The 71,734-nt window shown below is 51.0% G+C and overlaps 1 protein-coding gene across 1 annotated transcript in view; it reads right to left on the bottom strand.

Annotated features, from left to right (window-relative positions):
- The window catches only part of IQSEC1 (IQ motif and Sec7 domain 1), a 137,602-nt gene extending 137,374 nt beyond the window's left edge, over window positions 1-228 (bottom strand). Inside the window, exon 1 of the mRNA XM_014453167.2 lies at window positions 79-228. Coding sequence (XP_014308653.1) covers window positions 79-146 — 68 coding nt within the window. The 5' untranslated portion in view covers window positions 147-228. The remainder of the gene's footprint in view (window positions 1-78) is intronic.
- Window positions 229-71,734: the final 71,506 nt, after the last annotated feature.

Consider the following 71,734-nt stretch of genomic DNA (forward strand, 5'->3'; position numbering starts at 1 on the left):
CCAGCCTGGTGCCCCCCCTTCCGGCACCCCCGACAGAAGGTGGCCAGGCAGAGCTGTGTCCACTCATGCCCCTGGTACCTGAGGGTCCTCACGGAGATGCAGTACTTCCACATCAGGCTCCACACGGCGCTGCCACCACCCTTCATGCCTGGCTAGGTGGAGGGGTGAGTGGCCCAGGGGCCCATGGCCACTGCCCTCCAAACCTGGTCTTCTCTCAACCAGAGGCTGGCTGGAAGGAGTCACCTACTTCTTCATGGTGGGAAGAAGAAAGAAAAGACCCAAAAGCCAGGGGAGAGGATGAGACACTGCTCCCACAGGTCCTGCAGCTCCCAGCCACTGGCCTTGCTGTTCCTGGGCCAGCCGCTGTGTGCTGACCGTCCACTGCTTCAGACCCTCCTGGCCAGGAGGCCCTTGCACACCAGACTGTGGCTTCTGTATAACCTAGTGCCCACCTCCTGCCAGGAGACGGCAGTGGCTAGCGGCCAGGGCAACTGTGAGTCACTTGGGGTGGAACAGGCAAGGGGTGTCCGCCTGTGAGGGAAAGCACACAGCTGGGTTGCCGGGAGCCCTGGGGCCTGTCCTGGGTCCAGAGGCTGGTCTGGGAGGGGAGAGGCTGAGCCTGAGAGGGAGGAAGGTAGGCGGGAGGCGAGGGCGGGCCCACATCCTCCCCCATTTCCCCAGAGGCCTAAACCCAACACCCGTCTGCCTGCCCACAGCCCGGCCCACCAGAAGCACCGGCCAGGACAGAAAGAGGCTGTCCGCCTGCTCAGCTCCTGGAGGAAGCTTGGGTAGACAGAAAAAATAAAAACAAAATCAGGGCTGCTTCCTGGGAGAGCGGCCAGCCCCTGAGGGTCTCTCTCTCTGGTGAGAGATGCCACTTCTAACCCCGACCAGGTCACCTCCCACCGTATGAGGTGCTGGTGAGGGAGGTGGACTCCTCTTTAGCTTCACAACCTCAGGCTCGCAGAGCCCTGGACACAGGTCCAAACCACTCATCTAATGATCCCAACAGCCTCATGAAGTGGATGTTGTTACCAGCCCATTTTACACATGCGAGAACGGAGGCCTAGATAAACAAGGGAAGTCACAGGCCTAGTGATGGAGATGGGGTTTGAACCATGGCAGTCTGGCTGCAAGCCAGCTCCTCTCTGTAGAGATGGGGAGTAGATGTGGGCTGAGGGCTGGGGCCCCTCTGTGCAGCCCTGGGGTCTAGAGTGAGCTGAGTTTGGGCATTTCCCGATTGGGGCCCCAGATGGAGTTTCCACCCTCAACCCCACCAGCTGCTCCCAGCCCAGCCCAGGGCAGGCAGCTGGGCTGCCCAGCAGAGCCCCCAGGGAGAATGACTCACAGATCAGGATCTGTGCTCATAAAACCTACCCCAGGAGGTCCCCCAGAGGGCAGGTGGGCCCAGATCCAGGCCCTTGACGTCATGTACAGCTGCCAATGCCATCATGTCCCATTTCACCCATGAGGAAACCAAGACTCAGAGAGGGGCATCCCCTGTCCACAGAGGGGTCTCCAGGTCAAAGCCTTGTTCTGTCCCCAGGCACCCTGCCGTGGCCTGTGCAGGATGGGAATTCCACCTCAGATTCCAGCCTAATTCCCACAGCAAGGGACAGCAATTGCATGCTCATCTGTCTCCCAACCAGGAAAGAACTTTTTATCTGAAAGCAAGATGGGTTTCTACAAAGGCTGTGGCTTCCCTGGGGACCTGGGAACCCCAAGTTCTCTCTCCTCATCAAAAGCCACCACAGTGGATCTCCCCCTGCCACAGGCACTTCTCCACCCCACCCCACCCCACCTCACCCAGTGGCTGGACCTTCACACTTATCAAGGTTGCCCATCCATCACGGGTCTCTCCTGACTCAAGGGAACACTCCCTGGACAGAGCCTCCCTGTCACTTTCATATTGGCTGCACTTCCTGTGCCACAAAGTAAGATCTCCATTCACGTTTATCTGGTCTGTCCTACAGACGTCTGTTGTGGGTGGAGGCAGCCCACTCACTCTTACATTCACGTATCTATCCTTCTCCCGCCTCTCCAACCAACCATCCATAAACACATTTATTCACATATACATACACATTTACCTATCTCCCTCTCTGCCTCCCTCCCTTCTTTCCATCATCCATCTATTTATCCCCTCATCAATCTTTCCATCCATCCCCTCACTCACTCCCCTCTGGCCTGGGCTGGTCCCTTGTCCATTCAGGGTCAAGAAAGAGGTTGTAACAACCTCTTTCTCTTCCCAAGACATCTTCCTGAATCCTCCTCCCAGCATCCCTGTCAGCCCTTTGCCTCTCCCTTGGAACCCTGTGTTTCCATACATCGGCCTGTCACATCCCTGGCAAACTTGAAGTTTTTCTCTCTCTCTACCCCAAGGTTCTGACTTCCCATGTCTCCTGGGCCCTACAGCCCCAGGGACACCCATCACTGTGCTTGCTCTGTGCCCAACTCAGTCATGCTTAGCACCTGATAGAGAGAGGCAAGTGGCACTTTGGCCCTGGAAGTGATCTCAGATACAGGTGTCATTTTTAGGACCAGAGGCCCAAGATGCTTGTGGGGGCCCCTTCCAAGTTCCTCTCCTGGAACATGCCCCTGTCACCAAAACCTCTCCAGGGCCTGGGACCTCACTTCTTTGTTCATCTTCTTGGCTTCATCCACCTGTGTTTGTCTCCTTTCTAACAGCATCACATTAGGGCTTCCCTCTTCCCACTTTACAGATGGGGAAACCAAGGCACAGAAATGGGTGTGGCTTTCCCCAGCTCCCATAGGGCCATGGTCGGCAAACCGCGGCTCTAGAGCCACATGCGGCTCTTTGGCCCCTTGAGTGTGGCTCTTCCACAAAATACTACGTGCGGGTGCGCTCGTACAGTGCGATTGAAACTTCGTGGCCCATGCGCAGAAGTCGGTATTTTGTGGAAGAGCCGGTATTTTGTGGAAGAGCCACACTCAAGGGGTCAAAGAGCCGCATGTGGCTCGCGAGTCGCGGTTGCCGAGCCGCAGTTTGCCGACCACTGCCATAGGGCATTGCTTACTTCTCAGAAAACTGCATTCTTGGTTTGGATGGCTAGGGGGACTGTCTGAGGAGTTAGGACAGCCTTGGGGTGGGTCTGAGCACACCGAGGAGCTCAGCAAGCCCGCCCAGCGGAGCCGATCTGTGAGCCATCATTCATATTCTGATTTACAGAGTAGCCCTTGAAGATCCACTGTTAGAAGACCTGGCAACCCCCACTCCATAGCCATCACTCTGGTCAAGCCTCAAACCTGAGCAGCACTGTGCTCCCCCCACCCCTCAGCTCACCCTGCTCTGTCCCAGGGTGCTGATGGCAGCAAAGGTTGTTATACAGCAGAGTGCCTGGTGGGGGTTGCTTGGGGTGTGCTGCCCCCCACCCCCACTGTTTAAAAAAATATATATTTTTATTGATTTCAGAGAGGAAGGGAGAGGGAGAGACTGATAGAAACATCAATGGTGAGATAGAATCATTGAACGGCTGCCTCCTGCACACCCCATACTGGGGATCGAGCCTGCAACCTAGGCATGTGCCCTGACTGGGAATCAAACTGTGACCTCCTGGTTCATAGGTTGACGCTCAACTGTACCGCACCGACCAGGTTCCCCCCCTAGTGTTTTCACAACTGCTCTCATCATGTCCTCTCTCAGCTTTGCCACAGTCCTGGGGGTGTCATTATCCCCATTTTATGGATGAGGAGACTTGGGGTCCCAGTGCTCTGAGGTCTCCTGGATGTCAACTGTCACACTCCATCCGTCCACATCACTGACAGTGGCTTATCCTCCTTATTCATCTCGGCCTCTCTTGTCCCCACAAAGTCATCTCATCGAGCGGAGCCTCAGTTGATCCCTACCTCCTGCTGTGCTGAGGAGTAAGTGGTGGCAGGCCTACAGCACGGTGTGGCCCTGGATGCAGGACTTCACCCCTCAGGGTCATCTTCTGTAGGACACCAGCTCTCATTTCAAAAGCACCTGGCACTGCTGGGTGCTTAGTGACTGGCTGTCCCTCCTCCTGTAGGGGGGACCCACAGCAGGAGGGCCACAGTCAGTCAGCAGAAGGAGGCGAGTCTGCATGGAAACAGTCACCCTTCAGCTGCTCCCTCTCCCCACACAGCCACAGCCAGGCTCTACAGAGAGCTGGCCAGCACTCCACTCTCAACCTGGTGACTCACACAGCCCACTGGGGATGACGTCACTGCCGCTCAGGCAAGAAAAAGATACATTTGTTCCCTGGGAAATGCCAACACTGTGGTGAACTTGGCCAACTCAGGGCTTGTGGTTACCTGAGGGAGGTAACAACTCCAGGATGGGTGGCAATGGGTGAGGACTCCGTTTAGGAGAATGTGTCCCTCTGGGGGCTAAGTGAGGGTCTATGAGCTTTGGGCCAGCCTCCAGGCCTAGCTGGGTTTGTCCCCTTGACTTGCCTGTGAAGAGTGTCTGTGGTCCTTAGGGCTTTGAAACCTCCAAACTCTGCTTTATGTCTGCCTGTCTCATCCACAAAAATGGTGCATTCTACTCCATTCCGGGCCTGCGAGCTGAAGGGGATGGTGGGTTTTTGAGGCTGTCAGCACCACCCACTCACTAGGTCTCTGTGTGCCCTCTCTAGTGGTCTCTCTACCTCTGGCCCATATCCCACTGCCCACCATAGAGTCGTTCTAACACCCACCACCCTCCCTCTCCATGGCAGACCTTCACCTACAAAAGAAAGGCCAAGCCTTGGCCGGGCATCCAAGGTCATTTGCTGCGTGCCATCTGCATTGAGCTTCTGGACACCTGCAAGCTGCCCTCTGAAGCCACACACTGAGCACTCCGGGGCCTCCTGGCCGACCCGCCTGGAACCATTCTGCAATTCTGGGCCAGATTCTCTCCACGGCCCTGAGACTGATTCTCCACTCTGCTCCGGGCCCATGGACAGCATCACCAGGCTCCTGTGCCCTCAGTCTCCAGTGGGTGAGGCCAGTGGGAAGCTTAGGCATGACAGCAGGAGGCAGAGGAGTGAGTGGTCAGCCAGTGTTCACTGCCCCAGTCCTCCTCTCCTCGGCGCCTCTGAGTCACAGAGCCTGGTGGGCAGCCCTTTGCACATAGCTCTCTCTCCTGCTGGGTTTACACAACCATTCCCTCCCCAGCCCAGGTGCTACACCTTCCTCTGCAAGCTCCCTCAACCCCCACCCACCCACCTCTGCAAGATGAAGCCCCAAACAGCCAGTGTTACATACTGACTTCCATAGTCGAACTCTTTTAGTGAACTTGATGTATCCTGCCATGGCCCAATATACTGTCCTTGAAGGTGCAACTCAAAGGTCATCATATCTACGATGCCAAGTGTTCATTTGTTGTTCCTTTATCCATTCAACATACACTGATGGGCTCACTGTGTGTCAGATACCAACTGAGGACTTGAAGAAGGCAATGGACCTAGGAGGGCTGACATTCTGGTGGGAGCAACAACGAGCACCAAGTGAGCTAATATACAAAAACTAGAGGCCTGGTGCATGAAATTCATGCACGGGTAGAGTCCCTAGGCCTGACTGGCGATCAGGGCTGATCTGCAGGACGACGGGTGGGGCAATCGGGGTGGGGGAGGGGCCCACTGGCACCTGACTTGGCTGGCCTGAGGCCTGCAGGCTGGGGGCAGCTCCTGCATTGAGTGTCTGCCCCCTGGTGGTCAGTGAGCGTCATAGCTACCGTTCATGCGACCGATAGTTCCACTGGTAGTTCCACTGGTCGTTCCACCAGTTGTTCTGCTGTTCGGTCTATTTGCATATTAGGCTTTTATTATATAGGTTGACTTTCAGTAGTAATCTGTGCCATGAAGAAGACAAATAAAGCAGATAATTTCTTTTGGTGACATGCTTCCCCTGGATCCCTCCTTTTCCACCCACATTCTCTCCATTCCCTGAGCCTGGGCTATAACATTTCGCCCCTTGCACGCACATTACCTGTGTCTGGGTCCCTCACCTTCACTGAGAGGCCATGGAAGGTGGGGAAAATTTTCCATGCAGCTTAGGTCTTGGCACACATTACCCAAATGAGCCTCCACAGTAACCGTAGGTAGTTGTGGTTTTCATTATCTCCTTATACAAATTAACAAGCCAAGGTTCAGGCACCTTGCCCAGGGTGATCTCTAAACCAGGCTCTGCCTATCTGACTCCAAACCCTGAGCTCTTTCTCCTGCTTCAGACTGAGAACAAAATGGATCACAGTCGTTTACATTTGCAGACTTCCAGAGGTGCCAGAGTAGGGCCAGGAAAAAGGTGGACACTAGAAACACACACCAAGTGGCCTGAACATGAAAACCCGTAATCTTCTTGCTTCTGAAGTAGCATTTGCCTTGTGAGAAGTGGGTGCTGGGATGTCCCTGTCTTCCAGATGGGAAAGTGGAGATGCACAGCTAAGAGCTTTGGGTCTTCTGGGACCACTGGGGGGCTCCGGGGCTCCTGGCCTCCTGGGCGGCTGAGTTCTGCCACCTTGTCTCAGGCTAGGAGGCCACTAACACTTGTCCCAGGCCACTAGGAGGCTCAGGGAGCAGGCAGGGCTGGCTACTGACTCACACTGGGTGTTTGGGAAGAAGCCAGAGAAGTCATCCTGGGGAGCCTAGGAGCCAGCATCCATGTCCCGACTGGCCATGCAGAGCCTCGCTTTGCTCACTATGCAGAGAGGAGGCCGTCGGGGAAAGGTAACAGCAAGGACCAGGGGCAGCTGATGTTTGCTTGGCTTCAGATGGTAGCCCTGGAGATGGGGACAAGAGATTGTATTCTATTTTTTAATTTAATTATTGGGGTGACATTGGTTTATTTATTTTATTTTTTAAAATACATTCCATTGGTTTCTTACAGAGAGGAAGGGAGAGGGACAGAGAGCCAGAAACATCGATGAGAGAGAAACATCGATCAGCCGCCTCCTGCACACCCCCCACTGGGGATGTGCCCGAAACCCAGGTCCATGCCCTTGACTGGAATCGAACCTGGGACTCTTCAGTCCTCAGGCCGACGCTCTATCCGCTGAGCCAAACCAGCCAGGGCGGGTGACATTGGTTTAAAAGTATATAGGTTTCAGGTGTACAATGCTATAATGCATCATCGGTATACTGTATTTGTGTGTGTTCACCACCCCAAGTCTCCTTCCATCACATTTATTTCCCTTTATCCTTTCCTACCTCCCTCCAGCCCCTTTTCCTCTGGTAATCACTGTACTGTTATCTATCTATGAATGGTTTGTTTTTTTTCTTAATTCCTTCATCTTTTTCACCCAGCCTCCCAACCCCTCCCCTCAGATTGTATTCTAGAAACATTCTCGAAGCATAGCTAGTGGGAGTTGCTGATGGATAAAGGAGCAGGGCAGAGGAAGGGAGGAGTAGTAGACAGTGCCTGGGTTTATGGGCTGAGCAACTGGAAGAACGGAGGCTCCACTGATAGTGATGGGGACAGCGAGTGTGGAGCAAGTGTGGAGGGGTGATCAGGTGGGACAGAGTGGTGGAGACTATGCCTGGTCTAAAGGGATAGTCGTTGCTATAGGAAGGCAATCTCTGGTTTTTTAGAAGTCAGAAATCCCAATTTTTTGCATAAAAGCCCTTGATTTTTAGATATTTGCAATAAATTCAAATTTAAAATGTCATGTGGGCTAATCCCATCAGGCCAAATAAAGCACATCTGTGAGTGTCTGGCCCACTCACCCTATAAGATTCATTGAACTCCCACTTTCTTCAGGAAGCTGCCCATGCTGGGTCCAGCTCGGGAGACTTGTAGTGCCCGCAGCCCCAGACTGGGAGTGATCTGGGAATGAATGTGGGTTTGCTCATCAGTTTCTCGTGCCCCCAGCAAAGGATTTGGCCCAGAGGAGTTAATGAGAGACTATCTGCTGAATGAATGAACAAGTCTCCCACGTGATCGCCCTGCCTTTCATTTTGCAACTGAGGAAACTGAGGCCCAGAGAAGAGACATGACCTGCCCAGGGTGGGATTTAGGGTAAGGACCTGCTCACTGTTCAGCCTCTGATTCTGAGCTGCCTCTGAGACCAGGAAGACAGAAAATATGAAGATAACTGTACACAGAGGGAAAACAGGACCCTGGGCAGCTCCTGAGTGTCCAGGGGGAGACTGCTCTGATATCTGTCTCTAGGAACCTGCTATGGTGGCTGTCAATGGGGGTGAGGGCAGAGCCAGACCCTAAGAGAGGACATCACTGCAGGTGGCCTGCCTGTGGGACTGAGGGAGGCCCAGAGGGCAGGTTTGGTATCAGCAATCAGTCAAAACAACAGGGATTACGCCCAGATCTGTCACATAAGGAAATCAGATAATGGAAGCAAAGCCCAATTCCTAAAGTGGAGGTGGAGAAATGGAGTCTCAGAGGTGTGAAGTGACTTACCTAAGGTCACAGAGCCAGGGAGTAGCAGGTCTAGGACTCTGAACAGGGGCCCAACTTTAAGACCTGCCTCTATCCTTTCTATAATGCTGTGCTCACAAGCATGCAATCCTTACAAGCCATTTTACACACTTCCACCCCTCATCCCCCAATGGGGAGAGAAATAGAGTCTGCCTCCAGTGGGCTTCATGAAGACCAAACACATGGAAGGAGCTGATGCTGGGCGAAGCCACATGGAGGATTATGAATATAAAGCAACACTTTTCTTAGCCTCTAGTTTCTAAATTTTTGGGGGGTGTGACAATCTTTAAAACTTCCAGGGAGAGATGTTTCACTATCATCCAATAATAATAATACCTAATGGTTACTGAGTACTTTCTGTAGCCAGTACATTTGATTAACTCATCTAGTCATTAGGCCCATCCTATGAGGTAGGTACTAATAGTATCTCATCTGTAGGGTGAGGTACTAAGGCACACAGGGTTTACAAACATGCCCAGAACTATACAAATAGGAAATGGCAGGGCTAGGATTTGAACCCAAGCATTGTGCTCCAAAATCCACACTATAACCACTATATATACAACTTTCCTCATCTGGCATGGAAGTCCTTCTCTAACCTAAATATCTTTTGCTGCAGGTTGTGCCATTCCCTAGCTCCTTAGTGCCCCCCTTCCCCAAGTAAATCTGCTTTCTTTGAACCCCATCCTTTGCTGAAAGGTCTAAATTCTTTGGACCCTTGCTCCCAGCTACCTGGGTTCTAGTATGCAGGTCAAGATACCCCAAACAGTAACTGTCTCCTTGGCCGTGTGTGTGTGTGTGTGTGTGTGTGTGTGTGTGTGTGTACACACACACACGAACCTCCTTCCAAGAGGACTGGTATGCTGGGCCAGGACATTACCTCCTCAACGGCCTTCCTGCTTCCTTTCTTGTCCCCCCCTCCCCCTTTCTTTTTCATCTCTGCCTCAGGACTGTTTCCCAGTACCTAGACCTGTCCAGCTCAGTCCCTTGCCTGAATCTTCTCCATTGCTTCTCCACGCACAGACAGGTCCCAAGTTCATTCTCACCCCACCCTTGTAGTGCAGACTCTCTCTGTGGACATTCTAATATTTAATTTAATGTTACTTGATATTTTCTATTAAAATCAACCGGCTTAAAAAATTGGCCCAAGTCTAAACAAATTTCCTGATCTAACTCCTAGTTAACAGCAACTATGGGAGACAGAGGCACAGGTTAAATGACACTACTGGGAGAGATGATCAGCCCTAAACTGAATGTGGGACATGCTAAAGGCAAATGGCCCGGTTTCTTCAACAAATAAATGGCAAAGATGAAAAAGGAGGGGGGACTCCAGGTAAAAGGAGACTTAAGACACACATGCAGTGTGTGGCTATCATTAGGATCTTGGTTTAAACAAATAGACGGCAAAAAGACATTTTTGGAGACCGTTGGGAAAGCTGAACATGAAAAATAGTGGAGCGGGTGGAGGAAAAATGAAACCTGCCAGGGGTGACTCATGGTGGGACCCTGCTTCCAACTACACTTCAAATTTACAATAAAATGTTAAAACAATGCACAAAATACCAAATTAACTGGCTTTCACCCTTGAATACATTTGTTTTAAAAGGAAACTTTATATCACTCTCCCAAGTGGAAAACGAGTATCACTTGCTGGAAGTAGAAGGTTACCATGAAAACAAGACAATGCTACTCAATTTCAAGCAGATACTGTTTCCTGCCAAAGGTGCTGGGCTTAAAACCTGCCCTATCTTTGTTCCTAGGAAGTTCTGAGAGGGAAGTGAGCTTCCTCTCATTGTGACCCCACCTGTATGGGAGCACTGCAGGTAAAGTCCACAAAACACATGTCCTCACCTTCTGCTTTTCCTCTGTCAGAGAGGAAGCAGTGACAAGCCTGAGGGCAGATCCACCCAGCTGGTGGAGCCTGCAGCAGAGGGGCTCCAGGGGCACTCTGAGCATCTACAACAGCCTGAGGCTTCCCACATCACACAATCAAAAAGCTTCAGAGCCCTAACCGTTTGGCTCAGTGGATAGAGCATCGGCCTGCGGACTGAGGGGTCCCAGGTCCGATTCTGGTCAAGGGCATGTACCTCGGTTGTGGGCACATCCCCGGTGGAGGGTGTGCAGGAGGCAGCTGATCGATGTTTCTCTCTCGTCGATGTTTCTAACTCTCTATCCCTCTCCCGTCCTCTCTGTTAAAAAATCAATAAAATATATATTTTTAAAAGCTTCAGAGCTGGGGTACAGAGGAAGAAACTGAGGCCCAGAGTGGAGCAGGCACCATCCAAGGTTATATAGCAAGTCTGTGGGGGAAAACCTGGAAGGACAGACTCAAAGTTTTCGACCACTGAAACTTTCCTTTGTTCACAGATATTTATTGAGCACCTACTGTGTGCCAGGCATGGGGAATGGGAGGTTAGAGGTGAACTGACAAAGTTCCATAGAACCAACATTTGGAGGCTAGGGATGGAGGGGACAAATGATAAGCAAACAAATAAGATAATGTTGGTGTTGGTGAGGGTGATAAAGAAAACAAGCTGGGCGACACGAAAGATGACAACTAGAGGAGGGTGGCACTATGCTAGACCAGGTGATCAGGGAGGACCTCTCTGAGAAGGTGACATTTGAGCTGAAAACTGAAGGACTGAGAAGGAGGCATAGGGGCGATGTGGAGGCAGAGGGCTCCAGGAGAAGCGAGAGCCTGAGCACATGCAACCAGCCCGCAGTAACTACTGGCTCTTTCTTTTTAACTTAATATTTTGAAGTAAGTCCAGACTTATGAAAAAGTTGCAAGAAGAATACAAAGAATTTTTGTATATCCTTCACCTGTTAATATTGAATCCCATTTACTCTCTCTCTCTCTCCCTCTCCCCCCCCCTCTCTCTCTCTCTCTACACACACACACACACACACACACACACACACACGCTTTTTAAAAAGAAATTGTTTGAAAGTTGCCCACCTCAAGCCCCTACTACTTCAGAGTATCTTTCCTAAAAACAAGGACATTCTCTGACATAAACACAGTATGATTTTCAAAGTCAGGATATTAACAACAAATTCTCAGATCATATTCAGAGTTACCTGATGATATCCTATGGAGAAACAATCCCTGATTCTTAAGCCTCCTTTACAAATAGACAGGAGAAATGCATCCTCAGGAAAGCCTTCCAAAGAGAAGCCCTCACCTGGCTGTTGGAAGTAGACCATGCGGCGTGTGGACAGGCCTGAAGCAAATGGAAAATGTGCACCCTACACATACTTACCAAAACAGCTGCCTGTATTTTGAACCAAGTGAAGAAAGCTAATAAGCTTTAAAATAATATCTACTGCCCTACATTACCCAAATCATTTGCACATCATTGTCAGTCCTCATAACTACCCCCCCCCCCACACACACACACCCACACACACACCCACACACACACACTTGGCAGGGCCAGGAAACTGCTGTGGAATGACAGGGCTTGTAAATCAGACAACAGCCTGTCTTCATGTACAAGTCTGACATTTGGTTTCCTTGATTGCTGAGTTTTTTGGGGGGCATGCCTCACTCTAACCCCAGTCCTAACCGCCACACGTCAGCCACATCGGTTCTGCTGAGTATACAGGACGTGTGCACATACACTGTACTTAACAGCCTCACGATGAGCCTGAGAATGGGTCCCTGTACCATTTCACAGGTGGAAAACAGAGGGCCTTGGTAGTTTGTTTGGCTGCCATAACAAAGTACCACTGGCTGGGCAGCTTAAACAACAGGAATCCTTTCTCACAGTCTGGAGGCTGGAAGGTTGCTATCAAGGCGTCTTCTGGCGGTTTCTTCTTCTGAGGCTTCTTTCTTTTTTTTTTTTTAAATATATTTTATTGATTTTTTACAGAGGAAGGGAGAGGGGTAGAGAGTTAGAAACATCGATGAGAGAGATACATCGATTAGCTGCCTCCTGCACACCTCCTACTGGGGATGTGCCCACAACCAAGGTACATGCCCTTGACCAGAATCGAACCTGGGACCCTTCAGTCCACAGGCTGATGCTCTATCCACTGAGCCAAACCGGTTAGGGCATGAGGCTTCTTTCTTAAGCACGTAGACAGCCATCTTTTCCCTGTCACATGGTAGATTAGTCAGGGCCCTCGAGAGAAAGAGAACCAATTGGATATGTGTATGTGTATTTATTTTAAGAACTGGCTCCCATGATTGTGGAGGCGGACAGTCCCAGGATCTTCAGACGGCTGGTTGGAGATCTTGAACTCCAGAACTTCTAGGAGAGCCGCTGGTGGAGCTCCAGCCCCAATCCCAGGAGGCTCGAGGCCCAGCAGAGCCAATACTTCCGCTTGAGTCCAGGTGCAGGAAATACTCATGTCCCAGCTCGAGGGCAGTCAGGCAGGAGATCATGTTCCCCCTTATTTATCACTTTTGTTCTACTCAGAGCTTCAATTTTGGATGAGACCTACCCACACTGGGGAGAGCCATTTGCTTTACTCAGTCTACCCATTTAAATTAATCTCACCCAGAAGCAAGTCACCCCCACCCCCGGCCCAGCCAAGTATACATATAAACTGAACTTCAGACCTGGCCCCCTCTCTGTGGGTCTACACCCTAACCTCCCCCTTATAAGGACACCAGCCACATTGGAGAAGGCCAGCCAGTGACCTCACTTCACCTTTACTGCCTCTTTAAAGGTCCCATCTCCAAATACAGTCACATTCTGAGGTCCTGGGGGCTAGAACATCAAAATGTGAATTCTGGGGGATGCAACTCACCCCACAGCAGGAGAAGGGACTTGTAAGCACTCGGGCCCAGCTCTTTCCCTCCTCTGAGTTTGCTGGGCATTCAGAGCTCCTTAGGTTGGCATGGCCCTCTCCAGGCAGGCTGACCCATCCATCCATTGCCAAGATACAGCTGAGGTGCAGACATCACTCAGATGGATTACTCGCACACACCAAGTTTGACAGTCACTGAAGGCAGGAAGTGTTTCTTGGGGATGGGACAGCCAGTAAGGTCTTGTCCCAGAAAGAATATTCCCCAGAATAAAATCTTCATGAGATTAACACCCATTTCCTCCCCACCACCCACCCCTTGGCCACCAGAACCTGAACTACGCAGACCTTCCAGCTCGGGGTGCCTGATGCTGAGGAGAGTTATGGTGGAGTCTCACACCACTTACAGTGTTCTCCTCTCTTCACCTTTCTCTCTTTCACTCCTTTATACATTAAAAATGTCTTCTGGCTATATATATATATTGATTTCAGAGAGGAAGGGACAGGGAGAGAGAGATAGAAACATCAATGATGAGAATCATTGCTCGGCTGCCTCCTGCACACTCCCTATTGGGAATCAAGCCTGCAACCGAGGCATGTACACTTGACTGGAATTGAACCTGGGACCCTTCAGTCCGCAGGCTGACGCTCTAGCCAAATCAGCTAGGGCTATTCTGGCTTTTAATACCAAGTATAGATAAGCATGTAGAGACACAGGGACTCTCCCCACTGCTGGTGAGGACACACGCTGCTACAGATACTTTGGAAAACAGTTTAGAAAAGCCCAGTAATGTTGAAGTATTTGCATAATGTCCTGATAAAAACCCTACAGAAACTCCATATGCACACAGGAGATGTGCAAGAATGCTCACTGTAGCCCAGTCTGTAATATCAAAAAATGGGAAACCACCTAGACACCTATAAGCAGCAGAACAGATTTATAAATTAGGCACCACATTCCCCCTTTATCTGTGGTTTTGCTTTCCATGGTTTCAGTTACCCATGGTCCAAAAATATTAAATGGAAAATTCCAGAAATAAACAATTCATAAGTCTTCAGTTGAGCACTGTTCTGAGCAGTACGATGAAATCTCGTGCTGCCCACTCTGTCCTGCCCAGCGTATTATTCCTTCATCCAGCAAAGCCATGCTGTATACTGTATACACTCCCCACCCGTTAGTCCATTAGTCACTAGTAGCCATATAGGTATCGCAGTGCTTGTGTTCAAGTAACCCTTATCTTAACAATGACCTCAAAGCCATTCACATAACTTTCATTGCAGTGCGTTGTTATAATTGTTCTATTTTATTGTTAATCTCTTATGGTGCCTAATTTACAAATTACACTTTGTCATAGATATGTATGTACAGAAAAAACATAGTATATACAAGGTTCAGTACTATCCTAGTTTTCAGGCACCCACAGATAAGGGGGAGGGGTTACTGTATTTAAATTAGGGCACAATAGTACAATGGAATACTATACACCAATGATAATGAATGAATAAGAACTACACATAACAACATGAATTAATCTCACTGATAAAATATTAAGTGGAAAAGGCAAGTTGTGTCTTGAGGTATTTACACACCCATGTTCTAGCAGAACCATTCACCATCGCTAAAAGGCAGAAGCCATGTTCACTGACGGATGACTGCATAAACAGAATGTGGTCTATACACACAATGGAATATTCTTCAGCCTTAAAAAGGAAGGAAATCCTGACACCTGCTACACATGAGTGAACCTGGAGGACATTGTGCTGAATGAAATAAGCATGTCACAAAATGACAAATGTTTATTTGAGGTCCCTAGAGGAGCCAAACTCACAGAGATAGAAACTAGAATGGTGGTCGCAGGGGCTGGGAGGATAAGGAATGGGGGTGAGTGTTACATGGGGACAGGGTTTCGATTTGGGAAGATGAAAAGAGTTCTGGAGATGGATGGTGGTGATGGCTGCACAACAATGTGAATGTACTGAATGCTACCGAACTGTACACTTAAAATTATGAAGATGGCCGATTTTATGTTATGTGTCTTTTACCACAATTGAAAATTTATAAAAAGCAAGTTACAGATTATAATATTATGTACTAGTATTTAAAGTTAAAAAACATGCACAATCTTTTGTATTAGCCAAATTACAAAAATGTGCATGGGAAATATACACACCAAATGGGGGTGGGGGTACAGCTTAGGGTCATCTTTGGGGGAGTGGAGGAGGAATGGGATTTGAGGGAGGTCCGCAGAGGCCATTCACCACATCGGCAACAGTTTATTTCTGAAGCCGGGCAATGGGTACACTATGCTCTCCATTTTCTTTGCCACATGAACTATTTCATTAATGAGAGGACCCTGAAATCTGTGGGGCCCTGGGAATTTGGGAGAGATTTCTGTGCGCTCTCGCAATGGCCTCTGGGCCAAAGCTAAAGTGTCCGTGGGTCACATCCTGGGTGGGGTGTGGAGGGGCCCTGGGAACACTTCTCTTTTCTAACTGGAAGAAGCAGCTCCGTTCCTCTAACTCCACCCCCAGCCCTGGCAGAGCTCAAGGATTAGTTTACATTAATTTAAGATCACTAATAAAGGATAATTAACAGCCTTGAGGGAGCCTGGCACACCCTGTGTTTAGAGTGGTGGTTAATTATGCATTGTCTGAAAAATAACTTTTTCAAACTGAAGTTTCAGGTCGTTGGGTTTTTTTGTTTTGTTAATCCTCACCCTAGGATATTTTTTTACATTGATTTTTAGAGAGAGTGGAAGGGAGGGAGGGAGAGGGAGAGAAAAAAACATCAATGTGAGAGGGAGACATCGATTGGTTGCCTCCAACCATGCCAACCAGGGCCAGGGATCAAACCTGCAACCCAGGTACGTGCCCTTGACTGGGAATCGAACCCCTGATCCTTCGGTGCACAGGTCAACACTTTAACCACTTGGGACACACTGGTCAGGGCTCAGGTCGCTGTTTTAAATAGCAGAATGTGGCATTAGGAAAAAAGGCCAAAGCCTTCCTGGGATTAGATCTGTATGCACAAGGACAGCCACCAATTCTGACGCCTCTACCAAACATTGTACATTAAATGTTTTCTTGGCAATGACCCTGCTAATTCCCATGGAGCCACAGGGGAGCCAATGGGATGCATGGAGAGAAAGTGACATTCTGAGCTCCCTGCCAGGATGAGGTCTAACCATAAAGCCAGAGTTCTCACCTACCTGACTGATATGTCACATGATTTATGGACACTATCAGACTCCAGAATCTCATTTGCATAGTTGAAGCTCCTCAGCTGGCAGCACGGGGCCTCTGCAGCCAGACTCCCTGGTGTGATCCCAATGGCCCCACTGACAGGCCATGCTATTCTGAGCAAGTTACTTCTCCCTGCTGTGCCTCAGTTTCTTCACATGGAAAATGGGATAATCGCATTCCACACTTCTTGGGGTTGGTGCCCCACACACAGCAGGTGCTCAGTGAGCCTCAGCATTATCCTTGCCCACCCCCTTCCTTTCTAGCCTCACCCCTGACATGTACCCTGTGCTTCAGCCTCACCTTAGACCGTTTATAAACCATGCTTGGCTCCATTCCCTTCTCCACACATTTGTTCATGCCATGCTCTTTGCCTGTCTGGGAAAATCCGATTCCTACATCTAGGCCCAGATCAGATGACACCTCCTGCAGGAAGCTTTCCTTGATTTCTCCCAGCCTCCCTTGCTGTTGGTATCTTTGGGCCCCATCCTTAACTTTCATGACTTATTAGTGGCTCTCTTTTCCCTTGTAGGCTGGAGCTCCTTGAGAAAAGAGCACCTGCTCTGAATAAGAACCTCCCACAGTAGGTGGAGCCAAGGGGAAAGTCCTACTGATTCTTCCTAGAGGCTGAGCCAGGACTCTTACATGGCACCATGTCATTCCCAGAGGTGACCCTCCCCAAGACCCTTCTTTCCTGGGGTCCCCACTGCACAGCACAAAGCCCCGGCCCTGGCCCTGGACTCCAGTCTCTATGCCCCTCCTAACTCCATGGCCAGCCTCACTACTACCTGAAGGCACTTGCCCTTTGAAAGCCTCTGGGTCTCCCCTTCTCCCCCATGCTTTCCCCTCTGCCTGGAACCCCATCCTCCCCTTCTGGGCCCAGCCTACTCCTCCAAACACTTCATCTAGTCCCACTCCTCTGTCAAGGTTCTGACCATGACTCCTACCTTGTGCAGCTGAGCCCCTGTGGGTAGTGGGGGGGGCTCATTTGTCCCTCCTGCCCCAGGAACCAGAAGCTGTGGAACACTCAAGAGAGATTCCATCTTGGACCAAGAGAGAACTGAGTCCAAATTCTGTGACCATCCTTACTTGGCTGCCTGCCCTTGGGTCTCACTCTATTCACCTGCTAAAGGTGGGGATCAGCAATCAGCGAAAAGGCCTCATTCTCAGTAGTTACTTAATAACAGCTAGAACATTTCAGGTGAACTGAGGCTGTAATAACAAACAATAAAAGGCTGGTCACTTTGAAGTGCTGGTGCTAATCAGAGCTGCAGGATGGCCTCTCTCCCTGGTGTCCACCCAAGAGTGGGAACTTCCGTTCTGAGGCTGCTGTGAGACCCTCAGTGCCTGCCCCCTTCAGACAAAGCACACTGGAAGAAAAGAGAAAGGCTCCCCACACTTTCCCACATCTGCTCAAATGCTAACAGCTGTGAATTAAAAAAAAAAAGAATTTCCTCAGAATAGCTGGTATTCTAACCCCCACCTCCATGGTCTTTCATTACATGCCCTCAAAAGCAGCCAGGGTAACAGCACCATGATGTCCTTCCTGGTGACCCGGGCGCCAGCATTACGGCCAAGGTGTGCACTGGAGAGAACACACATGTGGGAGATGTTGTCACGTCTCTTAATGATCAGGGGGTGGTGTCTGGGCCACATCATTTCAGGGAACAGTCCCCAAAAGCTGCTGCCCATCATGTGGCCCAGACAGGGAAAGTGACCTGTCCAAAGTCACACAGAAAGAGAAGGGATTAAACTCTGGTCTCCTAACCTTCAGACCAGAGATCCTCCCATTCTGCCTCCCAAATAAGTCCCGAATCCCTGCTTGGGGTGCCATCAAACTCATTAGTCACAGGAGCTACCCGTGAGGCCAGAGGGGTATGCATAGTGGGGTGGGGTCAGGCCAGGGGCCTCTGGACCCACAGGGCTGCCCTCCTATGGGGTCGGACCTACTTGGGAGCAAATCCACTCAGGGCTGATCCCAGCAGCAAGGAACAATGAAATTCAGCCTGCAGAAATCCTACCAATTCAGGGTGGGAACGAGAGGAGGGTACAATTAAGCAGAGTTACAAAGTGACCTGCAGCAAATGCTACCACCATTCTTGGCCAGTTTCAGGGATGAGGAGGCCCCACAGATAGCAGGCTCACAGTGAACTTTCCCTTGCAATCCCATTGCCCTAGCGGCATAGGTCCTCCCTGGGGGGGCCGGGGTGGGGGTGGGAGCAGAGGGCGGTTGACATACCTTCTGTAGACTCCATGCAGTGGCTGCAGGCACAGAAACTGCCAGTAATCCAGGCAAAAGGCCTTGAACTTGAGCATTTTCACCTTTCTGTTTCCAGCCACTGGACCACAGTGGCGCCTCCACTGAGACTGAGAGACTGGAGGGAGTTGGGGGACTAGCAGCTCTGGTCTGTCCCGGTCCCCACCAGGGAGGCTCCACTCACATGGCTCAGCCCTGCCCCGCGGCTCCTGCAGCACAAGCCTCCAATACAAAGAGCAGCGTGCACAAAAGCCTGGCAATCCTTCCTGAGCTCGCCCATGCGGTCTCAGATTGCTGCTCTCTCTGGAGGCTGATGCTCCTTGGGGCTCTCCTAGGCAAACCAAGGCAACCCTGGCTGTGGCAAGTTGTGGAGGCCCTCAGCCCATCCTGCTTGGGGGCCTGGATGCTGGGGCTCCCGACAGTAGCTCTGCAAGCCCCTTCTTCCAACCAGGCCCTGGAACTCCTGATGGCCCTGGAGTCGCTGAGGCCAGAAAGACCCAGGGTGGGCGGGGGGCACAGGCACGGAGGGGGCAAAATGGCAGAAAACATAGCCTTGTTTGCTAATTATGTTTGATGGAATCCCAGCTCAGCCTGCATGAGAGAAAACTCACTACATAGCCACATGGTACAGACAGAGCAGCTCTGCTCTGAAAGGCAGTGGAGAAAGATTGACAGGGCTGCACTGCATGGTTGCCTGGGTGACAGGGACACACTGATAAAATCTAAAATGGAACCTCGATGATAGCCGCTCATTGGCTACTGGGAGGCAACTCCTGCATCTAGCGAGGGAGGGAGGGGAGCTGCAGGGCTGAGGGGCCCAGCAGCCAAGGCATTGTTGGGCAGGGACAGAGTAACAGCACAATGGTGGCTCTGTGGGCCTAGGATCTGGCAGTCACAGCTGACAAAGCAGGACCACTGGGCCCAGCCCCTGTCTCCTCATTCATCCTGGCAGCTCCCCAGCTTCTACTCTGGCTGTCCTCTGGTCATTCCCTACACATCAGCTGTGGGAACCTTAACACATCGCTCTTATGCTCCATACCCTCACATGGCCCTCTGCTGCTCTCAGAACAAAAAACAAACTTCTGACCCACCAACTGGCTTTCCATGACCTGGCTCCTGCCAGCCATCTGACCTCTCTGAGGCTCCCAATGCGCAGGCCCCTGCCTTCCTTCATGTCACCTAATTCACTACACCCTTTGGGCCCTCTTTGCAGTCCTTCTGCCCCAGGGCCCCTCCCAGGTGGCTCATAATCACCCATCACACCTCCATGCCTTCCCCTTCTCTCTGAGGGAAGAGAGTAAAATCACCCCATCTGATTTTTCCCAGGAAATGATCCCCTGAAATGGTCTTCTTCATTTACTTGTTTACTGTCCCCCCCCCCCCCCCGCCGCTCCAATTATAGCACAAGCATCTCCAGGACAGGGCTCTACATCTCTTTGCATAGCTCGTCCCTCGGCTCAGCACAATGCCTGGCCCTGCCAGGTGCCCAGTCAGCATTTGCTGAAAGGATGAGGACCTTGGAGAGCAGAACAGAAGTATCGTAGAGCACTCACCTCTCAGCTACTCCAGGCCCCTTTTCTCCTTATCATCATTGACAAAGCTGTGTTCCCATTGCACCCTTATAAGGAGGGCTCACTAACACTGCCCTGACAATAGAGGAGGAAACAGGCTCAGAAAAGACCACATCGCCGTGTGTGAGGAATGACTTCCAGGAGACATGGGCCTCAGCTGGTGCTGAGCAAGGATGCCAGGCTTCCAAGGGTGGGTGTGGAACCAGAGGCCTGACCCCAGCCCCGAGTTTTGGGTAAGCCAGAGAATAAAGTGACCGGCCCCAGGAGGGTGCTCCTCAGTCTGTCATGGGCATGCATGCTGCTTCTGGAGTAGCGGCTGTCAACCAGGGGTGATTTGCCACCATCCCCGCCCTGCCAGGGGAGATTTGGCATTTTCTGGAGAAGCTGTAGTTGTCACAACAGGGGAGGGAGCTGCTTCTGGCATCTAGTGACATTTAGATGCTGCTAAACATCTTGCAGTGCACAGAACGCCCCCCCCCCAGGCCCCCCCGAGTGTTCGGCTCCCCAGTGTCAGCAGTACCGTAGTGAGAAACCTGCCCAGAGAGCAGTTTTCCCTAGGAAGCACCCTGTCCTGGATAGATGGGACCGTAAGGCTTTCAAAATGGCTCAGTCCAAGCCCCCCTTGTACAACAGAGAGCATGGAGCCCAGGGAGGGAAAGGGCAGGCCCAGCACTGTTAGGATGGGCCCAGGCTGAAGGCGGGCTGCTCCTCAGTGGGGTGAGATGAGCCGGCAGAGCCATCAGATAACTGGGCTGAGAACCACGGGGCAGGTGGGGAAGCGGGCAACAGCAGCCATTTGCCAGGGTGATGAGCCTCTTTGCCAAGTAGCAGAGACTGGGCCAGTCACCTGAAGTGCCACCCTGCCCTCTCCCCAGACAAGGACATTAGCTTCCCTCTCACGACCATGGCACAGGAAGCTGGGACCTTTGTTTCTGAATTCCCAAGCTGTGAACAGGGCCACCAGAACCTCCTTGGGATTCACTCCACCACATGGCACCACAGTTACCAGAGCAGGAATGCTGGGTTTCTCAGAGGCACCCACAAGCAGCAAGGCCAGTGGCACAGAGGCCAGATGGTGCTTGGAGGAGGTACGTGGGGGCCCTGGGCCCGGGTCTGGCACCAATATTCTTCTGGATCTCAGTTTTCCTCACCTGTGAAATGGGAATATGGAGCCCAGCTCTGCCTGTGTCCCAAGGCTGCATGAGGGTCAGAAGTCAGATTGAATGTGATGATGAGATTGCGAGGATGGGGGCAGATCCCATCTAACGCCTGCTGCTTTGCTGTTCCTCAAACAGGCCAAGCATGCTCCACCTTAGGACCTTTGCACTGACCATCACCAGCGCGTGGATGCTCTTCCTTCAGGTACTCATGTGGCTCATCCTCCTTTCCTTCTGTTGTCTGGTAAAAGGGTGCCTACCATTTGATGAGAGGCCTTTCTTGACCACTGTCCCATCACTCTCTATCCCGGGACTGACTTTTATTTGCAGCACTTATCATGTGACACATTATATTAAAAACCAATTTCTTTGTCATTTGCCCCTGCCTGACACGGTAGCTCTGCAAAGGCAGCAGGACTGTTCACCGTGCATCCTGAGTGACCTGGGCCCACAGAGCTCAGGAAACACGGCTGAGTAGAGGAAGGGGAAAGGCAGGGCCCAGCTCTGTCCTCCAGAACAAGAAGCACTGAGTCACTGGCTACAAAATGAGGTGTGACCATCCTCGAGGGGTGGTGGCTACTGTGGCCACTCCCTGACCAAGCCTACCTGCCCTGTCTGGTGAGAGCTGGGCCTTAATTTGATGACAAACTGAGTGGTCAAACCTGAGGGAACAGGGACTCATGACAGCCCCCACCCAGCCCCTGACACCCCAGGACAAGAGAACCACCACTATCCCTTCATTTCAGAGCCTTCCCCAGCCTGGCCCCAAGCAGGGCACCCACTGGCCAGTAGAATGGACTACTGTCTGCAACATGAATGGGTTTCAGAAGCCAGTGGCTCAGCTACCTCCAGGAATTTCCTGAACCTTTCACCCCGGGCTCAGCCCATCCTGCCGTGGACACCCACACACCGGCCGGGCATCCCAGGCCAGCTAGGAAGGGGCGCGTGAGTGTGTGAGCAAGGAGTGACAGCACAAAGATCTGACTGCAAGAGGAAAGCACTGTGCGGATGGTCTGGAGTCTGTGTGTGAATGATGGTGTGATGACGGTCTAAGGAGCTCAGGTGTTGGGGGCAACCAGGCCTGCAGGGGAGGGCGAGCACACAGGTGAGCAGTGTACCACTGCGTCAGGCAGTGCTCACAGCAGGACTTCAGTTCAAACCCCAGGTCTGCTCACCAGGCAAAAATCCTGACCAAGTGCCTTCTCTCTCACTGCGTGACTGGGAAGAAGTGTGGCACCACAGCTTTCACCAAACATGCGTCACTACTGTTATGTTTGGCTGTGGAGTGCCCACAACACAGGCTGACATGAGAGTGTGAGCACAGGCGTGTGAGCTTGCACGTACAATCCAGCTCTCTATCCTCCAACCTGGAGCTGGCTTAGGGAAGCAATGTCCAGATAACCACTGCCCTGCCCCTTCTCACAGCCTCTGGGTTTAATAGCAGAGCTCGGTGACCCTGTATAGCATCCACTGTACCCCGACATGTGGGGCCCAGGCTTGCTGAATGTCTCCAGTGCCTTGTGAACCTCCTTTCAGGCTTGCTCACAGAGGCCAAGATCCTCAGCGAGATTGGGCTCTGCCTGGCCCTCTGCCCATCCTGCTCCTTGCTCTCCATGTGCTGGTCATGTCCACTCTTCACAGGCCCTCACAAAGGACACCCCTTCCACCCCCATCCCACTCCGTCACCTCTGCAATGCAGCACAGAGGTTCCTTGCTCCCTGACTCACAGCTGCACCGCCCGGCCCCTGTGCCAGTCCCACTCCAGGACAAGCTGCCTGTTACTTGACTTTCCTGCCCACTAGACTGTGAGCAGAGACCTGTTGCTTCCTTTGTCTAAGCTGCAGCCTCCAACCCTTTCTTGTAAAAACAGAGAATGCATTCCTCTGAAGACATCTTATGGAAACTCAAGATAAAAGATACATGAGGGCAGAGACCCTCAAACACCCCTGCTTCCACCAAGTATAGTCAGAAAAACAGCAGAACCCATGGGCTTCACCTTCCAGCTGCTCTAGGCCAGCCATGTGAGGACCTCCAGCCTGGGATCTCAGAGGAACTATCCGCTGAGCCCTGGTCGTTGGGGCCACTCTTAGCTGTACTTGTTCTCAGAGGACTGTCAGCAGTTCCTCTGGTTCCTGGGGGAATTTTAGGGCCAAATGGTGGGACTGATTTCCCCTCAAGGCCGCCTGGAGCACATCCTCCATGCAGATGGGAAGCTGGGCCCAGTGGGCCAGAGTGGGCCTGGGGCACAGGGAGAAGCTGTAGGTAGCGGCAGGGGAGGGGCTGCTTCCAGTCTCCAGGGAGCTCCCGAGGTAGCAAAAGTGAGACAGTTACGGGTGCCCCCCACACAACAAACGCCCTGGGGCCATGCCAGCTCAGGCCACCTTGAGGGGTCCCAGGACAGGGCCTGGGGTAGGTGGGCAGCCCTGGGAAGCATTCGGTCCTCACATGCAAGAAACCATGTGCTTTCTTTTCTTCTGATGGATCAGCTAAGAAGCTGCCCTGTCTCAGCCCCATAAAGCATTTCACTCACAAGTGGCTCTTGAAAACATCAAGTCCAACTGCTCTCTTTTCAATGAGAAAGCCGAGGCCCAAGGTTCCAAAGGGAGTCTCCCAGCTGGAGATCTTTGCAGCCAGAGCTGATGGATCTACCCTGGGATATGGCCTGGACTCAACTGAGGCCTAAGCCTGCCAGCTCACAGCTCTGCCCAGGGGTCCCTCTGCCACAGACAAACCCTTCCCAGGCACGATTCCTCAGCCTCCTCTCATACCCCTCTCCACCACCACCCTGGCTATCTCACTGTTCTTGCAATATGCCAATTTCACTCCCACCCCAGGGCCTTTGCACTTGCTGTGCCTTCTGCATGGAATGCTGTGCCCCCAATCACCACATGTGATATTCACTGTCCAACTCAGAGGCCTTCCCTATCTATAGCTTCCCCTTCACAGCCCCTCAGTACTCTCACCCCACCACTCCATTTTTTTCTTTCAGAACCCCATATGAAAGGAGCTGAGCCACTTATTTGTTTCCATGTTCACTGCCTGTCTTGCCATCAATGTCCTGACTCCAGAGGCAGGGCCTTGTGGTGTCCAGATCACTGATGGCCCAGCAGAGGAGACTAGTCATGGCTGTGAAGGTGCCTCCTTCGATCCTCCCCGTGCTGTACACTGTGGCGGGGGGAGGGGGGGAGTGCAGTCAGAAGAGGGGAGGGAGCTCTCCCCTTCCCCCTACATGAGTGAGAAAACTGAGGCTCAGAGGGGAAGCATCATGGGTCTAACAGCTCTGAAAGGTGTCAGAGATTGAAACTCAGGTGTGTTTGGCTTAAGACCACAATGCTCCTTCCCCAAAGAGGCCCTGGAGCCCTCGAAGACCACAGGCAGGGCCCATCAGCTGTGGGAACACACAACCCTTGCTAAGAGACTGCATCCAGCTCTGGATGTGGGTCAGAAGCCAGCCCCACCTGGGGCAGATCCCGCTCCACCCTCAACTAGCCATAGATTTGGTGCAGGTTCCTTCACTTCCCGGTGCCTCAGTCTTTTTATCTGTAAATGGGAATAAGTAACAGTATATCACTCACAGGGGTAAACAATGGGTCTGGAACTACTATGGAGAAACAGGAGCATCTGTTTGCTATGCCTGGCAACATCCCCAGCATCCAAAGCCTTGAGCTTGGGCATGCCTTCCACTAGCCAGGAGCCTGGCCACCCGGCACTGCCTGCCCCTGCCACTCTGGGGGCAGCTGCTACGACATAGGGCACCCCTGGAGGCGGCGTCATTGGAGTACTCCTCTCCTGCTGCCTTCTCCCATGGGACACAACCTCACCACTGTAGCTGCCAACGCACTCTCTCCTACCCAACACCTCAGAGGTCAGGGCACTTGGTTTGTGTGGCCTGTACTTGGCACTGTGGTCTTTGCCATCTGAGCCAACGCTGGGTGCCAGCCATGGGTCATCTGAGCTACAGCCTGCTTTCCTACTTCCCCTCACTAGAGTCTTGGTGGAGACTCCTCCTTCCACATCCCCACACTGAACTGCTATCTGCTGCTTCCTGTCCAGCTAGAGCATGGCTGGTTCCAAACCACAGTTTAGCAGATAGATCCCACAGTACCCAACCCTGCCCTAGGTGCCTTCTCCTTCTCCAGCCCCAGCTGAAGAGGCCCCCTCCCCAGGAGCCAGAATGTATCCCCAAGTGCCCACAACCTGTGGGCTCAGTAACTCTGCCTGCATGTCAACAAGGCCTTGCCAAAGACCAAGAAGAAAAGAGGATATGAGGGATGGTGTCAGGGTGCCTGCCAGTCACTTCTCTGCACTGTTTGCTGTTCTGTGCCCACTCTGATGGGCAAGTTTTCTAGGAGGGAGAAGGGGAAGGGCTGGCAAGGCAGGCCTTTATTCCCTCCCATGCCAGACCCATGCTGGGCATGGTGAGCAATTCTGGTCTTCAGAAAGTGCCACATCTGGACAAGGGGACTCATCTCTGAAGTCCCCCTGCCCAGCCACTCAGATGTAGAAGTGCCATTTGAGGCAATACCAGTATGATGTGAGGCTACAGCAACATGGCACCGGGGTTGCCCAGCCCAAGGCTGCCTTACACAAGCTTGGAATCCAGCTCCCAGCTCCAGCCCTGCTCTGATATCACAATAACATGGCAGCATCTTGGCCTGCCTCAGGCTTTTTTTGTGTTTGCTTCCCGCCCCCGCCCCCCGCTAAATTTTCCCTCATCTAGCTCTTGCATGAATCTCATGAGGCACATGGGATCCTGCCCATCCCTCCCCGTGCCCTTTACAAATGCTGAAAGTATAGAGCTCAGGGCACCCTATACACGGAAAACCATTCCATTCTCTGCCTTTGTGTCCTGCAGCAAACTCCAATTCACCCCACAGAACCCTGATCAAATATCAACTCTTTTGTGCAGCCCTCTTTGCCTACCTCGTCCGCCGAGGCAGACTTTTGTTCTTTTCTTCTTCTTTCTTTCCTCTCTTCCTCCTTCCCTCCGCCCTTCTTCTTCTCTCCCCCACCTCCCTAAGGGCAGTGAGTGTTTTTGAGCAGTTCCTATGTACCAGGCATTGGTGTTAACACCTCACAGGCATCAACTCATTTGTGTTCATACAGCCCTCAGGGAGGCGTGGTAACACCCTATCACATAGTGGCATGCGGGTTCAAGGCACTTGAGGGCACACAGTATTTTCCAACGGGATGATACTGTCACCAAAGTATACATGTGAAGATGGGGCCTTCACATGGACTGAGGGGGCCCTGGAGTGATGTGGTCTAGCCCTAAACCCCCAGTGGCCCATACCTGGGCTCTCCATCGCCCCCCATCCCCACTACTTCCCTGCCCACCACTGGGAATCCCTTGGTAGCCTCAATCCCTCACCAGACCCCCTCTTGGTGTCTCTGACTCCCTGGAAGCCCAACGAGGACTGGCTCTGAATGAGACCTGCCCTCCCTTTGCCTGCTCCCTGCTGGGTCCATGCAGCCTTGTCAGCACTGACAGAGGCCCTGTACTCCCCACACCTTCCTTCCACACTCACCCATCTGTGACAGGAGAGGCACAGGACCAAGTACAAAAAGCCCAGAGTGACTGTCAGAGAGGCCAGCTGCCAGGCATGCTCAAATTGGGAACCAACTGCTGGGTTTAAACCCCAGTTCCAAACTGGGACATGACAGAACCTGCCTCCCTAAGCCTCAGTCTCCTCATCTGGAACATGGGATGACAATAACAGCTCCACTTCACATGGATATTGTGAAGAATGGTGAGATATTACCCACACAAAAAAAAATCAGAAAATTCTAGTGCATGCATATTTGAGATCCTCACAGAACTATTATCATCCTAATATATAAAAACCCCGGGTAGTAACGACCAAGGCTCAACCAACCGGAAGTCAGTCCTAGTCCTAGTCCTAGTGCTTCTGCTGCAGGCGTGGTGCCCCAGCACTGACTGCTGAGGGGGCTGTGAATCAGGGCCAGAGAGAGGCATGAAGAGAGAAGCAGGGACTGATCCGTTGCCTCTGTGGCAGCTTTTGATCAGCACTTGCCTCTCTTTTTCTCTCCCAGTCTGGCCAGCAGCTGGGCCTCCATTTCTCTCCAGGCCTCCACCGGGGATGCTGATCAGCCCCGCCTTTCTGATCAGGCCCCATTGATAGGCCCAGAGACGCTGACTGGCATAGAAACTGACCAATCAGAACCAAATCTGGGTCAACTGTGAGGAGCCAATGGCTGCCTAGGAGGCGGAGCTTTTGACGTTGACTGGCATAGAAACTGACCAATCAGAAACAAGTTGGCCAGCAGAGGAAGGCAGTTGGGGGCGAGATCAGGCTGGCAGGGAGGGCCATTGGGGGTGAGATCAGGCCAGCAGGGGAGGGCAGTTAGGGACGAGATCAGGCCAGCAGAGGAGAGCTGTTGGGGGCAACCAGGCCGGCAGGAGGGCAGTTGGGGGCGATCAGGCAGGCAGGCAGGTGAGCGGTTAGGAGCCAGCAGTCCCAAATTGTGAGAGGATGTCCGATTGCCAGTTATCCCCCAAGGGTCCTCGATTGGAGAGGTGCAGGCTGGCTGAAAGGAACCCCCCTCCGTGCACGAATTCGTGCACTGGGCCACTAGTTACATGTAATAGTACATATTGAGATGTTAGTGCTTAAAAATTAAGACATGAGTTGTAGAGCCAAGAGGGCCTGGGTTCAGATCCCAGCTTTGCCATACACTAGCTGTATAACTTTGGAAAAATTAATGAAACTCTCTGTGCCTCATCTGGTTTTTGGAAAGATGCCAAGCAGAGTCAGCATTTAATAAATGCCAGCTGTGACTGATATAGAATTCAAAAGATTAATACATTATTCAATATAGCTGATATTATATTACATATAAAATATAGATTATATTAATGTATGATACCAAAACTATACAAATGAAATGTTACTGTGTTACATTAGCACATCATTCTATATTAATAGATATTTGTCTTATTCACATATATAAAATCTTCATCTATACTAATAAAAGGGTTATATGCTAATTAGGGCAGATGTCCTTCTGGACAAAGCCGCAGTGGCTGCCTGAGGCTCAGGCAAGCCACAGATGGTGGTTGCCACTGCCAGGGACAGCAGTGACTGCAGCAGAGGTGTGATGGGGGTGGGCGTCACCTTCCCCTGATTGACCAGGTTGCCTCCCGCAGAGAAAGGCCAGAGGCAGCAGCAGCAATGGGGTGATGGGGGCGGTGCCTTCCCCTGATCGGTGGGTCGCCTCCCGCAGAGTGCTCCCCTGAGGGCTCCCGGACTGAGAGGGGGCAGGCCAGTCTGAGGGACCCCCTCCAATGCATGAATTTTCGTGCACCGGGCCTCTAGTTGTATATAAGGGGAAACTGGGTTCTGAGAGGGGATTTCCTCAGTGCTGCCCAATCTTACTTAAGGCTGGCCAGCCCCAAGTTCCACTTTCTGTGAAGTCCAACCCCCTTCCTCTGTCCACTGCTGTAGCTGCTTTCCCTTCCCTCCCCAGGGACCTCAGGATCTTTGAGGAACCCTAGACCAGACTCATGGACAGAGTTCTTGGCCAGCTAGGCAGGGCTCCAGCTCCTCATCCAGCCTTCAGCTCAGACTTAGGGAACAAACAGCCCATTCTAGCCACCCTGGACAAGTCCTTTCTCTGAATGCCCTCTGAGACCCCCTCCCCAGGCTTTATCAGGCTCCTGAGGAGGCCACTTGCTTTTCCTCCAGAATAAATTGGCTGCTCCAGTCCTACTCCCTGGCACAGCTTCTAATCAGCACCCAACTATATATACAAAGTGTAAGAACAGGAAAAAGTGCTCTGTGATGTAGGAAGTCAGGAGGGGTGGGGGTTGTCACCCAGGACTCTTGGGGGGGCTAGGCATCTCCTGTTACACCAGTGTGTTCAGTTTGTGACAATTCAACAAGCTAGACACTAATTCAATAAAATTTGCATTATTATAAAAAAACAAAACAAAATAAAACCCAAACCTTCCATCTCAGCCCTAGCCTGCAGACCCAGCCCTGAGCAGTAGGCAGAACCCAGGCATTGGGCTCAGTGGGGCTGGTGGTCATTCCCTTCCTCCCACAGTAGCTGTGTGGCCTCTTGAGAGCCTCTTCCCCTCTCTTGGAAACAGTTAACCCCCTGCAGCTCTCTGGCCTCAGTTTCCCTCTGTTGGATGTGAACGAGAGAGTGGCCAGTGCTTTTCTCTCTGGCTCAGTAGATAATGGGACACTTTTAAGAAATACTGATGCCTAGGCCCCAACCCAGACTAAAGTCAAAGCGTCTGGGTGTGTTCCTGCATCTTGGTTTGTTGTTGTTGTTGTTTTTTGTTTTAAACTCCTTACTTTGAAATAACCATACTCAAAAGAAGTTGAAAAATAAAATGTCCAATGCACCCCTCTGTACCCTCCCCCTATGATAACATCTTTTGCAACTATAGTCCACCATCCAGCCCAGGAAACGGACATTGGTGCAACCCAGCAAGGTTATTCAGATTTCACCGGTTACACAAGCACGTGAATGTGTGTGCGAGCATGCGTGTCTCTATGTAACTTTATCCCATGTGTAGTTCTATGTAAACAACCCCCCCCCCCCCCGCCCCCGTGATCAAGTTACAAATCAGTCCCATTATCAGGCCCTCTGGTGCCACCACCCCTCAGTACCCACACCCACCACTCCTCCCAATCCTTCATCCCTGACACCCACCAATCTTTTCCCCGTTTCTATAATTTTGTCATTTCAAGAATGTTACAGAAATGGAATTGTATGGTATGTAACTTTTTAAGACTGGCTTTTTTCATGCATCACAATTCACTGGAGGTTATTCCAATCTATTGCATGTATCACTAGTTCCTTCCTTTTTATGGCTGAACAATATTCCATGTCGTAGATGGACCAGTTTGTTTATCCACACTCCTGCTGAAAGACATTGGGGCAGTTCCCGTTTGGTGGTCATTATAAATAGAACTGCTACGGACATTCTCATGCAGGGTTTTGTGTGAACATGTCTCCCTTTCTCTGGAATAAATGCCCAAGAGTGTAGGAGCGGTGTCATAGGGTGAGTGTAAGTCTTTCCAGAGCGGCGGCACCAGTTTACACCCCCAGCAGCAATGTGTGAGCGCCCCAGGCTGCTGTGTGCCAGCCAGTGCTTCCTGTTGTTGTTACTTAGCCATTCTGGAAGATGTGTAGTGACATCTCACTGTGGTTTGCATTTCACTGACCGCGAGGGAAACTGTTCCTGTGTTTACCTGCCATCTGCACGCTACCTGTCCGAGGGCACCTAGTTTTTAAAAGCTCCCTAGATGGGTCTGCTGGGAAACAGTTAACCCCCTAGAGCCCTCTAAGCTTAGAACGTTCTGTCAGTTTTTAAAAGAACACATTTGCTTCTGTAAGAATTCTGTGCACCTTGGCTTTCTGGAGGGCCCTCCGGCAGGGACCTGACCACCACAGGCATCTTGGGCCAGAGGGGGCCTAGTTTATTCCTGACCAGGAACGGGAAGAAAAACAGAATGGGGAGAAGGGAGGCACTGGTGGCCACTGGCATGCGATGGGGCCTCTCCTCGCAGTCCCTGCCCTGCAGAGTAGCTCAAAGGCCATAGCTTCTATGAGTAGACTTGTGTACAGAAACCTGTGGGTGGCTGAAGACTGTGTCGGGTGGGGCACTGAGGGAGGACTCAAAGAGGGAGCTTGAGGCGAGGCGGCTCTGGGCTGGCACAGGCCCCACAGTAGGTTTATTTGTGGAATTGACCTCAATTTCCAAAGGGGCAGGAAGGCTGCACACCTCCTTGTTCCACTGTTCCTCTCCCTGTTATTAAATATCAACTGTAGAAAATAACAGCAGCACACAACAAGGAAAATAAAATTATGCACCATCCCAACTCCCTAGGGGTTATGTTTCCTGGCCAGGTCTTTCTCTAAATGTGTGTCTGTGACCAGGGGCATGGATATTTTTGGTTATATGAAAATATACTCTGCCCTGTAAAACATGTATCACCACCCACTTAACACTGCTCTTCAGTGTGTTTTTAGGACTTCAAACATTCCTTCATATCATGTCACTCCTTTGAAAGCTGCTCGGAACCCTGGCGTGCTTGGAGGGTGTTGGGCTTGGCTCCATCTCCAATCTCCCTCATAAACAAGGGTGTGGGAGTGTCCCTGCAATGCAGTCCCTGTATAAAGCCCCAGACATTCCTTTAGGACCCATTCCTGGAATGTCTGGGCCACAGGAGGGAATGTTTTTACAGCTCTGGGTACACACAGTGCTGACCCTAGAGGTTGGCCCGTGACAGCAGGCGTTTGGTCATTCTTAGGGCTCCAGAAGTTTCTCCGTTTGGGCAGGGATGAGGGCCCGCACCTCTCAGCTGTGAGGTGTGTCTCAGGTGAGGTGGGAGTGGCAGCTGGGTCAAAGCACCCTACAGAGAGGAGCAGCCTGGGGCTCAACCTTGCTACTGCCTGCAAGTCAGTGAGTGGAGTCCTCTCCTCCTTACCCCTGGGGCTCCAGATGTGCAGATGCTCCCTAGACTGGTCTATTGGGAAACAGTTAACCCCCTAGAGCCCTCTAAGCTTAGAACGTTCTGTCAGTCTTACTGGACTGAAGCCCAGGGACACCCCTCTCCAACTCCAGGCCGCCCTGTTATCTTGTCCCCATGCCACACAGATGGTCACACAGACCTGCTGCGTTCCCAGTTCTGGTTTGCTTCAGCGTCCACATTATCATCTGTGAAATGGGCTGACCTTCCTGCCTCAGAAGCTATAGTGAGGCTCCTGGAAGGTGACAGCCTGGAGGCGCCTCATAAACCAGACATGTGAGGTGTTGCTGTTGGCTCAAACCTGGCTGCTCTGCTCAGGCTCCTGGTGCCCCCTGAGCAGGTCACAGAGGGCTCCTGCCTACCACCCTCAACTTTCCTGTCCTGACTCTGGGCCCCAAGGGCCCCACTGCCTAACACAGTGAGGTGACTATCAAGGGCTGGCCTCCATGCCCCTCTATCCTGCCAGGCTGCCCTGCCCAAGAACTCAGCCTGAGTCTGGAAAACTCCCTTCTGTGTGGGAGTATCTCTGCATGCCCCCACCCCTGAACAGAGATGTGGAGAGAGAGCCCAGAGCAGCAGGCAGGAGCCCTGGGGTGAGACCTAGGGGGAGTCTTGTCCCTCTCTGGGACTCACTGCACAGTGAGGAGTTTTGTCTAGAGAAGTGATTCTTAAAGTCTCAGGCTACTTTGGGACAACCATTCATTCATCCCACCTGCCAACTGTGTAGCCCCACTTGGTGCCAGGCTCTAAGAGCTTAGTACTGCTTACGTTACACTCACCACCACCTTTTGACGTGAGACATTCTTATTCTCAATTTACAGATGCGGGAACTGAGGCTCCCAGACATGATCAGAGGCATTATTCAGAGCAGTGTGCTCCTGTGTGGAGGGAGGGGGCAGATGAGAAAATCAGATGAGCAAACAAATTGGGTCAGAAAGTAGAAGCAGGTGTATGATACGTTGGGGAGGGGTGGGGGTGGGGGTGGGGGCAGATCAGAGGGGCAGGGGCTGCCTTCAGACTATATTATAACTATACTATAAAATATTTACTGTAACTTCTGTCTGGTAGCAGAGGATAACTGTGCAGATGGCTAGACTGCCATCTTGTCCAATCCTATTCCTGTGAGTAACTTACAATAAATTCTACTATATTACTTGAAGTTGTCAGCCTCCTTCAGTCTCAAGATACCTTCTCAATATGGTGGTCACCATACCTTTGCTTCCCCATCAGACAAGTGTGCATATATCTTTTCTAATTAGTGGTTGTTGTTTTCATAAATATCCAGAAGTGGAATTGCTGGGTCATAAGCAGTTCAATTTTTAATTTTTTGAGGACCCCTCCCCACTGTTATCTATAGTAGCTGCTCCAGTCTGTATTTCCACCAATAGTGCACGAGGGTTCCCTTTTCTCCACATCCTCCCCAGCACTTAATGTTTGTAGATTTATTGACGATAACCATTCTGGCAGGTGTGAGGTGGTATCTCAATATGGTTTTAATTTGCATTTCCCTGATGATTAGTGACATTTTCACTTTTTCATATGTCTACTGGTCATCTGTATGTCCTCTTTGGAGAAGTGTCTAACCAGGTCTTCTGCCCATTTTTTTTTTAAACCAGATTGTTTGTTTCTTTAGTATTGAGTTGTATTTCTTTATATATTTTTTATATTAGTCCCTTATCTGGTGTATCATTGGCAAATATCTTCTCCCAATTTGGTAGGTTGTATTTTTGTTTTGTTGATGGTTTCTTCTCTGTGCAAAAACTCTTTAGTTTGATATAGTGCCACATGTTTAAATTTGCTTTTATTTCCCTTGCCTGAAGATACATATCCAAAAAAATATTGCTAAGAGAGATGTTAGTTTACTGCCTACGTTTTCTTTTAAAAAATATATTTTTATTGATTTCAGAGAGGAAGGGAGAGGGAGATAGAGATAGAAACATCAATGATGAAAGAGAATCACTGACTGGCCTCCTCCTGCACGTCCCACACTGAGGATGCAGCCCACAACCCGGGCATGTGCCCTGACTGGGAATTGAACCATGGTCTCCTGGTTCATAGGGTGACGTTCAACCTCTCAGCCATGCCAGCCGGGCTGCAAATAATGATAGATTTTCTTCTTCCTTTCCAACTCAAATGTCATTTATTTCTTTTTCTTGTCTGATTGCTGTGGCCAGGATTTCCAGTATTATGTTGAATAAATGTGGTGAACATGACACTCTTGTCTTGTTCTTGATCTTTTTAAAAACACAACATATCTTTATTGATTATAGAGAGAGGAAGGGAGAGAACCATTGATCGGGTGCTGCCTCCTGCACGACCCTATTGGGGACCGAGCCCACAACCCACACATGTGCCCTGACTAGGAATTGAACTGTGACCTCCTGGTTCATAGGTCGAAGTTCAACCACTGAGCCACACCGGCTGGGCTTGTTCCTGATCTTAAAGAAAAAGCTTTCAGTTTTTCACCACTGAGTATGATGTTAGCTACTGGTTGTCATCTATGGCCTTTATTATGTTGAAGTATGTTTCCTTCATCCCCACTTCACTGAGAGGTTTTTAAAAAAAGTCATAAATAAATGTTGAATTTTATCAAATGCTTTTCTATATTGGTATGATTTTTATCTTTCATTTTGTTTATATGGTGTATCAAGTGAATTGATTTGCAGATATTGAACCACACTTGAATCCCAGGAATAAATCCCACTTAATCATGTTTTATGATCTTATTGCTGAATTTAGTTTGCTAATACTTTGTTGAAGATTTTTGCATCTATGTTCATCAGTAGTGTAGTGTTCATCATTTGTAGTGTTGTTGTTTTTTTTCTGGTTTTGGTACTAGGGTAATGCTGGCCTCATATAATGGGTTAGGAGACCTTCCATTCTCTCTCTCTTTTTTAATATATATACTAGTTTGAGAAGATGGGTGTTAATTCTTCTTTGAATTTGGGGAAATTTACCTGTGAAACTATCTGGTCCAGGACTTTTGTTGTTGGGAGTTTTTGTTAGTTTGTTTGTTTTTTTAAATTACTGATTCGATTTCATTAGTAGTTATCAGTCTGTTCAGATTTCCTGGTTCTTCCTGATTATGTTTTGGAAGATTATATGTTTCTAGGAATTAATCCATTTCCCATGGATTGTCCAGTTTGTTAGCATGTAATTGTTTGTAGTATTTTCTTATAATCCTTTGTATTTCTGAGGTGTTGGTTGTCACTCCTCCACTTTCATTTTTTATTTTATTTGGACCTGCTCTCTTTTTCTTCTTGATGAGTCTGGCTACAGGTGTTTTAATTTTATTGATTTTTTTCAAAGAACCAGCTCTTGATTTCATTAATCTTTTCTATTATTTCAGTCTCTATGTTGTTTATTTCTTCTCTGATCTTTATTATTTCCTTTCTTCTACTCTGTTCTTCTTTTTCTAGTTTCTTTAGGTATAAAGGGAGAGTGCTTACATTTTTTTGAAGTAGGTCTGTATTGCTATGAATTTCCTTCTTAGAATTGCTCTGGCTATGTCCCATAGGTTTTTTTGTTGTTGTTGTCGTCATCTTCTCATTTTCATTTGTCTCAAGGTATCTTTTGATTTCTTCCTTGATTTTAATAGAATGTTATTTAGCTTCTATGTGTTTGTGAGTTTTCTTCTTGTAATTGATTTCTAGTTTCATTCCATTGTGACTAGAGAAGATGCTTCTTAAATTTGCTGAGACTTGTTTTGTGGCCTAATATGGTTTATCTGTAAAGTGTTCCACGTGCACTTGAAAAAAAATGTATATTCTACTGCTTTTGTGTGAAATATGCTAAAAATATTAAGTCCATCTAGTCTAATCCATTGACAGCCATTGTTTCCTTGTTGATTTTCTGTCTGCATGATCTATCCATTTAACACTTAATAAAGTGTTAAAATCCTCTAGTATTGTCTTACTGTCAATCTTTTTCTTTATGTTCATCAATATTTTTAAAAATACGCTTTTATTGATTTTTAGAGAGAGAGAGAAGAAGGGAGCGGGATAGAGATAAAGAAACACTAATAAGAGAGAAACTTCATTGATCAGCTGCCTCCTGCACACCCTCTACTGGGGATCAAGCCCATAACCGGGGCATGTGCCCTGACCAGAAATCAAACCAGTGATCTCTTGGTTCCTGGGTCAATGCTCAAACACTGAGCCACACAAGCCAGGCTGTTCATCAACATTAGATTATATATTTAGGTGCTGCTATGTTGGGTGCATAGATGTTTTAAAGAATTATATGCTCTTATTGTATTGATCCCTTTATCATTATGAAATCCTCTTCTTTGTCTCTTATTTTATAGCCCTTGTTTTAAAGTCTACTTTGTCTTATATAAGTACTAGAGGCCCGGTGCACAAAAATTTGTGCACTTGGGGGGGGGTCCCTCAGCCTAGCCTGTGACCTCTCGCAGTCTGGGAACCCTCAGGGGATGACCACCTGCTGGCTTAGGCCCGCTCCCCGGGGGTTTGGGCCTAAGCTGGCAGTCAGACATCCCTTTGGCAGCCCGGCAGCCCTCGGGGGATGTCCACTTGCCAGTGGGGAGCAGGCCTAAGCTGCAGTCGGACATCCTTAGCGCTGCTGAGGAGGTGGGAGAGGCTCCCACCACCACCGCTGTACTGGCAGCCATCAGCTTGGCTTGTGGTTGAGCATAGCTCCCCGTGTGGGAGTGCACTGACCACCAGGGGCAGCTCCTGCATTGAGTGTCTGCCCCCTGGCGGTCAGTGTGTGTCATAGTGACCAGTCATTCCCAGTCATTCTGCTGTTAGGGTCAATTTGCATATTACCCTTTTATTATATAGGATAGAGGCCTGGTGCATGGGTGGGGGCCGGCTGGTTTGCCCTGAAGGGTGTCCCGGATCAGGGTGGGAGTCCCCGCTGGGGTGCCTGGCCAGCCTGGGTGAGGGGCTGATGGCTGTTTGCAGGCTGGCCACAGCCACTTCAGGGTGGGGGTCCCCGCTGGGGTGCCTGGGCAGCCTGGGTGAGGGGCTGATAGCTGTGTGCAGGCTGGCCAAGCCCCCCAGTGGGGACCCTCATCCCATGAGGGTGTGGCCATCCTGGGTGAGGGGCTGATGGCTGTTTGCAGGCTAGCCACGGCCCCCAGCCACCCAAGCTCCCAGTGGAGGCTGGCTAGAAGCAGGTATCTGGGATTTATTTATCTTCTATAATTGAAACTTTGTTGCCTTGAGCGGAGGCCACAGCCGGCCAGGGCAGGCGGGAAGCTTGGCTTCCTCCATCGCTGGGGCAACCAAGCCTCCTGCTCGCTCCAGCTCTGTGGCTGCCGGCCGCCATCTTGGTTGGGTTAATTTGCATATAGTCGCTCTGATTGGCTGGTGGGCATGGCTTGGGGCATAGTGGAGGTGTGGTCAATTTGCATGTTTCTCTTTTATTAGATTAGATTGGTACCCCAACTTTTTGAAATTTCTATTTGCATGAAATATATTTTTCCATCCCTTTATTTTTAGTCTGTGTGTATCTTTTGATCTGAAGTTGGTCTCTAGTAGGCAACATATGGATCTTGTTTTTTTAATCAATTAAATGTCTTTTGACATTTAAAATGATTATTAATAGGTTATTTCTATTTTATTATTTTCTGATTGTATTTTTAGTTCTACTCTGTTCCTTTCTTTTTCATTTGGCTTCTTCCCTTGTATGTTGGTGACTTTCTATAGTGCTATTTTGGATTCCTTTCTCTTTATTTCTTGTACTAGGGGCCCAGTGCATGAATTTGTGCACCTTGAAAGGAACTGTGGGCCACGAGGCTGCGACAGGTACAGGGGCGGGTCTTGGTCCATCCTCCATGCCCCTGCCCGGCCCCTCCTGCCACGGCCCCTGGTCCCCTGTCTGCTGGCAACCCTGCTCCCGCCGCCACCGCTCCCACATGCAGATGGTGCCGGCCCTATTTGCACCCACTGAAGGTGCAAAGCAATTGGGTGCGAGCAGTGGCTGCTGCCCTGATAGTCCCTCAGGAGCAGGGGGAGGTGGAGAAGCCCTCAGGGGCGATCAGGGCCAGCAGCCGCTGCTCGCACCCGCTTCTGGAACTGAGTGATTGGAACCAGCGCCAGGGACTGGCAGTGGGTGTGAGAGGCAGCTCCGGTACCAGCTGCAGGTGCAAGCGGGGCCGGTGCTGGCAGCAGATGCAAGCACCGGGTGGGACTGTGGCACATGGAAGCAAAGAATTTTCAGTAACCACCAGAGGCTTGCCCCAATGACAGTGACTGGTGCCTCGCCTTGGTCTGGCACCCCTGCTCACCTGCTCCACCATCCCGCCACAGCTGATACCTGCCATGTTCCGCGCATGCCCCGTGGTGGTCAGCACATGTCATAGCGATTGGTTGTTTGGTTGTTCGGTTGCTCCAGTTGTTCCACCGTTCAGCCTATTTGCATATTAGCCTTTTATTATATAGGATATCTGTTATAGTATCATGAGCTTTAGATATTCCATGTTATGTTTATAGCAGCCTAAGTTTATGGTTGTTTTAAGTGTGAACATGTTCTAAAATCATGTTTATGTTTTTGTCATTCTTTTGTGTGTATTTGTATGTATCTCTTAATCTATTTTTGTAATTACACATGCTCTTCCTATATTTGTCTTTTTAAAAAAATCCTCACCCGAGGAATGAGAATAATTTTTCCACTGAGTTTTTAGAGAGAGTGGAAAGGAAGGGAAAGGGGAAGAGACAGAGAGAGACACACATCAATTGGTTGCCTCCCGCTAGCGCCCTGGGGATTGAACCTGCAACTGAGGTATGTGCCCTTGACTGGGAATCGAACCCACAACCCTTTGGTCTGCAGGCCAACACTCTAACCACTGAGTAAAACAGGCTAGCAAAAAAGGCCCTACCTTTGTCTTTTAACCTTTGTAGTAGTTTTATAATTGGTTGATCCACTGCTTTTACTATTTGCCTTTGTCAGTGAGAATTTTTATCTTTCCTGCATTTTTTCATCCATATTTTTGTTCTTTTCTTTCCTACTTAAAGAAGATCCTTTAAATTTTTTGGTAATACTGGTTTAGTGGCAATGAATTCCTTTCATTCTTTTCCTGTCTGGGAAGCTTCCTATCTCTCCTTTGATAGCCTTGCTGGGTAGAGTAATCTTGGTTGTAGGTTTTGCCTTTCATTACTTATCACTTCAAATATTTTCTGCCATTTCCTTCTGGCCTACAAAGTTTCTCTTGAATAATCAGTCAACAGTCTTATGGGAGCCCCCTTGTATGTAACTAAGTGCTTTTCTCTTGCTATTGTGAAGATTCTTTGTAACTTTTGGCCTTTTAATATGACGTGTCATAGTATGGGCCTCTTTGGTTTCATCTTATTTGGGAGGGACTCTCTGTGGAATAGGTTTGACTAACAAGTTCTTTCATTTAGATTTGTCACCCCTTTCTTCAAACCGGCCAGGGCCCTACCTCAGTGTGTTGATTTATTTTAGTTATATGAAAGTTAAAAACACTGTGTAGGTGCTGGACATGTGGTTTTTGTCCTTCCAATCACATTGGGGCAGGTACTGCTATAACTCCTACCTTGTAGAGGAGTGAGCTGGACAAGGAGAAGGGAAGGGACTTGTGCCCAGTCACACAACAAGTGAGGGCCCCTGGATACTGTCCTTTATTGCAGGCCAGACTGGATTGGAGAGTGGGTACGGCAAGAGGGAAAAAAGGGGAGCCAAGTTTGTACAGCTTGGGGGCCCCAGTCTGCAGGAACAGGAGGCAGACCAGAGATGTGTGCCAGGGACACTTTCTTGAGGGCAGCAGCAGGGCCTGAAGCCTTAGCAGGGGAGGCAGAGTTCTTGGGGACTCCTAGCCTTTGGATCCAGGGCTGTGGTAATCTCTGGAAAGATGGGGAGCCCTAACCCTTCCACCCCCATTCATAAGAGAAAGGAGTTGGAGAGGAAAGAAGCTCAGCCTAAAGCAGTGGTTCTCAACCTGTGGGTCGCGACCCCTTTGGGGGTCGAACGACCCTTTCACAGGGGTCGCCTAAGACCATCAGAAAACACATATATAATTACATATTGTTTTTGTGATTAATCACTATGCTTTAATTATGTTCAATTTGTAACAATGAAATTTGGGGTCACCACACATGAGGAACTGTATTAAAGGGTCGCGGCATTAGGAAGGTTGAGAACCACTGGCCTAAAGGCTATAGATCTGGGGGGGGGCCTTCTATTTCAGGGGCTGCAAGATGCCATCACAACATGCTTTGTTCCCATGCATCTGTCCTCCTTGGGACATGGAGCTCCCTTCAAACAAATGGCTGCAGCTCTGGCAGAAGCCTCAGGTGCTTTTGCCCCACAGGGTGGGCAGTGGCTGCAGCAGCAGCAGGAAGAGTCTGCCCTTGGCTAGCTGAACAAGGTGGAGCATGAGAGTGGAGTGTTCATCCCAGCCTCTGACCTCTTCCCCCCCTCCTCCCCCCATCTACAGAATACTGAGCTGGGTGCTGCCCAGCTCCTCCCTGGATGTCCCTCAGACCTCTCTGTGCACCAGCAGCCCACATACTGGGGCCCTTCTCAGAGACGGCACTGCCACCCACCAGACCCTCAAGTCAGACCCCTGGGAACTGGGATCTGTGACCCTTTTGATGCTTTCCTTCTTCCCACCAGCTCCCTAGCCTCGGGCCAGCCCTCAGTGGGCATTCTACTCCATTAGCTTCTGTGGCTTCTCCATCAGACTATCTCTGGTTTTCCCCATCATGCCCCCATCTCCCAGCCAAGGCTGGTACAAGGTGCCTGCCCTCTTGCCAGGGCTTTCTGGATGAAAGAAAGAGGCAGAAAACACACTTCAGGCTGAAGGAGACAAAGTGGGACACCTTTTACCTACCCAGAAAACAGTGAGGACTGCTCTGTGCCAGACTCTGGTCTCTCACTAAGGCCTGGCTCAAGTGCCACCTCCTCTTTGCAGCACCCCAAGGTCTCTGGTCCCGTAGTCAGTACAGAGATAGTTGTGGAGCAGCTACTGTCTCCAGGCATTGCTCCAGGCCTGGACACCCAGCAGTGGGCCATGAGGACCCAGGCTGGTTACAATCTGGTGGGAAAGCTGGAACTAAAAGGACAAAGGCTGGGAGGTGGATACAAGATTGGCACGTTGGCCACAGAAAAAAGGGGCTGTGGCTGTAGGGAGGGGGCAGGGCCTGGCCCAGAGACCGTGTGCCCTGATATGTGTGCAATGCCAGTGATGAGACAGATGTGGCCCTAGGAGAGAGAGTAAGCAGTCCTGTCATCCCAAGCCTGACTCCATGCCCTGGCTTTTCACTGATGGATTGGGTGACCCTGGATGAGTCCCGCCCTCCCTGGGTTCATGTCCTGTCTAGATCTGGGGCTCCCTAGCAGGGACACCTGTCTGAGGCCTGATGACAGGCCAAGGGAATGTCTAAGGAACAAGGGTAGGACAGGTAAAGTCACAAGCATAGCCCAACTTGGGGAGGCTGCTGAGGGGGAGGGCCTGTGTGTGCGGTCAGAGCAGGATCTGACTAGCCCGCGGGCCCTGGGGTTGGCCGAAGCCTCAGCCACAGGGTCCAGGAGGAGGTGACCTGAGAACAGGAGAGAAAGCATTCAGAGTACGACGTGCTCTAGGGAGCACATTGCTGGGCCCAGAACCCAGACCCAGAACACCCAAGTCTGAATCCCACTTCAACCCAGGAGTCCTTGAGATGAGCTACATGCCTACCAGAGCCTGTCTCCTCTTCTACAGATGGGCCTCTGAACCCCATTCTGCCTCCAGGGTGCTCTGTAAACTGGGAAGTGTCATGGACAAATGTGAGGGTGCTGTTCGCTCCAGCTGTAGAATCCCAGGCTATCAGTGGCCCTCACCCTCTCAGAGAAATAACTCGTGCCTGAGCACCTGTGTGCTGTCTGCGGTCATCTCTGTGTGTCCTCACCCTTGCCTCAGGAGCCGCAGCTCCAGCAGGTCTGCTCCACAACCCTCCCTCTGCCTCTCCCTGCACTCCTCCTCCCCGAGAGGCTCAACACAGCCCCCTCCTTGCAGTGCTGGTAAAAAGGATGTGAGGTCAATCGGACATAGATGATGAATTTCCTGGGTAATACATGTTGCTCCAGGCAGCTGGGATTTTTGTTTTTTTTTTTTTTAAAAAAATATATGCTACTAGGAAAAGAAGAAATACGAAATAGCAAGAAAAAGGGTTCTTGTTTATAGACCCCAGTTGGCAAAGAAAGAGTGAGGTATGGCGGCCTCTATGGGGGGTAGATAGCTGGATCCTAAGCCTCAGGAGCCAGTGTATGTACCCAGACGGAACCAGCTGCAAATCATCTCCTCCCAGCCACACAGCACAGGCCCCACACTCAGAGTCAATGCCTCCATGCTCTGCGCTGGGGTCAGGGCCATGGGCTTGCCTCCCTGGTGCCTAACTGTGGCTGCGGCAGCCATGGGCATTTGCCCACTACAGAGTTGAGGCTGCCGGCTCAGCCAATGCTGCCCTCTAACTCCAAGCATACTCAATGGACTGTTTCCAGCCTCAGGTCACTGTCTCCTCTCCAACAAACTCCTAGTGTAGTGGTTCAGGTGGGGCAGACACCATCCGCCCAGCTCCAAGGGTGGCCAAGTGACAGGGCTGGCCAATTGGTACACAACCTCCTCTAGGCCGTGGAGATGATTTAAAGAATGGCCAGTAGCACCAGGGCTGACCCACAGGATGCGAGGGTTCTGAGGAGGCCAGGACATGCCTTGGGGGAGATGGCGATGAGGGTGTGGAACCCTGACCCAGCCACACCAAAGCCCGACTCTGTGCTGTTCACTGACAGGGACCATTCAAATCCCTTTTGATGTGAGTTTCTTTGCAACCCAAAGGCTTCTGATTAATCCACTCCCCCAGCCCTCGCCTGGCTTCTTTCCCTTCCTAGGTGTCCTTGTTTCTTCAGTCCCAGCATGTCCCCAAGCCTATTCCTGTGCATGGAAAATTGGGAAGGAAGAGATGAGAATATTTACAGGTTACGATTCTACATGAGCTTTGTCACTGAATCCTTATGGACGCCCTGAAAAGTTAAAATTATTGGCCCCATTTTACAGACAAGGAATCTGAGGGTAAGTCATCCGCCCCAAGTCACACAGCCACCAGGTGGCAGATAAGGGGTTCCATCTGAGCAGCTTCTTGGAGGCTGACAGGACCCTGCAGCAGGAGGAGGGACTGGAAAAGGCCCCAATTGCCCCCCACCTCTGCTGGTCTCAGGGAGCTCCTCCAAGGTTCCCTGATCACTCAGCAGCCCTTGAGATAGTCAGGGACTGAAACCCAACCAAGGAAGAGGGATCTGAGGGACTCAGGAGGTGCCTGCAGCCACCCCCTCTGGGCGAAGTGAAGCCAGAACCTCTCTCTCTTGTTTGATAATGAAGACTAAATGTGAGGGAAATGCCTATGTCATCTCGGGGCTAGTGAGGGTTGTGACATGCAGGCTGCACATTTCAGGGAGGACCATGGCAATTAAAAATGCAAAAGTTTCCACATGCCAGACGGGAGTGGCTCAGTTGGTTGAGCATCATCGGGTGCACTGAGGGGTTGCCGGTTCGATCCCTGGTCCGTGCATGTGTGGATGGCACCCAATCAATGTTTCTCTCTCATATTAATGTTTCTTTCTCTCTCTTTCTCTCTCTCTCTCTCTCTCTCTCTCTCTCTCTCTCTCTCTCTCTCTCCTCTCTCTCTCCTCAGCATGTCCTTGGGGGAGGTTTTTTAAAAAAGCAAAACTTTCCCTCTGGGACCATCTTGATGAGAAGTGAAACCAAAGCAGCCAATAAAACTTCCTGCAATTAACCACGCTCAGATTGGCTGCCTGCTGAGCTTAGGGGCCAGTGTGATGGGACCCTTTCATAATTAGGAGAATTCGTCCCTCTGAGGTCAGGCCAGTGTCCAATAAGATCGGGTGTGACCGGAAACAGGGGAGATTCCAAGTTTTTCTGGCCCAGACCCAGTTCCTCTCATTCCCAGGAAATCGGATAAATAGAGAAGGGAAGGGTTCTGTCTAGTGATCCTGGCCCTCAAGGTCCAAGCTGACACAGAGCCCAGTCTGGCTTTGACCTCACTGCCCCAGTCTCTCCTGCAATCTGTGACCAAAAGCCAATTCACTGAATAGTTAATTTGCAGGATGACAAACTCATCAAAAGTGTTTGCTTCACTTAACCTTTTAGTTTTAGTTGGCTGGTTTTCATTTTTGTCTTCAAAATGGCATCTGAAGGAATGTTCGGTTTGTGTCTGTTCCAGCTTCCTGCTGGGCAAGAGGCAGAGAATGGGGACTGTAAGGCAGAGGCTGGGTGACAGGGTCACTGGGCACAGGGAGCAGGTAAGCCCACCAGAGGGGCCCGGGGTGGGACTGGGTCCTGGCTCTAGCAGGGGCTCTGGGAGAGTGGACAAGACCCTGCTCCAGGCTCTCTAACTCGTCACTGGGGACAACCAGGCCACAGCGGGCAGTAAAAGGGACACCTATGCTGCCTTTCTTGGGGGAGGAGGCTTGTCCAGGTGTCCCTGGTAGGGTTTAGCCTTGAGAAGGGGTGAAAGGGTCAAAAGGTCTCAACTATCAGGGAGGGGCGGACAGCCAAGGTTGATGACCACACAGGCATTCCATGGAGGGACTGAGATTGGGGGTGGAGGTCACTGGCCTTCCTCTCCCACAGTCACCAGGAGTCTAGCCCATCAGACCAACACCTGCCCCTGGCTTTTCTTTTTTTAATTAAATTTTTTATTTTGAGGTAACTGTAGATTCACCTGTAGTTGTTAAAAATAACACGGAGAAACCGTGTGTACACTTTACTCCGTTTTCCCCAATGATAACATCTTGCGACTTGGGTGCCACAAGGGACAGTGCCCTTAGTAACTCAATGCTCTGAACAGTGACAGCTCTTGGCAGAGCTCTGAACATGTCGAAGTCTAACCTTCCCTCAACATCAGAGAGGACAGCTGTGTTCCTGGGAAACTTACTGTATATTAAGATCATGTGAGATGCATTCTGTGCTTTAGATGTCAAATGGAGTGGGGTCCCAGGCTCAGATAACTACACATGGCTTTTCACCTCCATGAATATCTGGTGAGATATTCACAATTTCTTGGCCTGTCCCCCACACTGAAGGGTGTTAGCTTTCCTGGCCCCTGCCAATCAGACACCTGTCCTTGAATCCCCGCAGCATGCCTGCTCACATCTCCAATGACCCCGGAGCGGGTAGTGTGGCCACGCTGAAAGCCCTCAGCACATACCCTCTGCTCCCCACACTGGCCGCTGCACTTGCGTCTGTCTTCCCTGGGCAGGAGCTGCTATTTCCCAGGGTCCAGCATAGGCCCAGCACTTAACAGGTACTAAATTACGTGCCCAACAGAATTGATCTGGACAAAGAGTCAGCCAAGGTGACAATGGCAAAGCTGCAAAAATAGGCTCTTAGGAGGCCTGGTGGGATCTTCATCTTGGGACACTCCAGAATCAGTCCCATCAGCCCCCTCTCCCGCCATGGCCCTGCGTCCTTCTTGGAGACCCCACTGCAAACAATGGGTCACAGCTTCCCGCCATAGGGAGGCTGTCCCCTCTGAGGCCAGTTGGTCACCATGTCCCTCAAACTGAGCTTAGTCTCAAATCCAGAACTGTAAAGCAGTGATTGGAAATAAAACTGGCTGGTGGCCGAGGCGCTTCTGTAATAAAGCACTATGCACATGAACAGGGCAGCTCCAGAAGGACCCGGAGAAACTGCACACAGGGGTGGCCTGTGGGAAGAGGAGGGGGGAGGTGACGTTGTACTGTGTGCAGACATTTCGATGCCGTGTGAATAAATTCTCTCAGTTATATGAATAAAGAACAACAAAAAAGATGGAAGCAGGTATTACTTGTGTGGTTGAAATTTTTTTTAGCACCTATTGCGTCCCAGGTACCCCCAAGCACCCAACTCCATGGGCTACTTATGTCCTGGAGGACTGGGTTCTGTGCTGGGAGCCCCGAGCTTCCTTTTGCCCCTTACCCCTGCCCTGGGTCATGGATTCTGACAGTGGAGCATGGTCGGGCTCCCCTCCAGAGTCGCTGCCAGGGGGCCTTGGGCTGAGTGCTCTGCTGAAGACAGGGAGGCTGAACTTCACCACTCATCCTGAAGAAACAAAGCCACAATGGGTGCCACTTCACACCAGGAGGATTGCAATTGTGAAAAAAACACACAAAAAACAACAACCCAAAAACAAAATGGTAGGTGTTGGCAAAGATGTATAGAAATTGAAACTCTGTGAACTGCTGGTGGGAATGTAAAATGATGCTGCTGGTGAGGAAGACAGTATGGTGGTTTCTCAAAAAATTAAACATAGGCCTACCCCCAAATCCCACTTCTGGGTATATATCCAAAGGAACTGAGAGCAGGTACTTGAAGAGACAGTTACATACCCATGCTCATGGTAGCATGATTCACAGTAGCCAAAATGTGGAAGTAACCCAAGTGCCCATGGACAGATGAATAGACAAACCATATGTGGCTTATACACACAATAGAAAATTATTCAGCTTTAAAAATAAAGGAAATTATGACACCTGCCAAACCATTGAAGACATTATGCTCAATGAAATAAGTCATTCACAGAGGGACAAATACTGTGATCCCACTCACATGAGGACCGGGAGGAGTCAAATTCCTAGGCACAGAAGTAGAAGGGCAGTTGCAGGGGCTGGGGGAAAAGGAAGAGGGGGCTAGTGTTAGATGGGGACAGAGTTTCAGGAGATGGATGGTGGTGATGGTTACACAATTGCCACTGAACTGGACACTTAAAAATGGTTGAAATGGTAAATTTTATGCTATATGTATTTTACTGCAATTAAAACAAAAGGTTCTTGGTGTCTGGTCAGGCCCGGGCCACAGGGATGCTGAGAAGACTCCAGTCTGGATGGAGATAGAGAAGCAGGTAGCTGGTGTGGTGACAACAGAAGGGCCTGCACTATGGCAGAAAGGGAGGACCAGTGATGCAGGAGCTCAGCAGGGGACCAATTGCCTGGGGGAATCAAGAAAGAGGCATAAGTTGGATCTTGAGGTCTGCAGTGAGGGGGAGAAAGGGCATTCCTGGCAGAGGAACCAGCATGGGCAAGTGTGGTGGTGAGAGCTCTCCTGAAAGGGTAAGGCAAGATGGAGTGTAGTGGCCTCTGTGGCTTTATTTATTGTGTGGCCCTTATCTAGACTGTCAGTTCCATGTGGGGAGGGCCTGGCCTGGTCCATGGATAGTTAGTTACAGATCCATCTGGCCTGCACAAAGCCTGGTTAGCATGGGGGTTGAGTGAATGAAGAGTGGGCAATGGCCCTATGGTGACTACAAGTGAGAGAGCAGAGTGAACTATAGATATAGTTCACATCTGCTTCTGACTGCCACTGCCCTCTCCCCAGCACCTTGTGGGTTTCAGCATAACAGAACTGACAAGAACTGACCCTGCCACTGGCTCCAGATGAGGTCACAGGCCCAGAGAGGGCAAGAGGCTGGCCCCGGGTCACACAGAAAGGCCAGGGCAGGGCTGGATGGAGTGAAGTATCCTCCTGCAGTGTGAACTTCCAGGAGGTCTAGGGTCTCAGAGACCAAAGGGCAGGGGTGAGTGGAAGGAGAAAGAGCAAACAAAAGCCAGTGAACAGGCAAGGGGTGGAGGGGGGGGCAAACAGCGGCTGCCCAATTCCCAGGCATCCAGGGGAAAGCCTTGGAGTCTCAAGCTGAGCCTGGTGGGTACTTAGCATCCAGAAACAATGCCTCTTAGGCCCCCACTGGCTGTGACAAAGCTGGTCTCATCCAGAGGCCCTGAGTGCTGCCAGAAAAGGCACCCTCAGTGCTGAGGGCCTGAGCGATGGCCACGTTCTAACTCTAGGCAGAGCATACATGAGAGGAGGGATGGAACTGTGTCTCGGGACCTGCTCTGGGTCTGCCTAGCCACCCCAGCCCTTCTACCTGTCCTCTGCTGTGCACCTGGCCTCTCCTCCGAGGGCAGCTTAGAGCTGGTGAAGAGAGGGATCTGGGGAGTAAGGGCAGACCCTTCCCCACAGGACTACTGCCAGAGGGCAGGAGGAAGTGCAGGAAAGCACTTTGTCAAGGACTACCCCCCATCCTGGTCCTGGGTAAGCACTGACCTGTTACCTTTGCTAATGTGCTTCACAGGAAAGTGCAGGCCCCTGTCCAGGCCACCCAGTGCCAACCCAGGCCAGAGCTGACTCTAGAGTGGAGTCAGATGGGAGGTGGAGAGGGCCTTTCTCAGCCCAGGGCACAGAGCTACCTTACTGACCACGCACCGGGCCTTCGCGGAAGCACCCTGGTTCTCAGCCAAGGCCCTCATCAGACCTGCAGGGGACAAGCCACACTCTTCCTCACCCAACCTGCAGGCAGCAAGTTCCTGACTCTCCCGTGGTTCTCTTGACTGTCCTGTGTTGGGTGTAGAGGTCCAAGGCCCTGGGAAGGGGACATTGTTGCTCTCTGAAGACACGTGTGCCCTGCTATGGGCATGAGAAAAGGATGGTTGAGAGCCCTGCCCAGACTCTCCCCTCCAGCTTCCCTCTGTGATACAACAATGTAACCATGGCCCCCTCCCTGCTCAGAACCCTCAAGCGCTCCTCATGGCCCATGAGCCTCAGGGAGACCCTCCTCCTAGCACTCCAGACAGCCGCTGCCTTGAATCCTGTCTACACCTCCAGTCTCATCTCTCACTCCTCTCATTCGGGGCTCAGGCCAGACACAATCACTTTCAGCAAAAGCCTCCAGTCTAGCAGAGTACCACAGCTGGGCTTTGCGGCTGGATTGTCTGAGTTCAAGTCCAGCCTCTACCCCTCACTGAGTTTTGCCTGGCATGTTATTCGGTGACTCAGTTGCACTGTATGAACAATGGGGATAATTAACTTCACCTCTCACCGTGAAGGTAAAATAAGCTAATGCCTGCAAAACACTTGGATCTGAGGCCCAACATTTGCACACCTGGAGTGCTCTTCCCTCCTTGATCACCTGGCAACCCTCATTCACAGTATATGCATGCTGCAGTCTGCGGTGACCCTCCCATCACTGGGCCATCTTTCTAGGCTGGCCCTTGGCACTTTATATCGACACTGTCTGTTCATGTGGGTCTCCCCCACAGGTCTGCAGGCTCCTAGAAGGCATAAACTATTTCTTACTTGGCTTTGTGCCCTACTGCTTAGGGCAGTGGCCACACAGGATCCATAATTCATTCATTCAATGAAGATTTACTGAACAATTACTATATGCCCAGCACATTTCTATGTGCTAGAATTAGCAGCAACTAACACACTGTCAAACCTTGTGCCCTGGTACAGCTGACATTTTAGTGGTGAAAATGAACCAATCAACCAAGTTCGGACACAGTGGTGGGCAGACAGATGCAGGGAAAGGATGAGAGAATGTCAGGGTGGGATCTGCAAGCTACACTTGGTTAGAGTAAAGCCCTAGAGGAATGGAGAAAGGAGCCACGTGAGTTCCAGGTGGAGTAAGTGAATGAATGAGCACATGTCGAGGGAGGCAGGAGACTTGCTTTAGCCCTACCACCTGAAACTCTGTATTTCATACTCAATGCAAATTTCTTTCAGCCCATCTTCCCATGTTCAATGTGCTGGGCCAGTGAGAGGGTGGTTACCATGCTAAGTGTAGTTTCAGTCAGAAGAGGGTTGACCTTAATTACAACATCATTAATTAAGCTGTCAGTACAGTAATGACCTTGGTTGTTAGCAAGTTTGAATAAGAAACTGATTATTGGAGGCCTCATGATTTCCCCCCATCCTATCTAATAAAGAGGGAATATGCTAATTGACTGTCACACCCTTACAAGATGGCAATGTCCACAGCCACATGATGGCAGCGCCTAGTCCCCTCAGCCCCGCCTCATCCATCCTCAGTCCCCCAGTCCCCTCAGCCCCACCTCATCCAGCTGAAGTCCCTCAGTCCCCTCAGCCCTGCCTCACCCAGTCCCTGCAGCATCCAGCCTCAGTCCCCCAGGCCCCTCAGCCCCACCTCATCCAGCCTCAGTCCCCCAGTCCCCTCAGCTCTGCCTCATCCAGCCAGAGTCCCCCAGTCCGCTCAGCCCCGCAGGGGAGGGCAGTTGGAGGTGATCAGGCCAGCAGGGGAGGGCAGTTGGGGATGATCATGCTGGCAGGGGAGCAGTTAGGTGTCAATCAGGCCAGCAGGGGAGCGATTAGGGGGCTATCAGGCAGGCAGGTGAGTGGTTAGGAGCCAGCAGTCCCAGATTGTGAGGGGGATGTCCGACTGCTGGTGCAGGATCGGGCCTAAACCGGCAGTTGGACATCCCCTAAGGGGTCCCAGATTGAAGAGGGTGCAGGCTGGGCTGAGGGACACCCCCCCCCCCCCCGTGTGGTGAATTTGCACCGGGCCTCCTAGTTTCATTAATAATCTTCTCATACTTTGTCATCCTCTATCCTATTCATCATGCCACCTCCGTATGTGCGTATGTGACCTGCCCCCTCTCAACGCAGAGTCCAGAACACAGAACACCATTTTGGGACCCATGCCAGGGGTTCAGAAGGTGGAGGAAAGACAATAGGAGATGGGGAGGTAGGAAAGGGGTGGGGAGGCCTGCTGGCCCTGCCATGCACCATGGCACCAGAGCAAATTTGTTCAGGTCTGGCATGGGGCGTGCTGGGAGAGAAAGATCATTGCCATGTACAGCAGGAAACAGCCCCGTGACCCCAGTTAAGTTCTTACGCCTCTCTAGTCCCCATCTCCTTCTCTGTAAGGTGGAAGCAGTGAGAATCACTGAGGTGACCAGGCTGAGAAGGCTCAGAAGCCAGTGTGGCTCTGAGGTTGGCTATGATGGTCCCGTGCAGACTTCCCAGCTGCCATGTAAGTTATACACGTAGGGACGCTCACCTCCCTGTCCCTCCCTTCTCCACAGGACAGCTCTGATAACAGTGAGGTTACAGTAGCAGGTGCTGGGAGAGCTCTGAGTTGGGGGTGGGTGCTGAGCCAGGGTAAAATGGTGAGCAAACAAACACAAATACCCCTGTGCAACCTCAAGCAAGGCTTGCCCTACGTCTAAAACTTTCTATAAAAACAGAAGCAATCACCTCTCCAGCCACTCTCTCCCCAGTCTCTTTGCAATCTCTGGTGCCCATAGGTCTGGTGGCAGCATGTGGAGGGATGGCCTGGATGTCATGATGCCAGATTGTGAGAGCCCAAGAGCTGGAGAAACATGAAAAGACCCACAGGAATGGGAGGCAGGGAGCATGGAGCCCCTGATAGGCCCACTCTCATCACCAGCCCAGGCAAGTGGGCAAGACAAATTTAGTCCACGGGTCAGTGAACCTGCCTGGAGTCATGTGTTAAAATGCAGGCTCCTGAGCCCCCAGCTGATCTGTACTGGTGTTGCAAGGAAAATTGAAATCTGTATGGTAGCCATATCCCTGGCAATATCATGATCGGAAAGGCTTGGGTAGTGGGAACAGCTGCACCCATGAACATCAGCCACAGCTGTGCATGAAAATCACACAGAGAGTAATGAGATCCCGACGCTTGAGCTCTACTGCAAAAACCCCCAACCCCAGCTGGTACAACCCAAGTTTCTATGGGAATTCTGCTGAGTCTCAGTTTGCTCATCTCTGAAATGGAGGTCTTAGTGGTTGCCAGACAAGGCAGTTCTAAGGTTCCCATCACTGAGCCTCAGGGTCCAGGCACTGGGCCAATTGCACCCGTCAATTGTCACATTTCACCCTAATGACATCTCCCCACCCCCAGTGTTTGACATCCCCTGAGTTTTGCAAATTTCTCTGACATCGGCTCCTGGCCCAGGCAGGACGAAGACAGCTGCTCCGGGAGGACCTGTTCCCGGAAACAGTGGCAGGCGTCTTGCACTGGGTAAGGATTCATGATTTGTTTCCAAAAATACCTCCAGGTTCTTGTCACAGGGAGGGAGAACTCCAGCATGTTCTGTTCACATCAACAAACCAGTCTGTGGGCTTTATATTAAAAGAGCAGAGGAACATCACAGCAAACCAGAGTTCAGGCCACCTCCATCCCATTGCTTTCCTTAGTGCTCCATGAATAAGAGAGCTTTCCCACAATGAAGGGGGGTGGGTACTGCTTAAGTAGGGGCTCCACAGGCCCTTGTCATGGTGCAGGGAGGCTGAGAGGCCTTGGAGTGGCCCCCATATGTACCCCTACATATTGCCGCAGGCCTCCCCTTCCTCATCCTGGGGACTGAGCCCAGCTCAGGAGGATCCAGCTCTGCTCTAACCGACAAGCCTGAAGGCACTGAACAGCCCTCACACGGCCCAGGCAGTGGGCAAGCTGGGTCTCAGCCCCTATGCCCTTGGGTCCCAGCAGACGGTCCTGCAAGGCCAGAAACCAGAGGTTGTTCAACTTAGAAGAGCACAGTGCAGAGCCCCAGAGAAATTTGAGGGAAGCTGGCATTCTAATCCTGTTGCCTCAAGGAAGCCTGGCTTAACAGGCAGGGCTTCGGTTTCCATAAATACCAGGCCCATGATGTCACCACTGTCACCACCCCCTGCAGACTTTAAGAGCTTCTGCTGCTGGCATTAGGTCCAACAGACAGCACTCCGCTGCTGACTCACAGAACACCTTGCCCCCTACTCATGGAAGTGGGATGGACCTTCACCTGTCCCTGGAGGACAACATCCTGTCCCACCCCAGCCTTCCTGCCAACCTTCTACCAGGCATGGCTGAAGTGCCAGTCATGGATGAGCTGAGCACAAAGGCTTTTTCCAAATAGACACGCTGAGGTCTATACCAAATGCCAAACTGGTAGCAGTGAGTCTGGGGACCCTGTATATGGATTGGGGGCAGGGATTACCTGCCCTTAGAGATAGGAAATTTTACAGCCTAAAGAGACCTGCTTTTTCTCATCATCAACACTAGCAAACACCTCTGCTGCAAAGGACCAACGCTGGCTGGCCTGTCTGCGGGGTGGTCAGCTCCCTCTGCAAGGCAACCTGCCCTCCCCCCACGAGCACTTCACTCCAGCTCCGAGCTCAGCTGGGTCTCCTCTGGTCTCTGGCCTCAAGGTTTCAAGCATAAATCTGCCACATATACTCACAAATAGCGTCTTCTGCAAGCCATCCTGTCTGGGGCAGTTTTCCCCTTCTGTCTCTCCCTCTCCAGCTGTGGTTAGAGGAGGGGCAGAACGCTCAGGCGAGAAGTAGAAGGGAATAAAATTAAATCGAGGGGCGAATCACATCCCGGGGGTGGCGGGCTCCTCCAAGAGGGCTGGGGTGGGAACAGTCGTGGGCTCCGAGGGCCCCAGCACACAAGGCTCACACCATGTCCAGGAGCCTAGACCTCAGGTTGGGCGGGGGCTTCGGCCTAGCTGCTACCTGGGACCACCTCGGTTTGTTTTTTTCCCTTCTGCACATCGGGGGTAGGCTCAGAGAGTCTAGGCGCGTGAGTCTGCGCCAGGGTTTGCTCTCCCAGAATCTGGAGGAGGGGCGGGCGCGCGGTAGCCCTCCCCCAGCGCGTAGTGCGGCCAAGCTGGACCAATCACTGAGGCGCTCGTCACCACGGCAACTGCAGCATCAGGCGCCTCGGCTGCAAAGTCACCCACCAGGCAGAGGGCGCCGCACGCGATCGTGTGCCGTGCATGCATAGGGTTGGCGCCTTGGAGTCAAGCCGACCATTCCAAAACTGGCTCTGCCTCGTAAGGACCATGAGACCTTGGAAGCAGAGGGAGCAGCCCCAGCCCTCTGAGCCTTTGACACAGTTCCTGTGCGATGGAGGGTGGGCATGGAGGAGTCAGTGGTGATCCTGAGGCCTGTGTGGGGTGTAGCAGGGCAGGATGGACCAGTCATTGACACTATACCACAGACAATGGGTCTGAGTGTACCCTAGGTTGTGGGCTCCCTCCCTCACCTAATAGGTGCTGTATGTGCGCGCCCCCCCCCCCCCCCCCACACACATATCCACCCACCCCCAGGCCCTGCACCTTTTTAGAAGGGAGTATACCTGGGGGTCAAGAAAGAGAGCTGCTTCTTCCCCTAGCTCTGACTTTGGGCAGGATAATTCAACTTTAGCCTCCTCCACAGGTGTTAGCTTGTGCCGTTGTTGCTGCTCTTTTAGAGCCCAGGCTGAACTGCTAGAAAACCCACAGACTCCAAACCCTCTGGCGCTGAGATGAGGAGGCCTGGGCTAATGCTCCCCACCCACAACCCCAGCCATGAGGCTGAGATGAAAGTGTGCGGTGCGTCCCCAAACCCCATGTTCTGTACCAACCTCACAGCAGCTCCCAGTTCTCACCCGCCTATGTTAATATTTGCCTAATATTTTTCTTTAAATCTAAAATAATTTTTACTTAAAAGCTAAACTTTCCGTCACAATTATAAAGCCTGAACTTGACAAGCTAGTTAACTTCCCTCCAATAATCAACATTCAATTGCATATGGTTATGAGAGAAAACTGCTCACCTGAGGCCTTCCCGTGGCCCCCGAGTCCAGGTACCCCATCCTGGGAAACCCCACGCTGATACTGGGGACGCAGGGCAAGGTGGGCACAGGCAACATCAGGGCAGGTGGTAGGATGGCCCTGCTCCAGGGCTGGGTCAGGGTGGACCAGGAGCCTTCGTGGCAGTGCTCAGAGAAGGTCATAGGGCTGCTCATGGTCACTGGACTGGTAACTGCCCCTTTCCCTTCCAGAAAACCCACCTGCTGGTTATAAATACAGTGACAGCATGTGCTGGGGCATCCCGCACGCTTGGACAAAGGATGTTTACAGCAACAGTGTTGAGAATTGTTAGTAAAAGAAAGTGTCAGTCATCAAAGTGAGGATGCCTATGAAGCCCACAGCGCCCCCCCGCCCCCCTCCCCCCCCCCCCCGCCGCCGCCCCAGCCGCCAAGGCAAGACTGTGGCTCAGCTTTATTTCTCTCTGTGTTTTCATTCACTTTTCAAATTTTCTACAACATGCTCAACTACAATAAGAGAACAATTGAAAAAATTCTTCAGTCATCTAGAAATAACTGAAAATACCAATGAATGAATTCTGAAGGGACAGGGAGAGGGGCCCCTGCAGGGCCAGGGCACAGGTTTGGAGTTTGAACCTGACTCCTCCTCACCTGCTGTCACTCCTCTCTCAGCCTGGTTCTCCCTCTAAGGATCGTTCCCACCCACTCCCTCACAGAAGCTGCTGGGAATACTGGTTGAGTGGATGTGGGCAGCATACCTGGGAGAGTTGGTGCCCTGTGACAGGTGTTTCACAAAGGTGAGCAGCATTCTTAGAGGGCAGACCATTAGGACGCTGTAAAGACAGCCCTTGGGCACAGTGTGCAGCTGGCTGGGCACTGGGCTGGAGCCCTGAGTGCGTCCTTATTGGACTGAGTGCCTGAGATGGCAGCGGTGCCACCTTCAGAGCCCCTTTTATAGTTTTCAGAGTTGCAGTCATTATCAAAGTGAGACCCCCTTACAGCCTCTGCAATGATCCACAAGCCCCACATGCCCACCACCTCTCCTTGCTCACCCTGCCCCAGGCACAATGGCCTCTTCCTTTCTCCAGCCTGCCAGGCCCTCTCCTGCCCCAGGGCCTTTCCAAGTGCTGTTTTTTGCCCAGGGGGATATTCACAACATTTAACAACAGGCATTGACCCTGACCACTCAAAAACACCTTCTGGCCGAGCTTCAGAGCTGGAGGTCAGAGCTGGAAGCCAGGCTGGGGCTGCCGGGGGCAGGGCGGACCCTGGGGGGCCTAGTCTTTGTGGTCCCCTCTCACCCCCACTTCCAGGGGGCTGTGATTTTCCCTCTGTCAGTCACCTGCACATGCTTACCCTGGGAAGGCATTTAGGAAATGGCTCTTCTCTGAGACAGCCAGGGCTGGTCTGGCCTATGCTGGTCCCATGAGGGCGGTTCCTGGGCTGAGGTGGGCAGGCTAGGGGCACAGCAGGACTCTGCCCTCAGGCCTCAGCTCAGGTCTCAACCCACTATTCACCTGCTGTGTGATCTGGGCAAGTAACTGCCCATCTCTGAGCCTCAGTTCCTACCCTGGAACATGGAAAAGCAGAGTACTCACGAAGAATAGACAAAGGAGGGTTACAGAAGATGAGCTTGCAGTGTACACTTTGTGACAGTATACCCAACACCAGCATCCTGGCCTGGAGAAGCTTGTTTTTTGTGTCCATGCCAGTCCAGCCCTGGTGAGGGTCTAGGACAGTGATGGTGAACCTATGACACGTGTGTCAGAGGTGACACATGAGCTCATTTTTTGGTTGATTTTTCTTTGTTAAATGGCATTTAAATATATAAAATAAATATCAAAAATATAAGTCTTTGTTTTACTATGATTGCAAATATCAAAAAATTTCTATATGTGACACGGCACCAGAGTTAAGTTAGGGTTTTTCAAAATGCTGATACACCGAGCTCAAAAGGTTTGCCATCACTGGTCTAGGAGGAGCTGGGCACAAAATGACACCCCGGGGTTAGGGACCAGAGGAGTCTTTTTCCTGGAAGGGCCAGGGTTTTTCTCCATCCTAGTTGGGGTCACTGCCTATTAATATGCAAATCAGATCCATCCCTCTGTGCTTCCCGCAGCATTCAAAATAAAATCCACAGGCCTAGACTGGCATCACAGCTCTGCTACCCCGTTCACTGGTGACAGCCATCCCTTCACTTTCTCCATGGCATGTCAACATCATGCCTACCTCAGAGCCTTTGCACATGCTGCTTCCTCTCTCAGAACACCCTTCTCCCAGTTCTCTCAGGGCTCATTGTCTGCGGGTGTCAGCATAGAGCTCACCTCTTTGGGAGGCACTTCCTGAGCATCCTCACTGAAATCCCGGCCCCTCCCCAGGAGCCCATTTATTTCATCCAGAGCATTTTAAATCATCCTGGTTAGTTGTGGTTTTTTCTTCAACATCTCTCTTCCCCCCATAGAATGTTGATAGGTCCACAAGGGCAGAGTTACAACCTGTCTTGGCCATCACAGCATCCCCCAGTATGCTGATGGGCCCTGGCAAGCAGTAGATGTTCTAAATTGAATGCAGTAATGGTTGTACAACTCAATGAACATAAAAAAATTGCACATTTTAAAAAAATCTCATTTTTTAGTTATGTATTATAGTTTTTGGAATTTGAGCTCAAGGTCCAGTTCCACAGTGAGTCCCACTGCTCAGCACATCCCCCTTTGTGTCCACATCTGCCTCCCTGGAGGGTTGGGAGCCCCCTCAGTGTGACAATGCCACAGGCCTCTTGCAGGGGTAGGTCCTGGCATAGACCACAGGCCCACTACATCTGCTCTTCACCACAGCCTGGCATGTCTTCACTCAACACGCAGTTACTGGGTGCCTGTGTGTGCCATGTACTCTGAAGGGCATGAGGGGGACACACTAAGGGACCTCATATCCTGTGATTAGTATGGGCTTTGTGGAAATCTCCAATTTGGACCTCTGGGCCCAAGCGACCTCTATCCCTCAAGGCTTGACCAGAGACACTCAAGTGCAGAAAGGCTAAGACTGGACACTGGTGTCCACAGGCACACGCTGCCTTGACCAAGATCCTCAGTGGTAGGAGCAGCGTGTTGGGACCTCACTGTTCGTGCCCTCTCATGGCTCAGATTCCTATCTTCTGATGATTCATTCCTTGCTTCATTCCTACTGCCTTCCTCCAAACTGGTTTTGGTATGAAATTTAGCTGAGAGAGGCATAATGGGGCAAGGATCCTGCAGTGGGAGAAAAATGAGAGCCTTCCTGGCTGAGGGTATGACCCGGGTGCAGACCTTGGAGCGGGGGAACCACTGCTTACCTTACCCAGCCAGGGGTCAAAAGTGAGTTTTTAAAATGGCTATTTGCTTCCAGGGGCTGGTGAGGGCTAACTCGGTGCAGTTATTTTTATAGTTCATTTGCAGGACTCAAACAAAAAATGTACAAGGTTTATAATGAAAAGTTTGGTCCTCACCTCTACTCCTACAGTCTCAGCTGTGTGGCTCCCATCCATAAAGGCAATCAGTTCTATGTTTTTGGTAACCTTCTTGTATAGGAATGGGTTTTTGTTTTAAAAAGCAAGCCAATATGGGGGAAAGAATCTGAATAGACAGTTCTCCAAAGAAGATATACAGATGGCAAATGAGCTCATGAGGAGATGCTCAGTATCACTTGCCATTAGGGAAATGCAAATCCAACTACAGTTAGATACCACTTACACCCACTAGCAGGGCTAGAATCAAAACTAGACAGCAACAGTGCTGGTGAGGACGTGGGGCAAAAGGAATACCCATGCACAGCTGATGGGATATGAAAGGCACAGACACTTTGCAAAGCAGTGTGCCATGTGACCCAGCAATTCCACTCTGAAATATATGCCCAGGAGAACTGGAAACATACACCCACACAAAAACCTTTACATGAATGTTCACAGCAGCATTATTGATAATGGTCAAAAAGTGAAAAAGACCCACATGTCCATGAACTGCTGACCAGATAAATAAAATGCACCATATACTACAATGGAATATATTTTGGCTGTAAAAAGAAATGAAGTACTGGTAGATGCTACAACATGGATGAGCCTTAGACACATTATGTTATGAGAGAATCCAGTCACAATTGACCACATACTATAAGATTCAATTTATGGGCAGTATCCAGGAGAGGAAAATCCACAGAGGGAGAAAATAGAGTCGTGGTTACCAAGGACTAGGGGAAAGTGGGGCTGGGGGTGATTGCTAGTGGATATGGGTTTCTGTTTGGGTTTCAATATACTAAAAACCATTAAACTGTATACCCCAATTGTTCAAAATTCATGTTACATGACTTATATCTTCAGCTGTTAAGAAGTATGCAAATATATAATACTAGAGGCCTGGTGCACAAATTCATGCATAGGTGGGATCCGCCTGCCCCAATGGGGGCCAATCAGGGCCAGGCTGGTGGGGGGGAGGGGCCACAGGTGGTTGGCTGGCCAGTCCTGCTCCTGATGGCGGGGGGGCAGGGGGGAGTGATTGGGGGCTGGGCCAGCTGGGGGAGGGGCTGCGGGATTTTGTGGGGGGGTGATTGGGGTCCCCATCGGGCCGGTTGGCTGCCGCAGTGCATGTCATAGCGACCGGTCATTCTGGTCATTCTGGTTGTTCCAGTCGCTTGGCTTTTATATATATATATAAATGTTCTCCTGGGTTTTTACCTGACTGCCTTTCTCATCGTTGAGGTCTCGTCTCAGACAGGCTGCTCCTGCCCACAGTCCCCACCATTCTCTACCCCTCACTCTCAAGCTGTTACCTTCAAAGCACTTATCACTCCCTGAAAGCATCTTACTTGTTTGCTGATTGTCTGTCTTCCTTATTAAAGTGTAGACTCCATGAGAGCATGGGATTAAGTTTGTTTTATTTACCAATATAGTCGCAAGGCTTAGAGCTATGCCTGAGAAATAGTAGGTCCTCAAAAAATATTTGATGAACAAACAAAAGAACAAATGAATCTGCTTATGTGGCAGATGAAGTCACTGGGCTTTCTTTTCAAATAATCAGTCCTCTTCCTCTCCCATCATCCCTGCCCACTTCCCTCCGCCCCCTCCTTTCCTCTCCGGCCTTCTGTTCTCCTTAGGGCTGGGATCTCGGAAGGCCCTGGAAGCCCATACTCCTGGCTGTGCTGCAGCCTCACTCCATCACGTGGCCTCCATTCACACCTGGCTGCTTCCCAAGACCAGGCCCACTTTCATTCTCCTTTTAGCGTCAGGAAAACCAAGAGGCATCGTGGCAGAGACACAGGCAGATTCAGGAGGTGTGCAGGGATTTTCCTGACAAAGCTACATCCTCTATGGGGGCTTGACTGTTCATTCCTCTCCCCAGGTCTCTTTGGTCAGGGACTCTCATATAGAAGACTGACAGGCATAAGGCAGCTTGGGTGAGCTAGGATGGGCAGGGCCTGGAGGAGCTGAAACAACCCAGCCTGCAGCAGGGCAGCCATGTGTGTGTGTGTGTGTGTGTGTGTGTGTGTGTGTGTGTGTGTGTGTAGGGGGGTCAGTGCCCCCAGACTCTGTAGGCAGTCCTGAGACCCAGAAGGCAGAGCCGAGACCAGGAGGAAGCCAAGTGCAACTCCTTCTGGGGCCAAGCTGACCTGTGCTGTCGAAACATACTGCCTCAAAAGGAATTTAGCTCCTTCTCCCAAGGGCTAAGCAACAAGGATCTATCAGGGGCAAGAGAAGACCTTGGGAGGCCCTGAGGACCTTGGCTCCCTGGATGTTCTCTTGAAATTCTCAATTCTGGAGTTGGTCCAGCCAATGTCACCAGATGTAATACTCATATATGCCAGCAGAGGGCAGTGCTTGGTTGCTACAAAGTCCTGCAAAGTTGCCTGAAAAACCCCAAACCTCTGGTTTCCAAGGAGCTCCAGAGAGGCCCAATGGACCTGACTCCCACTCTCAGGCCTTATTCCCTGGCTACAATGCTCTGTCCCAGCCTTTGTCTATGACAACCCAAATTCCTTCTGTTCCTTAATGCTCCTAAAAGCCGGTGGCGCCTGTCTGCCCCCAGCCCCACTCATGAGTAGAACACGATCTGCCAACACTGTCTTCAGGCCCTGCACACTCTGCCCCAGCCCTCCTCTGTTGGCTCCCCTCCCCACACTTGGCCCCTCTCCCTCAGCTCCACCCTTTTACCTTACAGATGGTGAATTTCAAGCCCCAGGACCTTTGCACTTGTTCCCTCTGCTCAGAACACCCTTCCCAACCCCAGAGCTGACTCCTTCCATCATTGAGTGCACTCAGAGGCCCTCCCAGAGCGCCCAGGCAAAGTCCTTCCCAGTCTCCAGGTCTTGTTGCTGGATCAGATCCTTTTGCTAGTATGACAGTACCTGGGATTATTTTATCCCACTCAGGTTCCAGTCACCCCTTCGTGATCCACCCAGGTCCTAATCACCCCTCCGTGACCCACTCAGGTCCTAGTCACCCCTCTGTAACCCTCACCCCTCTGTAACCCACCCAGCTCCCAGTCACCCCTCGGTGACCCATCCAGGTCCTAATCCCTACTGTGTGCCCCAGCAGCCTCACTCTGAGCTCAGGGAAGTGTGCTGCACCTGTTCAGCTGCTACATCTCACATGAGGACTCTTAACTCAGCATTTATCGATTTCCACCTGTCTCTTTTCCCCATGCAGTCAGAAGCTTGTCTCCCATGTCCCAGGACAGGCTGGGTCCCTGCCCATCCTGTGCTTGGAGAGGCCCCACCTCAGGTTTCACCCTCAGACCCCATGTTCTGAGTGACCCCACTGGGCCACTGGTCCCCCCAAATCTCCAAAGGTAAGCTTCCAAAGGAAGAGCAATGTCTCAGAATGGGGACTGCCATTGTGTGGCCCTGGGGAATGGCTTCACCCTCACCTCAGGCCCCTCATGTGCTACACAGGCACAGGGCAGTGCCAGCCCTGCTCTGAAGTTCGCCATGAGGAGGTGACAGCAGAGGAGCAACTGGTCTACTGATAGGCGTTGAGGGCAGGTTGTGGCAGCCTCTTCCTTCTCCTCAGGCCCTTAGTAGAGATGAAGAAACTGAGGACAGAGACGTTAGGGGCCCACCCATGGCCACACTGCTGGACAGAGGGGCATAGGGACAAAATCTAGGCGGACTGACTCCAGCAACCACAAGGCCCAGGCCTTCTCTCAATGAGTACTGTATTCACTAAGCCGTGTGACCGGGGTGGAGCACACAGCCTCTCTGAGCCTCCGCTGGAAATTCAGGGAGGATGGGAGAGCCGGGCTCAGTCATTAGCTCCCCAGGTGGGGGATGCATTTCCAGTGGTTCTCAACCTTCTGGCCCTTTAAATACAGTTCCTCATGTTGTGACCCAACCATAAAATTATTTTCGTTGCTACTTCATAACTGTAATGTTGCTACTGTTATGAATCGTAATGTAAATATCTGATATGCAGGATGGTCTTAGGCGACCCCTGTGAAAGGGTCGTTCGACCACCAAAGGGGTCGCGACCCAGAGGTTGAGAACCGCTGATTTAGACAGTACATGAACACATTCAGTGACACAAAATCACACGTTGGGAAGCATTCGGGCCTGGCACACAGCAGGGGCTTGGAAGGGGTGCTGTTTTATGATGCTGGAGGCTACAATGGTTAGCTTGAGCAGGACTAGGGCCAGGTCTTTCCCTCTGAGCACCCTCACTTCTCTCCACCTTGCTCTTGACTTACTGCAGCTCAGTAAAGATACTCCACAAGTAAGTGAACCAGAGGCTGCCTCTGTCCCTGTCCCTGGGGAACCCAGGCACTCCCTGCCTTCCTGGCCCATGTGGCACCACCCTCCCTGAAGTCCCTCATGGTCCCGACCACAACCACAACCAGAAGCATCAAAAGGAAACTTGTGAGAATGGAACCCTCTTGGGCTCATTTTAGAGCTACTGAACCAGAACCCTGACCAGCCCTCAGGGTGTTAGTTAACAGACTTCCCCGTGAATCGGTGCTGCCCCAGTGGGGAGATGCCCCAGTGGGGAGACACCACCTCCGGGAGGCAGAAGCACAGGCTTTCGTGTGCTCAGAGCAATAGATATTTTAGAAACGTGTTTCCCACTCCAGGCACATCAGGCAGCTTCTCAGAGGCTGAGCCCACCTCCGGCTCAGTGATAATGGTTGACAAGCCCCTCCCTCCCCAGCCATCTGGGGCTTTTGCTGCCACTCAAGGGCTCTGGGAAGGGGACACGGAGGATGCAATCACCAGCCTTTTAGAAACTGGTGCTTAGGAACAGATTCTTGCTGAGGATGCTAGGCAAGCCTTTTGAGACTGGCAATTTTCAGGGCACTCCACATGTGGCAGGACAATGGGGCTCTGATTGGCAGGAGAGCCAGCAGGAGGGGGGCGGGCAGAGGGGGAGAAGATAGCAGCTGTTGCTTCAGAGCAGGAAAAGGTAGGAGTATAGGGGACCTCATGGGAAAATCTGGGGACCCTGCAGCAAATGGAGAAGGGTGGGGCAGGTCTCATTGTTTAGTTCCAAATAAAGCGCTGAGCACAGGAAAGCAGCCTAGGCAGGGCCTAAAGGACTGGAGTGAGATGGAAGAAGGAAGCTGCAAGATTCCATTGAGAACTCACTCATTCATTCATGCACTTGTTCACTCATTCATTCACACACGCAGCATTAGCCCCTTTGGAAGGCATCTCAGGGGCATACAGACTTCAAGGTTTAAATTCTGCCTCCTGCACATAGTTGGCTCCTTCTGCCTCAGTGTCTGACTCTGTGAAATGGTCTTGGTATAACGCAAAGAAAGAATCCTATGGGTGAAAATGCCCAGCACCATCCCTGGCTCTTAGTAGGTGCTTACTAAATGTGGGCTCAGCTTTTCTGCCCCCTCTTCTCCTTCTCAGGCATTCTGATATCTACTGAGTACCAAGAACTGACCTGGCCAGTGGGAGACAGACATAGAAAAGACCCCCAGGCCAGGCCTGGCTCTTGCTGAGGTCACAGTTTTGGAAGCAGGGCGTAGTGAGGGACAGGCCTCTAAGTGATGGTAGGGCAGAGCTATGTGTTGTGAGAGCTACTAATTCATTTATTCACTCATTCTTTTACTTACTCATCCAACAGAATTATATCACTGCATACCAGTCTGCATAAGGCACAGTCCCTTCCCACAAGGGATTCAGAGTCTAGCAAGAATAAAGTATTTTTGGCACGCAAAAGGCAAGAAGCTGACTCAGCATTGAGAAAGCACCACAAAGGAGTTGCTATGTGTAGTGGGTTTTGAAGGATGCATAGGAGTTTCCTGGACGGAGAAGATAAGTGAGGAAAGCACACTCCCAGAGATGAAACAACATAAGTAAAGCAGAGCAGTCTCCTGGTGCTTTGAAAAATCTGTCCTGGGAAAAGGCAAACTCACTTGGCTACAGACCCAGAATACTGTGTTCATGCCCCCGGGGCACTGTAACATCAGGGATTATAACACCCCCCCCCCCCCCCCCCCCGCCACCAATGTCTTGACATTATTTTGTAAATACTGACTTTGACTAATGTGTAGCTTGTAGATAAACAGCAGGTTTACATAAGAATCCTAGGAACTAACTTCATAAGTTGCAGACTCCAACCTTCAGTCATCCCAGCTCTAGGAGAATTGCTGACCTTCAACTATTAGAGCCAGGATGATGTAGAACCAGGATGACAAAGACCAGGATGATGCACACCAGACCATCACTTGACTAGTTTCAGGTCCTTATTGGGATGGACTGCGCTGGTATGCCCATGATAACTTTTCAACCCCCTTCCATTGATGTCTTTGTTCAGCTTTCCCTCTCCCTCCCTATAAAAACCCCTGACTGCACTGAGATGCTAAGACGGGCTTTGGACAAGAGTTCTCCATCTTCTTGAAATGCTGGCACTTGAATATACATCTTTCCTTTTACACCAGGACCTGTCTCATGAGTTTGGCTTTTGTGGTGGCAGGTAGCTGAACCATGGTTCCAGTTTCAGTACAGAAGCAACCTCAGCTGCCTGACAGGACTAGTTCTGGGCTTCCAGATCATTGGGGAGATATCATTTACTGAGCACCTACTCCATGGGTAAGGGACTCTCCCAGGCCTTTGCATACATGGCCTCCCTTCATCTTGCAAACCTTTGAGAGGGGTCTGATTTTCTTCTGCCTCAGCAGGAAACTGAGGCTCAGAGAAGAAAGGTGACTTGCCCCACCCCCACAACACCATCGTTGGGAGGAGAGCTGGGATTTAAATCCTGACTGACATAACTTGAAATAATGCTCCTTCCCTGCCCCACAATCAGACATGGTGCCAATGCCCTTGGTCACCAAGTCCTCTGTGTGGAATCTAGACTCTGCCTTGTTGCCCACTATGCCCACCCCAGGTCCTGCTCCTACCCCTGGGGTTTTCAGCTGCTGCCACACCCACGGGCTGGTGTTAATCTGTCCAGATTTCACACCACTGCCCTGCTCTAGCCTCACTCTTGCCCTCTGTGAAATGGGGCCCATCCCCCACCCAGCTCTACATTCCTGGCATCCTCCACCCCACTTTCTGCACCCATATCTACAAAACCATGTAAGCCATCTCTGGGCCTTTAAGGCCCTTTAATTTCTCCAGCCATGCTTTTCTCTATATTTTAATAAGCTGCTTGCAAAATTGTTGATTGATGAGTAAGAATGAGGAGGATGTGGTTCTTGACTTTTTTTTCCTTGGAATCACTTCTGGCTGTGCATTCAACTTTAAATTGATTAATAACATAAGGCCCAAAATTAATTACCAGCCATTTGCCACTCAGGCAGGCTAGACCCACACCCTATTTGCAGCTCTTTTCTCCATGACCAGCTCCATGGCATCCTAGGAGATTCCCATCTGCCCCACACAGGCACAAAGGCCCTGGCTGGCCTTAGCCCCTAGTGTCTCACGCACTGTGGGGCTTTCTGGGGGCCAAGACGAAGCACCCCAGGTGCTGCCAACATATGCCGCCCCAAGGTGGCTCATGGCCTCACCTGACCTTAGACTGGGCCTAAATAAGTTAAGGGGATCCCTGGAAGACCCCAGAATTCCTCCATTCATTCAACAAACATTGATTAAGCAACTATTATGTGCAGCCATCTTTCTGAGCACGGAGGACATAGCAGAGAATAAGACAAGGTCCCTGACTTTTAGGGGAGGCTGATAACAGAACAAGAAGTGCAGGAATGTTAGAGGGACTTACGGTCTCTGAAGAGAAGCTGATAAGAGAGAAGGGCGAGAATTATCCACTTAAATAGGGGCAAGGACAACCTTGCTGAGGAGGGGTGTGAGTTAGCTCATGTCCATAGCAGAGCTCGGTATCCTAGGAATCAAAAGTCAGTATTCATAACCAGGCCAAGGGAAATGAGTCTACCAGATCACCTAGGGCTCCATATCTTGGAAAGCAGTCATCATTGTTTCCCAAAAGGTTTTCCCTGGGTCAGCTTCATAGGCCAGGAAAATCCCCTCTACTTCAAAATGTTCACCGTTCATGCCCTACCTACCCCCTGTCCTGGCACAAGCAGCCCCATCAATGAAGGGGCTCAGTACGTGCAAAGGCCCTCTCCCAGGAATGAGGTGCCAACATGCCTGGCATATTCCAGGAACAGCAAGGAGGCCAGAGAACACCCCCTGTGCTGAAAAGCTGCAAGGAGAGCAGGTGTCTGGAGAGGAGCACATCAGGGAAGAGGAGCGGGGAGGGGAGGCAGGCAGGTGTGGTGGGGGCATCTAGATTTTATGCTAAGTGCAGTGAGAAGCCATTGGAGGGTTGGCAGCCAGTGACAGTGAGAGGATTGTAGAGACAGGAAAGGCAGTTAGGGGAAAGGGGGGTCAATGGAGAGGAGTGCATATGCGATGGGCAAGACAGCTCTAAGCCACCAGATTGTTTACAGGAATGTTACAAGAGGAAGAAGAAGAGGGGGGCACTGGCTGATCTTTGAAACTTTGAAACTGATACCCCACAGGAAAAAGGGGGAAAGTGGCCCATTAGGAAAAGCACGGGGGACATAAAATGGGGAAGCGTCCAATTAGAAGGTAGCATGTACAGAGAAAGAAGCTGCCAGGATTTATAAACCCTTAGACAAAGAGACTCAGAGGCTCTCCCATTTTGGGGACCCCTCCCTAGGGGGTTACCCATTTGGGAACCCCTCCATACATGGGAGTTTGCATAAACTTACAATAAATTTCCACACTTTTGCTTAAAATCCTTTGTCCATAAAATTTATTCTTCAAACTTCGTGAGACAAGAACCCGAAGAGTTCCAGTTTGCCTTTGGGGTATCAACAGAATGTGGTTTATATTTTGAAAGCTCCTCCTCGCTGCTAAGAGGGTAAGAAGGAAACCAGGAGAGATGAGAGGCCCTGAGCTGTGGGTGATGCGGTGCCTGAGGAGCACTGTCGTGAGCCTCTAGGTCAGGGCAGGAGGTGGAGGTGGGGTTACAGGCTGGACATTAAATTCGGAGGCCTCTGACAATTTGTATTGTTTCTGAGATAAAGTCCAGAAGTCAATAAACAGACTAACACTGGCCATCTTCCCCTCCAGATCCTAGAAAGGATTTTACGAGTAAGTGCTTTCAAAACCATTGCTTCCTGGGGAGGAAGGGGTGCAGACAGACAGGAGCCCAGTCACCAGCCTGTGCTCAATAGGCTCTCCCCGCACCTCCATGGCAGCCACTCACCAAGGGCAGTGAGAACAGCCACCTGCACACATTCCACAGGAGCCCAGCCTGGGACCCAAGTGTCTCACACAGCCCCTGGGTTCAGCCCTGCTTTCATCCTGGGGAGACACCAAGGAAATACAGCTCCACAGATGGGGGGAAGGACTGATCTCCCAGCTGTGCAGGCTTGGGCCCATGGCTGCACTTCTCGATGCTTCCATTTGTTCAACAGCAAAGTGGGCACCAGGATATGTATGCCATAGGGGCTCCGTGAGAAGGAAATAAGCAGGTACATGTCAGTGGTTCTTCACAGTAGGGCTGCTGTCCCTCATGGGGCGCAGCAGGTTGGAAATTTGGGGGTTATTTGCTGGTTGCCATGACGATGTCACACTCACATCACCCTTCCAGGACTTCACACATGCAGCGCTTCCTGCCACTGTATATACCAGTGATGGTGAACCTTTTGAGCGCAGCGTGTCAGCATTTTGAAAAACCCTAACTTAACTCTGCTGCCGTGTCACATATAGAAATTTTTTGATATTTGCAACCATAGTAAAACAAAGACTTATATTTTTGATATTTATTTTATATATTTAAATGCCATTTAACAAAGAAAAATCGACCAAAAAAATGAGTTCGCGTGTCACCTCTGACACGTGTCTCATAGGTTCGCCATCACTGGTATATACACACTCCCTTGTTTGTTGTCTGTCTCACTGACTAAAATGTGAGCTCCAGGAGGGCCAGGATTTGGGGCAGTATATACACTTCTGTGTCCCCAGTGCCACAGCCCACCTATTATTGCATTTAACTCTACAACAACACCAGGGTCAGGAGTCTTCAGTAAGGAAGCAGGCATGAAGAGGTTCACTACTCTGTCCAGCTAAGAAGCTCCCCCAACTGGGGATGTCAGAAAGGGTTCTCACCCCCACAGAAAAGCAGCTTGCTCTTCTGCTCTGATCCTCCCGCTGGGAGGCTGGAGGCCCCTCCCTGACCCATGACCCTAGCCCACCCCAGACAGGTCAGCTCAGGAAGGGGCTGAATTGATTCCTGCTTTCCTGAACCAGAGCTGTCTTGCTTGCTCAGATACCACTGGCTTCACATTAGAAGATCAATACCTTCCACTGGTTTCCAATTTGTGTTTCCAGAAATTCACCTACCAGCCACCTTTTTAATTAACCCCCCTCTTACACACCTGAGATCACCCTCTCGCACTGGCCTCTCAGACCACAGACCAAGAGGCTCTAAGCGCCTTGGGGGAGCTGCGGGTGTGTTTAGAGTTGACCCGTCGCACTTTTCCTGTCACTGAAGGAGCTGACTCTGCCACCTGGATGCCCTCCACATCTGTCCCCTGCTTCTTTCCACAGCCCCAAGGAAGGGACTGGGTTTCCATCACAGAGAGAAACAAGAGGATCAGAAAGGTCAAGGCAGTGCCCTAAGGCCCCCCAGCTAACAAGAGCCAGGTTGAGTGTGCCCTTTGAAGCAATTTGCAAAAACTCCCCAGGGGAGGGTCTGGTTGGCAGGGGAATGGGAGAGGCCAGTAGCTGTGGCACCCAAGCAGGGAAAGGTAGGGGAGCATGGCCCTAGGAGTATTCCACATTGCTGCTCACATGGTTACCCCTGTGGTGCCTACCACCTGTCAAGGGCAGGAGCTTGTGCCTGTCTATTACTGCTCTAACTTTGGTGATTGGCACATAGTTGGTGCTCAGTAAATTGTTGCTAAATAAGCAGTAATACTTGCCAACACCTAGAACACTCCCTTTGCACTGGGCATTGTTCTAACATCTTCACCAAATTGTCTTATTTAATTTCCACAGCAATCCCTTAAGTGGGCACTAGTGTCTTCACTTCTAGGCAGGAAAACTGAGGCACAGAGAGATCAAACAGCTAGTAAGTGGCAGAACCGAGGTTCCAGCTCAGGCCGTCAGACTGGAGCTCCACCCCACTCTCCCTTACCTGCTCTCCCTAACCTGTCAGCTCTGAAGGGCAGGGACTGGGTCCTATGCCTCATTGAACCTCTGTGACATACCAATCACAAAAATGTGTTTGTTGAGAGAATAAATGAGAGGATTCTGCACTCTTGTTTTCTTGGAAACACAGTCAAGTAGTCTTGGAGGCAAGTCTGGCATACTCCTGGCTGGGGATCAATGGGAGGAAGGGGGTGCATCCCCACAGGGGACCCTGAAGTGAAAAGCCTCCCAGTGAAGGCACACTTAGGGGCCATTACTAGGGGACCTCTAATGCCATCTCATCTGCCTCCTCACCAATCCCTTATATCTGGGCTCTCTGTAATCTGTAAAGTAGGTTCAGAGCCACGATTTCATGTTGGTTTGCTTTTTTTTTTTTTTTAACAGAAATTATACTTTATTATTATTTTAAAAATCTTTATTGTTGAAAGTATTACATACTATTCTAGCCAATGATTTCATTTTTATGTGGAGTCTTAAAGTTTCCAGTGAAGTAAGTAGATGATCACTTTTGACCCAGCATCTGGGCAGAGACCATTCTGTGCACACTGGGGACCAGAACTTAGCCATCTGAGCTTCCAATTCTCTCTACTTCATCCTCTCCACTCCTACCCTGAGCCTTGGTCCTGACTCAGGGACTCTCACGGGACCACAGGCACAGGGTCCATCACACTCCCTCTTGTTCACCCCTCGTTTTGGCTACCAGCAGATGCCAACCCAGACAACCAACTGGGTCCTCCTGGCCTTCAAACCTTCACAGTGCCTCCACCACATGCGACAGGGCCGGGCTTATAGGCACCTGCCTGGTGGGAATGAGTGAGGAGGGTGGAGGTGTATGGGATATCACTCTGGGGGTGGGGAGGTCCAGCCCATGGTTGCCAGGAGGGAACCAACCTAGGCTGCCAGGATTTCTGAGTCAAGAGAAGACAAATCCAGAGTTTCCCCTGAAAGCTTCTGATTTTCAAGTGTCAATAGATAATCTATACTAATAAAAGGGTAATACGCTAAATTAGATCGGACGTCTTCCAGAAGTCCTTCCTGACAAAGCCGGGCCAGGAGAAGCCACCCACCCACATTCCCGGGTGCCAGTGCCTGTGGCTGCGGCCCGGGAGAAGCTGCCCAAGCACCTGTGGCTGCAGCTGAGGCCCGGGCGAAGCTGGTCTGGGTCCTGGGTGCCTGAGGCCAGCCAGAGGGAGGGAAGCCTGGGTCCCGGGTGCGGGGCCAAAGCAGAAGTGATTAGGGGAGATCAGGCCTGCAGGGGAGAGCAGTTAGGGGGATCAGGCTGACAGGCAGGTGAGCAGTTAGGAGCCAGTGGTCCCAGATTGCGAGAGGGATGTCCAATGGATCGGGCCCAAACTGGCAGTCAGACATCCCCCGAGGGGTCCCGGATTGGAGAGGGTGCAGGCCGGGCTGAGGGACCCCCCTCCCTCCCATGCATGAATTTCATGCACCGGGCCTCTAGTTACATTATAAATTTAAAAAAATAATTTTAACCCATACTCTGTAGGCCAGAGGCAGTTTTTCAGATGCTAGTTTGTGAATTTTGCCCCACTCAAGGCAAACTCTGCTTGGCATTCAAAGCCTTTCAAGGTCTGGCCCCTTTGGGCCCAGAGTTAACTTCTAGATATGACAATGCTTTCTTGTCCCAGTCCTGCTCTCTTTACCCTGAATGATGCTGCCTTCTCCAGAAAGCCACCCCTGTTTACCCCCGCCCCCGCCCCTGCCCTGGCAGAGTCCATACAACCAATGCTCCTGCACATCAGAGTCTCCTGCCCAGGCCTCAGCAACCCCCCAGGGCAGAGCCTGGTCTGGAGCCTAGGGTCCTGGCCATATACCCCAGATTCCATCTGCTACCTTTGAGGAGAATCAGCACACAAGATGGTCCTTGGGGACAATCATTCCCTTCCCCATATCCCCACCCCCAATTAAAGGGACAGAGAAAATGGAGGCAAGAAACTTCATGAGCATCCTGAATCCCTTAAAACACTTGCTCAAGTTGGCATAAATATCACCCAGTTACCCAAAACTAACCGCCCCCTCCCCCAACAGAAATACACTCTCCTACCTGCCATTTTGCTTCTTTCCCCTTGCCCTCTGAGTCCATTTGTCAATTCTGAAGTTTCAGCAGGGCATGGAGCTGCCCAGTGAAGTATGGCCACGTGACTGTATTCTGAGAAAGGAGATGTGTTTAGATTCTTTGTCACAGCTTCTCTCTCCTCCCCTTGGGGAGGTGGAAGTTAGTCCCCACCCCCAGGAAATGGTGAAGCCCAAATGGAGGGGACTGGGTCCTGGGGCATCGGTGGAGCTGCTAGCACTCCTGTGGAATCTTAACACAGAGAAGTGAACATCCATCAACTGCCTGGAACACATACGTCATTTCTACCTGGGTAGGCCCAACCAGACTCCAACAGTAAGCCCCCCCAGTCCTAATGATTCCTACTGCCTTCACCCCACCAGGCTCCCATGGTCAACACTCCCCTGTGACCCCAAATGAATCTCACTGCCCTCACTCCACTGTCACACCCCATGGCTCCCACTCTGAATATTTCACTGTGACCTCTGATAACTCCCACTGCCTTATTCCACTTTGACCATCCAAGGCTCCTACTGACCTCACTCCATGGTGACTCTCAAAGACTCCCACTGCACTGCTCCACTTTGACACCCCCTCCCCCACAGAACTTCCGCTGCCCACACTCAACTATGTCCCTTGATGATTCCCACTGCCCTTACTCTTCTGTGACCTCTGGTAACTCCCACTGCCCTCACTCTACCATGACCCCTGATGATACCGACTGCCCTACTCCATTTTGACCCCCAGGGCTCCTACTGACCTCACTTCACTGTGACCCACCCAGGGCTCCTGTAGCCCATATTCCACTGTGACCCCCATGAGTCTTTGA

This window comes from Myotis lucifugus, unplaced genomic scaffold (genome assembly GCF_000147115.1).
Source record: "Myotis lucifugus unplaced genomic scaffold, Myoluc2.0 scaffold_21, whole genome shotgun sequence".
In the NCBI taxonomy this organism is placed as follows: domain Eukaryota; kingdom Metazoa; phylum Chordata; class Mammalia; order Chiroptera; family Vespertilionidae; genus Myotis; species Myotis lucifugus.